The 70,905-nt window shown below is 44.9% G+C and overlaps 4 protein-coding genes and 1 pseudogene across 4 annotated transcripts; 2 read left to right on the top strand and 3 right to left on the bottom strand.

The window, feature by feature from the left end:
* LOC130489902 (vomeronasal type-2 receptor 26-like) overlaps positions 1 to 1,863 on the bottom strand; it is a 6,041-nt pseudogene extending 4,178 nt beyond the window's left edge.
* Positions 1,864 to 21,944: 20,081 nt separating this feature from the next.
* Positions 21,945 to 30,444, top strand: LOC130489900 (immunoglobulin alpha-2 heavy chain-like). Its single transcript, XM_056863688.1, has 4 exons — positions 21,945 to 22,021; positions 27,697 to 28,027; positions 28,680 to 28,693; positions 30,131 to 30,444. The coding sequence occupies exons 1-4, from the start codon at positions 21,976 to 21,978 to the stop codon at positions 30,442 to 30,444; spliced, it is 705 nt and encodes a 234-aa protein (XP_056719666.1). The 5' UTR covers positions 21,945 to 21,975.
* A 6,637-nt stretch (positions 30,445 to 37,081) lies between these two features.
* On the bottom strand, positions 37,082 to 44,508 carry LOC130489899 (vomeronasal type-2 receptor 26-like). Its single transcript, XM_056863687.1, has 6 exons — positions 44,243 to 44,508; positions 42,928 to 43,219; positions 42,229 to 42,754; positions 40,580 to 40,767; positions 38,293 to 38,419; positions 37,082 to 37,983 (listed from the first exon to the last, which is right to left on the bottom strand). Exons 1-6 carry the CDS (start codon positions 44,506 to 44,508, stop codon positions 37,082 to 37,084), a joined length of 2,301 nt encoding a protein of 766 aa, XP_056719665.1.
* A 9,471-nt stretch (positions 44,509 to 53,979) lies between these two features.
* Positions 53,980 to 58,406, bottom strand: LOC130489897 (vomeronasal type-2 receptor 26-like). The gene is made up of 4 exons (XM_056863686.1): positions 57,606 to 58,406; positions 56,684 to 56,911; positions 55,538 to 55,664; positions 53,980 to 54,881 (listed from the first exon to the last, which is right to left on the bottom strand). Exons 1-4 carry the CDS (start codon positions 58,404 to 58,406, stop codon positions 53,980 to 53,982), a joined length of 2,058 nt encoding a protein of 685 aa, XP_056719664.1.
* Positions 58,407 to 60,720: 2,314 nt separating this feature from the next.
* On the top strand, positions 60,721 to 67,198 carry LOC130489896 (uncharacterized). Its single transcript, XM_056863685.1, has 4 exons — positions 60,721 to 60,732; positions 62,836 to 63,207; positions 64,136 to 64,396; positions 67,067 to 67,198. The coding sequence occupies exons 1-4, from the start codon at positions 60,721 to 60,723 to the stop codon at positions 67,196 to 67,198; spliced, it is 777 nt and encodes a 258-aa protein (XP_056719663.1).
* Positions 67,199 to 70,905: the final 3,707 nt, after the last annotated feature.

Here is a 70,905-nt window from a genome sequence, read left to right as displayed (position 1 = left end):
CATTTACATTAGACTGAATGTCTGCTTGAAGCAGATAAGTGATGAACAGTGTAATCGTCATAGCTTCTCCATACAGGATAAATGTACTGGCTTTGCTACCTGTATAAAAGTGGTGTATTTTATTAATTAAATCATTTGTTTCTGCCACATTACTCCAGTTGGGTTGGTTTAAGATTCTTTCAGAGAAGTCTAAACAGAGTCTGTTGTGGGAAAGCAACGGCTCCAGGGCCTGCACAAAATGTTCTCCGTTCTCATTGTCTGTAGCAAAGAGCCCAACCCAGGTCCATCCAAAATGGAGAAGCAACCCAATAATCCCCAGATGCTGATGGGTTGTGTTTGGGACTGTGCGGTAAAAGGAAGGGGGAAGTCTTGTATCACTGTCCTCAGGGGCAAATGAGCCATATGTGAGCTAGAAGGAAATTGATTAATATTTTAGAAATTATTTAGGATAAAGATCTGAGATGACATGCCTATTTATACCATGTATTTGCAGATATAAAGCTGTTTACAAATATTCTGTGATGAAAGTTCCCCCGGTAACACTTTCCGGGGGGTGGGGGGAGGTGGCAAATCCAGTCCACATCTGGATCATTTCACCGAATGACATAGGATATTTTGGTGCTTATGTTATTTGGTGAAACAATCCAGATATGGATCCTTTACAATTGTTTGGCTTCATGAAGAAGTATCTTTTTGGATCTTGTACCAGTTGGAATATTATAGAACTGAGCTTTGTTCTAAGGAATTGAACTTTTGTTGTTATAATACATATATTCATATTTAATTATTTTTGTCTTCCCCGTGAGCAGAATTTTAGGAACATCAGTGGCCTCTAGTGGGAGGGGTTGGCAGAAATGTCCTTTCCCACTTACAGAGGCATTGTCCATTAAAATAAACTGGACTTTGGACCCAATTAATTGACTTCTGCCACCAGAAACAAGAGTTTTTGTACCATTGTTTGATACATTGGAATCTGACTTTGGTTAGTGAATACATCCAAACACAATGCGTGTAATAGTTTCCACAAAGTTGTCTGATATTTGTCAGTGACACGTCCAGCTGAATTTCCTCAAGTATGAAAATATTTCTTTGCCTCTATTGATCAAGATTCGTTCTCTCAAGCATTCATTCTCTCAAGGGGGGACATGATTTCTCTCTTGAAGTATTTGAAGGGTGTCACTTAGAGGAGGGCAGGGAGCTGTTCCTGTTGATAGCAGAGGATAGGACACGCAATAACGGGTTTAAATTGGGGGTGGAAAGGTACCGGATGAATATTGGGAAAGGGATTTACAATAAGAGTTGTTCGACAGTGGAATCTGCTACCTAGGGAGGTGGTGAGCTCCCCCTCACTGGCCGTCTTTAAGCAGAGGCTGGACAAGCACTTGTCAGGGATGCTCTAGGCTGATCCTGCATTGAGCAGGAGGTTGGACTAGATGGCCTGTATGGCCCCTGCCAACTCTATGATTCTATGAGCCAAAGGAAGACTTGGGGGTGTAGGGAGAAAGCAACAGCATTCTCTCTTTCTGAATCCCAAATAACTCCCAGAACAAGAGTACAATGCATAGATCCTACCTGTGGGATCTTGTAGGCACCTAAGATGTCCGCTACGTGGAAGGAGACCTCAGAGTCAAGTCCTGCAATGATAGCCATTACATTTTTCTGAGGGGCACATTTGTAATTTGGAACAAATCTAAGTGATTTGAAGAGCAGCCCCAGGTTGTTATGATAGGTTATCCTCGCATTGTGGTAGCTGTCATAGATGTGGAAGCCGAGGGTGGCATTGGGCAAAATCTTGGGGTTCTCATTGATCTCATTAACTGCAAACACCAAAGCCAGAAGGTGCTGGTAACACTTTGTCAACATTCTGTAAATAGAATTCAAGGTGGTCTTCAGAAAAGAATTCTACAACACGCTGTGCCATATTATCCCAATATTCTTTCATTCTTGCTCTTGTTCAGTTATCTTGGTGTGAATGCATTCTATAAGCTATTAATGTTTCTAACCTCAAGTCAAGTCAAGTTTTATTTCGATACAATATCAGCTCTAGGTAAAAATCAAAGTTGGGTTAAAATAATAAAATAAAATAATAAAAGTTGATGATTCTGGAAGGATGATTTGAAGAAGAGGAGGAAAGATCTTCTACTGGGAAATGTGTTCAGTTAGCCGTTTACAAATCCCACTAGACCAGAGGCAGATTTTGGCTACTTGAATGGTTATCTCCCAAGAGGAGCCTGCTAAGAGAAGAGACACTTTATCTTCTCCCATTCTCCCAGGAAAGGATGACAATATGGGGAGAATGTACTGCAATCTTATGTCATTGTAGAAGGGTTTCTAACCTAATATCTTCTTTTGTAGCTGAAATTGTTTCTAACCTAATATCTTCACCTGTAGCTGAAATTGTTCATTACTATACCACAGACAACAGCTAGAGAAGCTGAAATATTTCTTAGGCCTATAGGTTTGCCTCAAACTTTAATGGGATTCAATGGCTTCTTATAAGATGAGGGACCTGTTTGACTTGAAAATGAACTGAAAAGTGAACCTTAATGCTAAGGTGTGTGGCTGTTGGTTTAGGGAGTAAGGTTGTTCCTGCAGTGGGATAATACCTTTTTTTCTTTCCCTTTCCAGTATGCTACAAATATGTTTGCAGTGCCAATGCAGTGTCAGTGTCAATGCAGAGCTAGAAGAAGAAGAGCCAGCGTGCTGTAGTGGTTAACAGCACTGGTTTGGAGCAGCGGACTCTGATCTGGAGAACCTGGTTCGATTCCCTACTCCTCCACATGAGCGGCGGATGCTAATCTGGTGAACAGGGTTTGTTTCCCCACTCCTACACATGAAGCCATCTGGGTGTCTTTGGGCTAGTCACAGTTCTCTTAGAGCTCTCTCAGCCCCACCTACCTCACAGGGTGTCTGTTGTAGGGAGGGGAAGGAAAGGTGATTGTAAACTGGTTAAATTCTGCCTTAAGTGGTAGAGAAAGTCAGCATATTAAAAAAAACCCAACAAAAAACACAGAAGAAGAAGAAGAAGAAGAAGAAGAAGAAGAAGAAGAAAAGTTGGTTTTTATATCCTGATTTTCTCTACCTTTAAGGAGTTTCAAACCAGCTTATAATCACCTTCCCTTCCTCTTCCCACAACAGGCACCTTGTGAGGTAGGCAGGGCTGGGAGAGTTCGGAGAGAACTGTGACTAGCCCAACATCACCCAGCAGGCTTCATGTGGAGGAGTGGGGAAACCAACCCGGTTCATCAGATTAGAGTCCCCACTTCTCTTAACCACTACACCATGCTGGCTCTAGCTGGACTAGCTAGATTCTAGTCCAGTAGTGTCTTAAAGACCAACAGGATTACCAGGGTAAAAGCTGTCAAGAGTCAAATGCTCTCTTCATCAAATACCTTACTCTCAAAGAGAAGAGAACTTTGATGAAATCTCATATCCTGAAAATCTTGTTGTTTGTGCTACTGGACCCGACTTTATCTCTTCTACTGCAGACCAACAGCTACCCTCTGAAACGATCTCAAAGAGAGGGATTCTTTCAAGCATTTACTCTCAGTAGTATATTCCTTGGAAATCTTGTTGGTCTTTAGCTGCTACTGGACATGAATTTAACTCTTCTGCTATAGACCAGCATGGCTACTCACCTGAAACTAGTATGAATGTAGCTTCCACCCATGCCATGTGCTCATCAAAGGCTGAGATACTTAAATTATGAGGAACCCAAAGGTCTTGCAGCATCCCTGTGTTCTTCCAGCAAACTAAACATGTCTAACACTAAGATATGTTCTATGCTTTTAACATGCTTTATTTAAAATTTGACAGTGCATGCTTGACTCTGTAAGCATCTTTTTCAACCTGTTCTTTTTCACATGGAGCTGCATTTTGAAGGTTTTTTTCCCCCAGCATTAACTTACTCGAGGTTTGTACACCCTAAGAAATTTGCACGTATTTAATGGCATGCAAATTTGCGTGTATTTAACGGCAAACACACACCCCATCCAAAATTGAACTTGTTCTTACTGTGAGAGAAGAAAGAGCCGACATGTTACAAACATAGCGGGATGCACATGAATGAGAAAGGAGTTTGAAAGCCCCTTCGTTTTCTTTCTTTGGGAATCTTGTTGGTGATCTGGCCAAGGTCTCAAGATGAGGAAAGGGAAAATAATCCTTACTCTGGCAACAAGAATAAATCCCACGAAGGATGTGTTTCAAACAGAAAGACTGGAAAAGAATGGACGATCTGAGAAGTAATCCCTCCAATCAGGAGGTCCCCTGGCTGGTACCACTCATGTGGAACGGAGATGGGAGAATGCCCAGGGCACCTGATGGCATGCCGCTTGCCTGTGATAGGAGTCAACAGGAGCAGCAACATGACCAGCCTCACCATTTTAGCAGCAGCACAGCTTCTCTCCAGACTCAGACTCTCCTGTGCCCACCTAAAACTTAACAGGCTGCCTCGATTGGTGGCTGCCTGTGTCATTCTCCTTCTTAAAGGGGACCCGAACAGCCTTGTCTCGGCCATCAACCAGTCGGTTACCAATGCACCCCTGGAATGCTAGCGGAGGTTGTGCAGACTCCAGTCTCAAGCCTGGTCTGAGAAGAAGAACAGAGACTGGACTCAGAAGCCCCTGCCTGCCTCTGGCCCCTGCTCCTAGTACGCAGTGGCACAGGGGCCTTTTAATAACCATGTTCAGGGGCTTGTTGACTGAGCGTTTCCCATCACCTGCTAAAAGCCACTGGAGTTTGGCCAAGGAAATAAATTATGGTAATCTGGGTATTTCCAGGGGGAGATAATTATCTCTGCCTAGTTTCAGTTCTGAATGACGCCACCAGGAGCATGTTTTTACTCTGCTTCAGATCCCAACTCTACTTTTCTAGTGGGACAAAAAAGCAGGATGTGGGTTTGCCGGCCTCCCAGAAATGGCCTTGAATGGTTTTCAAGAAAACACTTTTATCAATAGGCCAAGGTTTATTCCCCTTCTCTTTAGTAGGGTTGCCAACCTCCAGGTACTAGCTGGAGATCTTCTGCTATTACAACTGATCTCCAGCCGATAGAGATCAGTTCACTTGGACAAAATGGCTGCTTTGGCAATTGGACATTATGGCACTGAAGTCCCCCCCTCCACAAACCCCACCCTCCTCAGGCGCAGCCCCAAAGACCTCTCGCCGGTGGAGAGGGGGGACCTGGCAACCCTACTCTTGAGAGTTGTATCTCCACTTCTAGCATCTCCCCTAAATGAGTTCACCCTCTGTGGAATTCATTGCCAGCTGTCTCCTCTATTCTGTAGTGTTGTTTCAAAGGGCTCTTGGCCTCAGGATTGTAGCCTGGAGCTGGGAGAAAGATCTGCTGGCAGAGAGAGAAGGAAAGACCTGCCTTGCACTCAGGGGTGATCTTAGTGATTCTGCGGCCCTGAGTCCAAGTCCAGGATGGGGCACCAGAACCTCTGCCATTCCCTGTCAGGCCTCTTTGCTAGCCCTTTTGCTGGGCCAAGCAATGGGCAACTGTTGTCCCATGTAAGGCAGGTGGGTGATTCCAACGAAAGCTGACTACCCAAGCCGTGGGGAGAGTGGGCACAAGAAGTCGCTACCAATGGGACTTCCGGTAGAAGCTGATCTGAGTAAGATGTCGCTCAAGCTCGCTTGGGGGAACCAAGAGGCGTTTTGACCCAGGGTGCCCGTCAGGTAGCCCCGATACCGATCCTAAACGGTGGATCAGGAAGCAGGCAACCCCCTGCTGCCGAAGAAGAGCGGTTGACTCCCACTCCTCCCCCCTCAAGAGCTGCTTGCACGAGGGAGGGCTGGTCATAGCCCCGCCGGCTGAGGAGGACTCCATCGCCATGAACGTCTCACGGAACCAGGCTCTGGTCTCTTTTAGCTAATGCTGAATATCGAATAAGATAACTACAAAGAACCCCGATCTCCAAAACCTGTGTAAGTTATAGGAACTCTCTTTATTTACAAATCTATTCTCAATTACTGCAATTTGGAAAGACTAAGGAATCTATATCCCTCAGCCCGGGATTGTAATTGATCTTCCGACTGAAAAAAGTTACTTAATTATCTTTTAAAGCGAATTAGCAAGAAGTCGCCACCAATCAGCTGCCCAAGACCCAGACAGAGCAGCTATGAGTGGCTGTTCATTGATCAGGGAAGGATAACGGACCTTATGGTGTAGCCATCTTGAGCTAAGATTTCAATCATAAAAGAAGAAGAAGAAGAAGAAGAAGAAGAAGAAGAAGAAGAAGAAGAAGAAGAAGAAGAAGAAAAGTTGGTTTTTATATGCCTACTTTCTCTACCACATAAGGAAGAATCAAACTGGCTTACAATCACCTTCCCTCCCTCTCCCCACAACAGACATCCTGGGAGGTAGGTGGGGCTGAGAGTGTGTGACTAGCCCAATCACCCATCTGGCTTCATGTGGAGGAGTGGGGAAACCAACCCAGTTCACCAGATTAGCCTCCACTGCTCAAGTGGAGAATCAAACCCGGTTCTCCAGATCAGAGTCCACCGCTCCAACCCACCGCTCTTCACCAGTACACCAAGCTGGCTAATGCTTGTATGAAGCCCCAATAGATCAAACAAATGTATCTCACCATCTTTCTAAATAAATTCTCAAATATCATTCTATAAATCACCATAGATGCCCACACACAGATCTACCCACTTTCTTTCTGGATCATTGTGTTAAGAACCTACATATCCATCCACCTCAATCCTGATCGCTTTGCCAATTTCTGTACAGAAATTTTGCCAGTCTATGTACAGATATATCTAAACATATGTTTGTGCCCTCAAGTCATAACTAATTTATGGCAACCTCAGCAAGGGGCTTTCAAGGCCCTTTCTAGTGAGAAGCAGAGGTGCCTTCTTTTACAGAGCCTTCCTTGGTGGTCTCCTATCCAAGTAATGAACCTACTTAGCTTCCAAGATCTGATGAGATCAGACTATATGATGTTCCCAATATATGATATAGATACAAATCTATATGCACATCCATCAACTAAGCAATCTTCAGCATACATTATCTGATCACTAAAGAATTGCATTGGGAAATATGTCCCACTGATTTTTAACATGATTGCTTCCAAAATAAATAAGCAAATCTCCAGAGATTTACTGGCTCAGAAGACATTATAGGCTATAAACTAGGGGGGGAGGTTTTTGTAAGGGTTTGTGTCACTGTGGAGAATATGGGAGCACAGTGACTGCCTTCCATACAAATATAGAAATTTGGCAGATGAAGGCTAAATTCAGAAATAACCATCTGGGGTAGGAAGCCTGTTCTAGTTCCGTTTCTTCCCACCATTGGAGCAGGAAGTTAGTCAATGCTCTGGAGATTAGTTGGGCAGATGGAGGAAATAAACATAACAAGTTGTAGAGCATGGGGAAGCAAGGATTTTGCACTTCAGTTCCTTAAAAGTGAACTACGTGGAATGGTGGGGAAATTAGGTCAGAAGCATCGTTTTCAGGTGGGAAAGTCCCCTGAAAGTGACGTTTTCCTGTGCTTTCATATAAGAGGACTGGTCAGACTCTCATATATATCTGTCAATTTAAGTTGGCTAGCATTGCCCCACCTCATATTTTTTTCCTTTGTGCGTTGAGCCCCTGAATCATCAAGTCATGAAGGGGAGGGCTGAGGCAGAGAATTCTGGGGGAAAGTAAATACCTCTGACACCTTTCTGCAGACATGATCATTGAGCAATTTGACTTGAATGAATGGGAACACTGCACATAGCATTGAGAACATGGCAGGTAGCTTTGTAGAAAGTGCTTCTTGGATTCATTATCTCTCCTCGTTTAACAGGCAAATCTAATGCCTCTGTGTCTGATATAATGCCTTTTTTATTAAGTTATGGGGATCCCAAGGCTACACTGGCAGTGGCAAAATTAATTTCAGTCCTTATATCCCCCAAACAATAGATTTAAAGTTGGTTAAAGCCGATCCGCAGGGGAGGGAGGAAAGAAAACAGAGAAAGAGGAAAAGGGAGGGAGGGGAAAAGAGAGAGAAAGGGAGAAAGAAATGGAGGGAGGGGGAGAAAGAAAGAAAAGGACGGAGGGAGACAGACAAAGAGACAGAAAAAGAGGAAGAGAGTGACAGAAAAAGAGGAAGAAAGAAAAGCCTTCCCCCACGCACGCTCACGCCGGCCCCACGCAACCAGGCCCCAGCCTCCACGCCTCACACACACACACACACACACACACACACACACACACACGGCCCCGGAGCTCCCGAGGGCCATGGAAAATGTCCTTGGGGGCCGAATACGGCCCCCGGGCCTGAGGTTCCCCATCCCTGGTGTAGGTGATTGCCCCCAAACATGCCTCCCTGAACCTCTCACCAGTTGCCAGGAGGGACCTGGCAACTTTACCAGTAAGTGATGAGCATCAGAACCGCCACTGGAACCTGAAGGAACATTCCCTGAAGAATGAAATATCCCTGGGGCCCATGCACATAGTGTCAATGCTACATGGCAGTGCTCTTGCAAGGCAGCTTTACAGCATGAGTTGCCAATTATGGCCAGCTGACCATGCCCAACAGCTAATTCATCCCTAAATTGCTCAAAGGCTCTTTTATCTCCATGGAAGTAACTTCTTTCTTATTTCATTGCAAAAGTTGGTTTTCCTTGGGGAATATATTTCTCAGTTGCCCTATTAACAATAGGTCAGGAAGGCCAGGTCACCTTCCTCAGGAGGCCCAGTCAACATAGGGGAGGAAGTTTCAAGGCAAGAGACTAACCGAGGTGGTTTGCCATTGCCTGCCTCTGCATAGCGACCCTCGTATTCCTTGGTGGTCTCCCATCCAATTACCAATCAGGCCCAACCCTGTTTAGCTTCTGAGATCTGATGAGATCTGGCCAGCCTGGACCATCCAGGTTAGGGCATATATGCAACTATCCCGATGCAAATATATGCAAATGCAGATAGATCTGCTTCCATTGTAAAATCTCCATTGTCCCCACGTTTTGATCAATACAGCCCGAGAATCCATAAATGCTCACAGTAGACAGGTTAACAGCCAAACGTTTTAGAGCTTTTCCTTGAAACCATCAAGAAGCCATGTTATCCTGGTACCATTTGTTTGTCCTTTTGGCAATGCTGGAAGGTATCTCCCTCCTCAATATATGCCACAGACCCAAAAATATGATAACATTCACCATCATTTTAGATTTTCATATTGGTCTGAATTAACACTTCAAAAGACTGTCAAGAAAAGATGACTCCAATGTATAAAATGAGAAAACAATAAAAAAATTATTTAAAAAAAAGAAAAGATTACTCCTAATCCCTACATCTTTTCTGTCTTTTTTCTCCTGCAGGTACCCAAACTCAGGTAGTGATCACTCAGTCAGGAGCTGTAGTGAAGCGACCTGGAGAATCCACTGAACTAACTTGCACTATGGACAGGGCTGAAGAGTGGTGGATGTCTTGGCTTAGACAGGAGGCTGGGAAGGCCCCTGAATGGCTGATCAGCTACTGGAAACCGTCGGTCCAAAACCGTTACGCTCCCAATATCAAAGACAGATTCACAGCTTCAAAAGCTGGTTCCAATTTCTACCTGCAGATGAAGAACCTAAAGGCAGAAGACACGGCAGTATATTATTGTACAAGGCGGGAGGCACTATGAATGATACTCAAGCAAAAATGTCCCGGAGAGCCTACTTGGCCAACAGGGGGCTTCAACAGAACAACTCGAACAATATTTGGCATGTCTAGAGCACATTTCAGATGTTCAGAGTACATGAAACCATAAAACAATGGCAAGGGGTGAAGTATCAAAAGGTTACACTGATTTATCTGCAAAGAGAAATGAACGAGAAATTCCTTTTTTAAAAGAGAAGGAAGTGAATAAGAGAAATCAATGGTAAAAAAAATCCCGCCATAAGAAGAAGAGTTGGTTTTTATATGCCGACTTTCTCTACCACTTAAGGAAGACTCAAACTGGCTTCTCTTCCCCTCCCCACAACAGACACCCTGTGAGGTTGGTGGGGCTGAGAGAGCTCTCAGAGAGCTGTGACTAGTCCAAGGTCACCCAACTGGCTTCATGTGGAGGAGTGGGGGAAACAAATCCAGTTCACCAGATTAGCCTCCGCTGCTCATGTGGAGGAGTTGGGAATCAAACCCAGTTCTTCAGATCAGAGTCCACCGCTCCAAACCACCGCTCATAAGCACTACACCACGCTGGCTCCCTACTTAACAATAATCTGATCAATCATAATCCCCTATGCTTGGAGAAGGCCCAAAATAAAAGGGGTACAGAGGTTTTTCCTAGCACTCTGGCTCATTTGGCAGGATATTTACCGGTAACTGAATTTAGACTCTGATTGCAATCCATCTGTTTTTTGCTGCAAACCTCCATGGTAAAAGATTTTGTGGTTCGTCCAATACTGAAATTCTGCATTTACTGTTGCTTCATATTTCACTTAAACTGGCCTTCCGGTTACAGATATTAAACCCCAAATCTCTGCCCTATTGATGAATATGGGCATGATAAACAAATGTTCGTCATTATCCCAATCATGTATCCAGCTAATGCATAATGAGATCAAAACTGGCAAAGTGCTCTGCTCTTTTATCCTGGGACACATGCAAATGCAGGCAAGGCTTCCTGTTTAAATCCCTCCAATACTCTCCTTGCTGTGGCTACAGCCAGAGAAACCAATTTCACAAGCCTGATCACTTTTCAGCCCACCTGTCTCAAAGCGCTTGGGCAGAAAATGACGTCCCAGCTTCTGTTCGTTTTCTTTTTAGCATCCTTTAGAGGTATCTTTCTCCTTGTACAAAAATGCAGGGGACTATTAAATTCTAGGAATCGGTGTGCACTGGCTCTCTTTAAAATGTTTTTTTCCCCTTCCAAGGTGCACACTCGGCAATTCAGTTGGTGGAATCCGGAGGGGGTGTTAAAAGGCCTGGAGAGTCCATCCGCCTCTCCTGTCGAGCTTCTGGATTCAACTTCGGCAGCTCTTGGATGAGCTGGGTGCGGCAGGCCCCTGGGAAGGGACTTGTATGGCTTGGAGAGATAAGTCCAGATGGCAACACACAAAGCTATGCCTCTTTGGTGAAAGGCCACTTCACCATCTCCAGGAACAACCCTTCCAACACTCTGTTTCTGCAAATGAACAGCCTGAAAGCCGAAGACACCGGCCGGTATTACTGTCCAAAGCACACAGTGAGAGGAAGTGAATCTGAAACCAGACAAAAACATCTCCATTGTCTTCATGTTGATTGAACTGCAATAGATTGAATTAGAGATTTTACTTACTGAACTTAATTACTTCCATTTAAATAAAGAAACATACCACCAAGTCCAAGTAGTTGTGTTACACTTCAACACATGAAGCTGCCTTATACTGAATCAGACCCTTGGTCCATCAAAGTCAGTATTGTCTACTCAGACTGGCTGCGGCTCTCCAGGATCTCAGGCAGAGGACTTTCACATTACCTACGTGCCTAGTCCCTTTAACTGGAGATGCTGGGGACTGAACCTGGGACCTTCTGCATGCCAAGCAGATGCTCTACCACTGAGCCACAGCCCTGAGTAGTATATTGAGCAAGCTGAGAGTCATCTGCATATTGGTGGTCACTCAGTATAAATCTGTGGAAAACCTCTCTTAGTGTCTTTTAAAGTATTTTTAAAAATGAAAATAGTGCAGCAGATGGTGTGGGGTTGGTCATCTTTGCCTTGTCACTCATTTCATCTGAGAAAAGGGCTAACAGGTATTTTCAATGCTTAGCCAATAAAATTTCACACAAGAAGCATAATTGCAAGAGGAGGTGTTTTTTTTCATCTGAGAGCCATGTCATATTTCTCTTATTGAATATGAGTGATTCATATGCCATGATATGAATAATGAATTTGTTGGATCCTACCAAGGTCTATCTAGGGACCTCCTCGGGAGTTGGTAAGTGCTCCTTCCCTGGAGGCTTTTAAGCAGAGGCTAATGGCCATCTATCAGCAATGCTGATTCTATGACCTTAGGCAGATGATGAGAGGGAGGGCACCTTGGCCATCTTCTGGGCATGTAGGGGGTCACTGGGGGTATGTGGGGGAGGTAGTTGTGAAATTCCTGCATTATACAGGGGGTTGAACTAGATGACCCTGGTGGTCACTTCCAAATCTGTGATTCCATGATTCTATGGTCTACTTAAGCATTCTGTGTCCAAGAGTGATGTAAATCCCATAGATATCACTTACAAGATGTCTCCAGTTTTTGGCAATCAGAGGTATACTGCCTCTGAAGAAGAAGAAGAATTAGAAGAAGAAGAAGAGTTGGTTTTTATACCCCAATTTTCTCTACCTTTAAGGTACCTTTAAGACTTACAGTTGCCTTCCCTTCCTCTCCCCACATGGACATCTTGTGAGGTAGGTGGGGCTGAGAGAATTCAGAGAGAGCTGTGACTGACCCAGGGTCACCCAGCAGGCTACATGTGGAGGACTAAGGAATCAAACCCAGTTCTCCAGATTAGAGTCTGTAACTCTTACCTCTTAACTCCTACACGACACCTTCCCACTACACCATGCTGGGTCTCTACGATGAGATCAAAACTGCCAAAGGGCTATGCTTCTGTTCTTTTATCCTGGGGCACATGCAAATGCAGGCACGGCTTCCTGTTTAAATCCCTCCAATACTCTCCTTGCCAGAGAAACCAACTTCACAAGCCTGATCACTTTTCAGCCAACCTGTCTCAAAGCGCTTGGACAGAAAATGACGTCCCAGCTTCTGTTCGTTTTCTTTTTAGCAGCCTTCAGAGGTATCATTCTCCTCATACAAAAATACAGGGGACTGTTAAATTCTAGGAATCGGTGTGCATCAGCTCTCTTTAAAATGTTATTTTTTCCCCTTCCAAGGTGCACACTCAGCAATTCAGTTGGTGGAATCCGGAGGGGGTGTCAAAAGGTCTGGAGAGTCCGTCCGCCTCTCCTGTCGAGCTTCTGGGTTCAACTTCGGCAGCTCTTGGATGAGCTGGATGCGGCAGGCCCCTGAGAAGGGACTGGTGTGGCTTGGAGAGATAGACCCAGATGGCAACACACCAAACTATGCCCCTTTAGTGAAAGGGCGCTTCACCAACAACCCTTCCAACACTCTGAATTACATCCATTCAAATAAAGAGTGGTGTAATTGGTTAAGAGCGGTGGTTTGGAGCAGTGGACTCTGATCTGGAGAACCTGGTTTGTTTCCCTGCTCCTCCACATGAAGCCATTTGGGTGACCTTGAGCTCTGTTAGAGCTCTCTCAGCCCCACCTACCTCACAGGGTGTCTGTTGTGGGGAGGGGAAGGGAAGGTGATTGTAAGCCTGTTTGAGACTTCCTTAACAGGTAGAGAAAGTCGGCATATAAAAACCAACTCTTCTTCTTCTTCAGAAACATACCACTCACTCCAAGTACTTAAGTAGTGTGACACTTTCCTGTGGAAAATGAAAGGGGAGATTCCACATTAATATACCACACCCTCATTAGCACATTATCTTAATACTTACAGGACAATGATTAGCACATTACCTTTAATACTTTGCAGGACAATGACTCAGCTCAAACCCAACCCCCTTCTGACTATATATTACTCTTCCTACACACTTGACACTGAGAGACACTGTCCTTCAGTGTTACTCCTCAGAAGATGCCTGCCACAGCTGCTGGCGAAACGTCAGGAAAGAAAATACCAAGATCACGGTCACACAGCCCAGATAGCCTACAAGAACCGAAGTGGGGGTGGTTTTGCAAAAAATAAATTAATTGAAGAATGTGTGCATCACGGCTGGATTGCACTAAGTGCGGCCCACCAAAGTGAGCACAGCCCATCAGCCTCATCGTCTTGTCTTGGAGGACCCCCTTATCAAGCTCGAAGGGGGCTGCCACACAGGGCCATGATGGTTCACAGGATGGATGAGATAAGCTATAAGGAATTAAAATAATAGCAATGAACCGGAGTCGCCTGTAAAAGATCAAGCATCAGAAGGGCAGGGTTGACCAATGCATCACTGCACATCTCCATCCGCATTCCCAATCTCTATCCATCTGGGCAGGGGGGAAAAGGTAAGGAAACCAGGAGCAAATCTCTCACTCAAACTTGCCTCTGAACCCATCTTTATATTTCATGGATCACAGGAGGAGGTACTCATGCAAATCCCACTTGAAACTTAAGTGAGCTGGATGAGCTCAAAAGGAGCCAAAACAGGAAGCTCACTTCTAGTCCTAGATCAGAGCTTCATCCTTCCTGCCAAGTTAAGTTCAGTTCCACCATGAAATTAATTACATTTTTCACTTTTTTTTGGGTGACCTCTCCAAGATGTAAGCATTTTCTATGAGAATTCAGAAATAGTCATTGAGTGGGGAGGAGTCGTGGCTCAAGGGTAGAGCCTTTGCTTGGCATGCAGAAGATCCCAGGTTCAATCCCTGGCATCTCCAGTTAAAAGGACTGGGCAAATAGATGGTGTGAAAGACCCCTGCCTGAGACCCTGGAGAGCTGCTGCTGATCTGAGTAGACAATACTGACTTTGAGGGACCGAGGGTCTGATTCAGTATAAGGCAGCTTCATATGTTCATGGGTACATCTCTGGTTACATTAGTTGCTGAATTCATTGCAATGTTCTCTCTTTCCAAGGGGCTATTTCGGACATTCGGCTCACAGCATCAGGACCAGGAACAACAAGACCCGGCGAGAATCTCAGTCTAGTCTGTGAAGTGAGAGGATTCTCCATCTTTACTTCTGGCTACGCTTGGCATTGGATGCGTAAGCCTCCCGGGAAAGGTCTGGAACGGGTTGCGGTAATATACCCCTCTGATGGGAGAACATGGTACAGCCCAACTGTCAAAAGCCATGCGACCATTTCTGCAGACTCCTCCGTGAACCAGTTCTCCCTCCAGCTGAACTCCCTGACAGCTGCTGACTCTGCTGTGTATTACTGTGCCCGAGACACACAGTGAAACAAAGTCCATTGGAAATGCATCAAAAAGAGGATCTCAGAAGTTCTTTGGAGGAGCAGGCACTCATTCACGAACATGTTCCCTCATTTTCTTCAATGTTCATGAACAAAACCACCACATCATACATACAGACATCTTAACAGTACTGCTACTGCACTTGAAACAGATTGGGTTGCAGATAGATAGATAGATAGATAGATAGATAGATAGATAGATAGATAGATAGATAGATAGATAGATAGATAGATAGATAGATAGACAGACAGACAGACAGACAGACAGACAGACAGACAGACAGACAGACAGATGATGGATGGATGGAATTTTCTAGCTTCAGCATCATGTTACATTGGAAAATTGGGTCACCCAAACTCTCCAGAACTCTCTCTTCCAAAGAATATTTACCACATCATACATACAGACATCTTAACAGTACTGCTACTGCACTTGAAACAGATTGGGTTGGGTTGCAGATAGATAGATAGATAGATAGATAGATAGATAGATAGATAGATAGATAGATAGATAGATAGATAGATAGATAGATAGATAGATAGATAGATAGATAGATAGATAGAGAGAGATAGATAGAGAGAGATAGATAGAGAGAGATAGAGAGAGAGAGAGAGAGAGAGAGAGAGAGAGAGAGAGAGAGAGAGAGAGAGAGAGAGAGAGAGAGAGAGAGAGGAGAGAGAGAGAGAGAGAGAGAGAGAGAGAGAGAGAGAGAGAGAGAGAGAGAGAGAGAGAGAGAGAGAGAGAGAGAGAGAGAGAGAGAGAGAGAGAGAGAGAGAGAGAGAGAGAGATATGGATGGATGGATGGATGGATGGATGGATGGATGGATGGATGGATGGATGGAATTTTCTAGCTTCAGCATCAAGTTTACATTGGAAAATTGGGTCACCCAAACTCTCCAGAACTCTCTCTTCCAAAGAATATTTACCCAGGATACACAGTTCTTGATGCATCTTCTCAGCCTTGGATACTAGAAATTTGAATAACAAACTTGTTCTCAGCCTGCTACTCAAAGGCAGATAAGAGATTGACTTTTAAATACTCCCACTAAACTCATCTCTTTTTCTTGTGACCCAAATGGGAATCAATCGGCACGGTCATACCCCTGCATGCCATTTCTCCCTGCCTGTTCTGACACCCAACCCAGTCTGCGCCATTTCATCTGCATTCAATAGGCCTCTAGCAGCCAAGGCCTTCTCATGATCCTGTTCCTCCCTTTCTCAACCATTCCATCTTGCTGTCTCATAATTTTTACTGACAGCAGTTGATTCAGTTTGGCCTCCCTCCCCACAAATCCCCAAATGGAGAATCACTGAAGGATGTTTGTGGTCTGCAACTGACAAGTTTGTGTTCCAAATCCAGCCTCATGTGGGCTGTAGCATGACCCACCAGCTGCAAGAAGACAATTCCCAAAGGACCCCTCTTCCTCCTCTCGAAAGAGTTTCCATACATATGTCTTTGAAACTGAACCATTCTTCACCAGATCACTCCTTTGAGAGTTCAGCAGAAGGCTGGCAGACATGCTCTGGATGTGCTTGGTTAATCCCATTGTTCACAGCAGAACTGGACTGAAGAAGTGAACTGTGACTCACAAAAGCTCACACCCTGCCAGAAATGTTGTCAGTCTTTTAAGATGCTACTGGACTATTGGTCTTTTCTACTAGACCTACCCAGTCAGGGCAGATAATCACAATCCAGTGCTTGCCAGGTCAATCCTGATCCACCCCTTGTCTTTCCTGGGATTGCTGGGAATGCTTTCGAGAGGGTGTGCAAACGCCACCTCTGCATACAGCCAGAGGGCCCTGAGGGTGAACAGGGGCTTAGGAGCAATAGGTCAGCCCAGCAAATCAAGCCAGGTAACTGTAGTCAATACAGCCAGTCTCAAATCTGAGGCAAATGATTGTCCCTCCCTGATCATGAGAGTCAGGCCACATCTGGAGTGTTGTGTGCAGTTCTGGAGGATGTGGACAGAATGGAGCTGGTGCAAAAGAGAGTGAAAAGGATGATCAGGGGCCTGGAGACCAAGCCCTATGAGGAAAGGCTGAGGGACTTGGGCATGTTCAGTCTGGAGAAGAGGCGGTTTGGGGGGTCATGATTGCTCTCTAAGTATTTGAAGGGCTGTCATGTAGAGGAGGGCAGGGAGCTGTTCCTGTTGGCAGCAGAGGATTAGGACCTGCAAGAATGGGTTTAAATTGCAAACAGAAAGGTACCGGCTGTATATTAGGAAACATTTTTTTTATAGTTAGAGTTGTTCGACAACGGAATCAGCTACCTAGGGAGTTGGCGAGCTCCCCCTCACTGGCAGTCTTTATGCAGAGGCTGGGAAAACACTTCCTGGGGATGCTCTAGGCTGATCCTGCATTGAGCAGGGGGTTGGACTAGATGGCCTGTATGGCCCCCTCCAACTCTATGATTCTATAAATGCTGTTATCTCAGGTTCTGAAGGGTTCGAAGCCAACATAAATACTTTCCCCTCCTTTGATGTGTGCCATTTATGCAAAGACAGGCACACCTTCCCTTCCTATTTAAACCCTCAAGGGCTCTTCACCTCACACAGACTTCCTGGCTCAGGATACAGAATCCATTTGAAAGCTAGCCCGTCCTTCCGCTATGCTGTCCTTCTTGCCCACACTCATTTTGTTTGCTCTCCCCCCATGTACGTTGGGCTTTTAGAATTTAATTCTCCCATCATTATATTTGGGCTGCACACGATACCCGAGATCTGCGGCTATACCTATCTCAACCCTTTCTCCATTTTTCTGCTCCTACCAGGTGTCTTCTCGCAGGTGGCTCTCACCCAGTCAGAACCTGTGGTGAAAAAACCAGGAGAATCCCATAAACTGTCTTGTGCCGTCACTGGATTTGATATCAATAGCTACTGGATGATCTGGAACAGGCAGAGGCCTGGCAAAGGATTGGAATGGATTGTCTGGTACAATAGTCCCAGTTCTGGGAACAGTGGCTATTCCTCAACAATCCAAGGGAGATTTACAGCCTCCAAGGATACCTCCACCTTCTATCTGCAAATGAATAACCTGAAAGAAGAGGACACTGCTGAGTATTACTGCGCGAGATACACAGTGATAGAAGTATTTGCAGAGCTCAGGCGAAAACCCTTCCCTTCCTTAAATTTGGTAAGAAGTGGCCAGAGGGGTGCTAGAGAGGCACAAATCAGAAGCCCCTTCTGGATGATATGTAGCCAAGTCGAAACATATGAAACACTTCCTGGCTGTTCCTCAAGTAGGCCTGATCTAGTAACTTTACACAGCTCTGGCCAACTTCTTAGATCTTCATTGTAGGGCTGTCAATTCGGTTCGGTCCGAACAGAAAATCAACCGAATTCTCCACGATTCGGCGCTTTTCTGTTCGGACGGATCCGAACTCAAAACTGGCGGGCAACCGGAGGGGCCGAATTCAGCGAGTTCGCGAATAAATCCGGCAAATTCGGCCGTCAGTAAGCAGGCGCGGGCTGCCCTTTAAACTGATCTGCGCCTCCCGGCCGGGAGGCACAGATCAGTTTAAAGGGCAGCCCGCGCCTCTCCAGGGGAGCCCGCTGAAAGGTGCGGGGTGCCCTTTAAACTGGCCTGCGCCTCCCAGGCGGGAGGCACAGATCAGTTTAAAGGGCAGCCCGCCCCCCTTCAGGGGAGCCGGCTGAAGAGGCGCGGGGTGCCCTTTAAACTGATCTGCGCCTCCCGGGCGGGAGGCACAGATCAGTTTAAAGGGCAGCCCGCGCCTCTCCAGGGGAGCCCGCTGAAAGGTGCGGGCTGCCCTTTAAACTGGCCTGTGCCTCCCAGGCGGGAGGCACAGATCAGTTTAAAGGGCAGCCCGCGCCTCTCCAGGGGAGCCCGCTGAAAGGTGCGGGCTGCCCTTTAAACTGGCCTGCGCCTCCCAGCTGGGAGGCTCAGATCAGTTTAAAGGGCCCCCGCGCGCCTTCAGGGAATCCCTCTGAAGGCGCGCGGGGGCCGAATTTTCCCCCGAACTCCAGATCCCCCCGAATTTCCGGGGATCCGAAGTGGGGGAGTTCGGACTTCGGCAAGGCCCAAATAAAAACGGGCCGAATTTTGCCGAATCCGAACTGTACCGAATTTTTTTTTTTGACAGCCCTACTTCATTGTCAGACCTGAAACCTCACTGGAAACCTTACTCTACAATACAGTTGGGAACAATCTCACAGGAGCCCTTCAGTTAGGGTTGCCAGGCCTCTGTTGGCAACCCCCAGGAGCTTTTTGGGGCAAGGCAGGGTAAGCTTTATGTCATGCCACACTTCGACGTCACCTCCAGAAGGAACGTCACCACATGTCGACACTCTAGGAATCCCATAACCCTCTATGGTTAAAAAAGAGAGATTTGTGGGATTCCTAGACCACACTCAACAGGGTGCCACCACTTCCAGGTCTTTTCACCGAAGTGACATCAACACATTATGCAATATTGTTTTCTCCTTCATTTTCCCCCTGCCGGCCATGCATAGGCAGCAGGTGGTAGAGGAGAAGGGGTGGAAGATCCCCCACTAGAGGTGGGTAAAGGGGAACCCTATTACCAGAACTTGTGTATATATTAATACTCACAGCTGACTTATGTCAACCCTGTAGGGCTTTCAAGGCAAGAGACTAACTGAGATGGTTTGCCAGTGCCTTCCTCTGCATAGCAACCCTGGACTTCCTTAGTGTTTTCCCATCCAAATACTGACCAGGGCTGACCCTGCCTTGCTTCTGGGATGTGACAAGATCAGTCTAGCCTGGGCCATCCAGGTCAGGTCATATTATGGTTTCCAGGTCCCTCTTTGCCATCGGAGGGAGGTTTTTGGGGCGAAGCCTGAGGAGGGCAGGGTTTGGGGAGGGGAGGGACTTCAATGCCATAGAGTACAATTGCCAAAGCTGGAGATTGCCAAAGCTGGAGATCAGATGTAATAGCAAGAGATCTCCAGCTAGTACCTGGAGGTTGGCAACCCTAGGTCATACACACACACATACACATTCACACACCTGAGGGATATTTAGCAGCTTTACATTAGGACACCATGGAGGGGAAAGTGTTAAACATTACCTCTTCAAGTGCCACATTCCCAATTTTATTAGGACGTCTCAAAAAAGTGGGAGACCCGATCACAGACCTTCTACAGTTTCTTTGATCTTGATTCAGACTCAGAAGACCCAAAACTCCAGCTCATTTCAATTCAATCCGCAACTGGATGGAAATCACATGCAAAATCCTTGCCCAAGTTGTTCCCCATTTAAATAGCCACCTCACTCCTGCCACACACAAACCACGTTTCCAGATTTGTTGCAGATCCAAACTAGCCCTTACAATAGAATTCTTCCTCCTCACATCATGACGTTTCCCTTTGCCTTCCTTTCCTTCTTAGCTTCTCTGTTATGTGAGTGTCTTCCGGGTAAATGCAAAGAATGAACTGTGACAGGAAGGAAACATTTTATTCATAAACATTTGTCCTTTGTCTTAGATGTCCGCTGCAATATTCAACTCAGGGAATCGGGGCCAGCATTTGTGAAACCTGGCGAATCCTTCAAGCTAACCTGCGCTATCACCGGAGACCTCGTCACGAACATAAACGTTTACTGGGCATGGATCCGACAGGCTCCCGGGAAAGGACTGGAATGGGTGGCGGAGATAGACATGTCCCCTAATGGGTGGCGCAGACGCTACGCCCCGTCTCTCCAACTCAGCGTCTCTGCTGATTCGGGCAGGAATGAATATTACCTCCAGCTGAGCTCAGTGACAGTTGCAGACTCAGCCAGATATTATTGTGCCCGCTACCCACAGTGAGGCAAAGCAATGAAGAAACGCTACATGAAAGAGGAAGACGCTTTGTGACTAACTCTTTGTTCTAATGAAATTCAGGCACCAGGATCCAGATCGATGCCCAGTGACAAAGATGGTGAGGGGTCTGGAGACCAAGTCCTATGAGGAAAGGTTGAAGGAGCTGGGTATGTTTAACCTGGAGAGGAGAAGAGTGAGAGAGGATATGATGACCAACTTCAAGTGCTTGAAGGGCTGTCACATAGAGGAGGGTGCCGAGTTGTTTTCTGTTGCCCCAGAAGGTTGGACCAGAAACAATGGGTTGAAATTAAATCAAAAGAGTCTCCATCTAGTCATTAGGAAGAAATTTCTAACTGTTAGAGCGGTTCCTCAGTGGAACAGGCTTCCTTGGGAGGTGGTAAGTGCTCCTTCCCTGGAGGTTTTTAAGCAGAGACTAGATGGCCATTTGTCAGCAATGCTGATTCTATGACTTTAGGCAGTTCACGAGAGGGAGGGCATCTTGGCCATCTTCTGGGCATGGAGTAGGGGGCACAGTGTGTGGGGGGGGAGGTAGTTGTGAAATTCCTGCATTTTGCAGGGGGTTGGACTAGATGACCCTGGTGGTCGCTTCCAACTCTATGATTCTATGACTGTGAGCCGAAATACAAGTGCTAGTAAATAGCGTGAGTTTTATATGTGGAGAATGTGTGCGGAACCTGGAAGTTTGAATCATTTGGGTTATGTCCTTTTTATATTGGCTGGAGCTTATTTTCATCATTTCAGCCTTGGGCATGGTTCACACATACAATGAATGAGTGAATGAATGAATGATACACATGCAATTAATCTAAGGCAATAAAACCAATACAGTAGCAGCAAATCCACTTTCATCTGTATGTTAAACCAGCAGCATGGTGTAGTGGTTAAGAGTGGTGGGCCCTAATCTGGAGAACCGGAGAGAGCACAGGGAAATGGCAGATCACATCACTCCATATGACTCCAACCTAGATCCAGTCTCACGTTTATTTTTATTTCTTTATTCAATTTGTACCCTGTCCTTTCCCAACCTAAGTCACAGTGAAAAGTTTATCCCTCTTCATAAATGCTGCTGTCTCAGATTCTGAAGGGTTATGAACCCATATAAATACTGCCCCCTGCTTTTATGTCTGTGATTTATGCAAAATCAAGCACACCCTTCCGATTTAAACCCTCAAAAGGCTCTTTATGTCACTCAGACATCCTGCCTCAAGAGACACAGTCCGGTTGAGATTGCCTCCATTTTTCCACTATGCTGTCCATCTTGCCCACGCTCGTGTTCTTGGCTGTCTCCCCAAGTATGTCGGGCTTTTAGATTTTAGATTTTAATTCCTTCTCTCGTGATATTTGGGTTCCATGTGATAACCACTGCCTGGTGCTATTCCTGTCTCAACCATTTCTCCTTTTTCTTTCCCTAACAGGCGTCCTCTCGCAGGTGGTTCTCACCCAGTCAGCTCCTGTGGTGACAAAGCCAGGAGAGTCCCATAAACTGACCTGTGCAGTCACTGGGTTTGATCCTAAGAGCTACTATATGGTGTGGATCCGGCAGAAACCTGGAAAAGGACTGGAATGGCTAGTTTACTATTATACCCCAAGCAGCAACTATTACTCCCCTGCAATCCAAGAACGATTCACAGCCTCCAAGGACAGCTCCAATTTCTACCTGCAAATGAACAGCCTGGAAGCTGAGGACACGGCTGTGTATTACTGTGCAAGAGAGACACAGTGACAAAGTTCTTGGCAGAGCTCAGGCAAAAACCCTTCCCTGCACGAACTTTTCAGAAAAGGCTCCCGAAGGGGTGCCAGAGAGCTAAAAATATGAAGCCCTTATGGAAGAACAAACAGGCTGAGTTGAAAGAAATTACATGATCCATGAAGGTTTCTCAAGCAGTGCACATTTACACACAACACTGGTAAACTTAATGGGGCTCCATTGCTCTCCACCACCTTCACCACTTTTAATCTTTCTTATTCATTTATATTTCTGTCACTATTTTGGGCTACCTGGTTTTTGTGCTCATTTTTGTATCCATTTATTTGTATCATGGAAGCAGGTTGTGGCTTCTTCACACATTTTATACACTACAAAATATATCATTTAGACATATAACAATTTATGAATACCTAAATATTGTGGGGAAATTTATATATTTTACCAGGTTAGTTTGCTGTTTGTGGTCAAAACCAATTATGGATTCAGTTCTCCTCAGGGAGAACGGTAATCGAAATGGGCATTTTGGGGTTGAAACAGCAAGGATGAGGTATTCAAAATCCTCCCTCCACCTGTCTTTGTTCATGCTTTGGGCTGCTGCTTGACCTACACACACATGCACACACTCACACAAACATACACCTGTCTCTTCTCTTAGTGTTTTCTTTATTGGAGGTCCTTGCTATCTGAATTTTTTTTAAAAAAAATTCTATAATGTGTATAACAGCCTCATTATAGTTCATCTGCTGCTGGAGGAAGGACCCATGCAAATGTCTCCTGGAAACTCTGGGGGAGTCTGTGAGAGCTCCTCTTCAAAAGGAAGACCCTCACATTGATGGTCCTCACTCTCTTCCAAGTTCATAGCTTCAAGTTTTCTAATGAGCTAAGACAACTGTTAATCTAAATCATGGCGATAATACTTTTCTTGTTTTCCTTGCTGATCATTCCAAGATGTAAGCATGTACTTTATGAGAATTTTAGAGAGCTGGGCTTGATTAAATCCCTTCTAATAGTATGTCATCAATTGACCGCAATGTTCTGTTTTTCCTAGGGGCCTTTTCAGATGTTCAGCTGGTATCATCTGGGCCAGGAACAGTGAGACCCAGGGAAAATCTCAACTTGGCCTGTAAAGTGAGAGCATTCTCCATTTATACTTGGAGTTATGCTTGGGACTGGATCCGACAGCCTCCTGGGAAAGGTCTGGAATGGGTTGCAAGGATATACACCTATAGTGGGGGAGAGGGCTACAACCCTTCTCTACAAAGCCATGCCACCATTTCTGCAGGCACCACACCTCCACCAACCAGGTCTCCCTCCATCTGAACTCCCTGATGGCTGGCGATTATGCCGTGTACTTCTGCTCCTGAGACCCACAGTAAAACAAAGTCCATTGGAGCTGCATCAAAAAGAGGAACATACATTTCTAGTTTCAGTTAGTGTTTACAAGTCTTAATTGTAGTGCTGGAGAACAACAACCCTTGAAATAGAGCAGGCTTGCCTTCCTGAACATGTTCCCATGCTCCCTTTAATGTTTATGCATGACAACGCCAAATCACACATACAGAGATCTGAAGGGTTCTGCTACTACAGTTGAAATGAGTGCAAGTTGAAATGAGTTGCAAGTAGAATTGCCAATTAATGCTGCTCCTCCAGTATCTTTGGTAGCATCTTGGTAGCAAGTGATAGGGGAGAGTATCTTACCTCTATCCTACTTTTCACTCAGCAGAGTTCATTCATATATTTATTAAAATGTTTCCATCCCCACCTTGCCATGGGATGAAGCCTGAAGTCCTCTATCTGAATCAAAACATTTCCTCCATCTTAAGTGGCTCTTTGTTGGAAGGAGATTTATTTATTCTGGAGGAACAGCAACATATGGTATGGTTGGATCCACCCCCCTGATTATCCCCGTGTCAAAAAAAGGCATTCTCTGCTGATCTCTGCAGATTGAAGACACAAAAACTGGACGGCCATCTGGCAAACCAACCTACTGCTGGAGCCGCTTGGACCAATAACCCTGCTCCAATACAAAGGGATTCCACATCACAAGGGGAAATAATTTTACAGGATTCATAATTACCACTAGAATGGAAATTGCACTAAACCAGAATAACATACCACTCAAATGACTACAGCTGTACTGGAGATATACCACGACTTAAATGTATATCTCTTTGATAGAACTTTGTCATATCCCTGGACCCTGGTCTTGAAATTCATCTGACATGGCTGTAAATACCTTTTGTTAAAAACTGTTCCTTCCACATCTGCCACTGATTGTTGAGATTGCTTTCTAGAGGGGGGCAACACCACCCCAACCCACCACACAGAGTTTAAATCAGATAGCCCTGGGGAGAGCGGGGACATGGCGGATCACATCACTCCATATGACTAGATCCAGTCTCACAACACTGTCAAATGTTTATCCCTCTTCATAACTGCTGCTATCTCAGATTCTGAAGTATTAAAATACTGTCCCCTCCTTTTATGTCTGTGACTTATGCAAAAACAAGCACACTCTACCTTCCGATTTAAGCCCTCAAAGGCTCTTTATGTCACTCAGACTTCCTTCCTTGAAACAGAGTCAGGTTGAGATCCCCTCCATTTTCCCACTATGTTGCCCATCTTGCCCACACTCGTGTTCCTGACTGTCTCCCCAAGTATGTCGGGCTTCTAGATTTTAATTCCTTCCCTCATGATATTTGGGTTCTAATCCATGTGATAACCATTGCCTTCTGCTATTCCTGTTTCAACCATTTCTCCTTTTTCTTTCCCTAACAGGTGTCTTCTCGCAGGTGGTTCTGCCCCAGTCAGATCCTGTGGTGAAAAAACCTGGAGAATCTCATAAACTGACCTGTGCAGTCACTGAGTTTAATCCTAACAGCTTCTACATGGAGTGGACCCGGCAGAAACCTGGAAAAGGATTGGAATGGCTAGTTCACTATTATGACTCGAACAGCAAGTATTATTCCACTGCAATCCAAGGACGATTCACAGCCTCCAAGGACAGCTCCAATTTCTACCTGCACATGAACAGCCTGAAAGCTGAGGACACGGCGGTGTATTACTGTGCACGACACACAGAGACAAGGATCTAGGCAGAGCTCAGGCAAAAACCCTTCCCTGCATGAACTTTTCAGAAGAGGCTCCAGAAGGGGTGCCAGAGAGCTAAAAATATGAAGCCCTTGAGGATGATAGAACTGCCTGGACAGAAACAAAGGACACGATCCATGAAGGTTTCTCAAGCAGTTCACAGTTATTGGGTCTCCATGGTTAAACCAATGATACCAGAAGAGAAATCAAACAGATAGCAGATGGCATGCATGCCATCCCTCAGTAGAAGACAGAATGGGTAGTGGAGAGTGGAACCAGAAACTCTGGAGCATTGCCAAAACTGGCATGAAAGATTGCTAAATAATTCAAGCTACTTTAAAATTAAAAAAGGAGAAAACTTTATTGCCAAAACCCAGTAACTACCAAAAAAGCCAGGAGAGGACCCTTGCTTGGATTGGCATAAGAGGGCTCCAAAAGACAGGCCCAAGGAGGTCTCTGGGAAACTGGACAGCAGGGTAATATCCTTCAGGCAGGTAAATTCCAAAAGTCCTATTTGTACGTTCCTAAGGCCCAAGATAATAGGACTCAAAAATAAGGTGGCCAACCTCCAGGTACTAGCTGGAGATCAAACAAACATGAAAGCCTGCAAAATAATACAAACCACTTCAAACTAAAATAAACATTCCTTGCTTCTAAAAAAGTAGCAATCAAAGACTCTTAATACAGAGCAGGCTTTCCTTGCTGAAAATGTTCCCATGCTACCTTTAATGTTCATGCACAACACCACCACATCACACACACAAAGATCTTGAGGGTTCTCCTGTGACAGTTGAAATGAGTGCAAGAGAGTTGCAAGGAGGATTGCCAATTAATGTTGCTCTTCCTGGCAGCAACTTGGAAGCAGGTGATAATGGAGTGACTCATACCCCTATCCCACCTTTCAACTCAGCAAAGTTCCTTCATATATTTATTGCAATGTTGATACCCCAAGTTTCCATGGGCTTCAGCTTCAAGTCTTCTACCAGAGTCAAGAGATTTCCTCCATCTGAAGTGGAGGAAGATTCTTTCATTGGAGGAAGATTCACCTAATCATGAGGAACAGCAACATATAGGATGGTTGGATCCACCCCACTGATTGTCCCCATGTCATAAAAAGGCATCCCCTGCTGATTTCTGCAGATTGAAGACACAGAGGCTGAGTCAGCTGGCAAACCAGCCTATCGCAGGAGCCATTTGGACCAATAAGTCTGCTTCCAAGACCAGGGGATTCCACAGCACAAGCTGAAAGAATTTTAAGGTAAAGGTAGTCCCCTGTGCAAGCACTGGGTCATTCCTGACCCATGGGGTAACATCACATCCCAACATTTACTAGGCAGACTAGTTTACCAGTGCCTTCCCCAGTCATCTTCCCTTTACCCCCAGCAAGTTGGGTACTCATTTTAAAGGATCCATAATTTTACAGGAAAAGAATTTTACAGTATCCATAATGACCACTAGAATGAAAATCGCACTAAAGCATAAAAGCATAAGACGCAAAGAACTTCAGCTGTACTGGAGGCATAACACAATGGCAAATTATATCTCTTTGATGGCACTTTGTCATATCCCTGGACCCTAGTCTTGAGATTCATGTGACCTGGCTGTAAAAATCTGTTATAATTGCTCCTCCTCCACCAGCCAGTGATTGTTGGGAGTGCTTTCTAGAGGGTTGACAACCCCCAACCCCCTCCCCCAAACACACAGTTTAAATCAGATAGCCCTGAGGAGAACAGGGACATGGTGGATCACACCATTCCATATGACTCCAATCTAGATCCAGTCTCGCATCATAATCAAATGTTGATCCCTCTTTATAAATGTTGCTTTGTCAAATACTGAAGGGTTCTGATCCCACATAAATACTGTCCCCTCCTTTTACGTCTGTGACTTATGCAAAAACAGGAAAATTCTTCCTTCCAATTTAAACCCTCAAATGGCTCTTTATGTCACTCAGACTTCCTGCCTCAAGAGAAACAGTCCGGTTGACATCGCCTCCATTTTTCCACTATGCTGCCTGTCTTGCCCACGCTTGTGTTCTTGGCTATCTCCCCAAGTATGTTGGGCATTTAGATTTTAATTCCTTCCCTCGTGATATTTGGGTTCCATGTGATAACCAAGGCCTTCTGTTATTCATGTCTCAATTATTTCTCCTTTTTCTTTCCCTAACAGGTGTCCTCTCGCAGGTGGTTCTCACCCAGTCAGAACCCATGGTGAAAAAACCTGGAGAATCCCATAAACTGACCTGTGCAGTCACTGGGTTTGATCCTGACAGCTACTGGATGGGGTGGATCCGGCAGGAACCTGGAAAAGGATTGGAATGGCTTGTTTCATATGTTAGGTCTAGTAGCACCAACTATTATTCCCCTGCAATCCAAGGGCGATTCACAGCCTCCAAGGACAGCTCCAATTTCTACCTGCAAATGAACAGTCTGAAAGCAGAGGACACAGCCATGTATTACTGTGCAAGAGGCACAGTGACGAGGATCTTGGCAGAGCTCAGGCAAAAACCCTTCCCTGTATTAACTTTTCAGAAGAGGCTCCAGTTGGGGTGCCAGAGAGCTAAAAATATGAAGCCCTTGAGGATGATAGAACGGCCTGGACAGAAACAAATGACACGTTCCATGAAGGTTTCTCAAGGGGTGCACAGTTGCAAACAACCCCTCTAAACTTTATGGGTCTCTGTTGCCAGCCAAGTCCCACCCACTGTTCAAATCACCCCTACCATTGTATTTCTCCTTCATATTCTTTCATATGACTCTCAACTGTCTGGGATCCAGGGTTTTTCATTCTTAGAAGTATAATGATTTGCTTGTGTCTTAGACACAGGTTTTATGGTTTTCACACAAATGTTATACACCACCAAAGATATAATTTTAGACATATATTTCTTTATTAATGCCTAAATAAAGTGGGGAAATCTATATATTTTTGGGGGGTAGGTTTGCTGTGTGTGGTCAAAATTAATTGGGGTTCCTGTCTCATTTGGGAGAAGGGTAATTGATATGGGCATTTTTGGGGTTGAAACAGCAAAGATGAGGTTGGGCTTCTGATTCTCCATCCTTTGAGCTATACACTCATGTTCACACTCACACAAGGTTTATCAGAGGTTTTTGCTATCTGGATTTTTAAAAAAATATGTACTTTGTCTTTAGTTTCAGCGGGAAAGGTGAGCTTTAAATGAAGTAAATGGATCAATAATGACCAGTACTCCCAGCACCACTCTGTCCACACCCTGCTTCTAACAGCCTCTTTATATTACATCTAATACTGGGAGAAAAATTAATGTAAATAGCTTCAGGATGCTTTGAGGGTCTGTAAGCGCTCCTCTTCAACTGGGACCCCCATCTTTCTACTATCCTCCATTTCTCCTCTCTTCTGTGTTTCAAGATTCTGACAAGCTAACCCAGTTCTTCATCCACATCCTGGCAATTGCATTTTCTTGTTTTCCTTGGCGACCATTCCAACATGTAGGCATAGACTCTATGAGAATTGTAGGTTCATTTGTTTGATCTGTGGTTCCATATTACATATTGTGACACTGATGGGTATAATCTAATCATGGGTTGGGTAGAAAAGTACTTCTGTTGACAGGGAAGATGCAACAGAGGGGGAAGTGCCCATTTCTCCTTCTTATCACTAGGTAGAAACAATTGCATTCCACAATATTGTTCCATCCATGAATCATGATCGGGGGATAGGGGGTACGAATATAAATTTATTGAGGAATGTATCTGTCAAAGCTGGCTTGCACTAAATGTGGCCCACCAAAGGGAATACAGCCCACCAGCCATGTTGTCTGCTTGGCTGGGTTCTCAATGTCAAACTTCATATGGGCTTCTACATGTGGCCATGGTGGGTCATGAGATGGATGAGACGGCCTACAAGGAATAAACACCACAGCAGTGAACCAGAGTTGCTCATAAAAGAACAAGCATCATAAAACAAGGTTTATCTATTTCTTGCTGCGCGTGTCCATCCTCATTCATAGGGTTGCCATCCTCCAGGAACTAGCTGGAGATCTCCTGGTATTACAGCTGATCTCCAGCTGAAAGAGATCAGTTCACCTGGAGAAAATGGCCACTTTGGTAATTGGACTCTATCGCATTGAAGTTTGGTAATTGGACTCTATCCTGCCCTCCCCAGGCTCCACCCCAAAATCATCCCACCAGTGGCGAAGAGGGACCTAGCAACCCTACTCGTTCACCATTTGTATTCATTTGGGCAGGAATAAATGATAAGCAAGACAGGGTCAAATTTCCCTCCCAAACCTGCTTCTGAAACCATCTTTATGTTTCATAGTTCATGGGAGGAGAAACTCATGCAAATCTCACTTGACATCTGTGGGACCAGGATGAGCTCAAAAGGGCCCCAAACAATTAGGAAGCTCACTTCTAGCCCTAGATCAGAGAATGATCCTTTGTGCCAAACTAAGCGTTCTTTTTTCAATTACATCAAGAAATTAATTATATATTTTTGTTTTTTTCTTGGTGACTACTCTGAGAGGTAAAAACATACTCTATAAGAATTTTATAACCATTGTTTTAGTTGCCCCTCCAATTATGTGATGTTCTGAATTCACTGCTATGTTCTCTTTTTTCCCAAGGGGACTTTTCAGACATTCAGCTCACAGAATCTGGACCAGGAACAGTGAGACCCGGAGAGAATCTGAATCTGGTCTGTAAAGTGACAGGATTCCCCATCAGGACTCAGTTTTATCACTGGATCTGGATCCGACAGCCTCCTGGGAAAGGTCTGGAATGGGCTGCAAGCATATACCCATATAGAGGGAGCAAGCACTACACTTCTTCTCTCCAAAGTCATGCCACCATTTCTGCAGACATCTCCAAGAACGAGTTCTCCCTCCAGCTGAACTCCCTGACGGCTGCCGATTCTGTAATTTATTTCTGTGCCCGGTGAGCACAGTGAAACAAAGTCCATTGGAGCTGCATCAAAAAGAGGAACACACATTTCTGGCTTCAGTGAATGTCTGGAATGGGTTGCAAAAAGTTAAGGTCTGGAATGGGTTGCAAAAATATACCCCTATAATGAGAACAAGCTCTCCAGCCTTTCTCTCCAAAGTCGCGTCACCATTTCTGCAGACACCTCCACCAACCAGTTCTCCCTCCAGCTGAACAACCTGATGGCTGCTGACTCTGCAGTTTATTTCTGAGCCCGAGAAGGGGCAGCGCTGTGACTAACACATACAAATTCTCACTCCCGTGATTCACCATCCTTCAGGCAGGCATGTTCCAAATGTCCATCTAGTTCAGCATTGTGCATGCATGAGCAGCATATATCAAATGGACACCACTGACAATAGGTCTCTAGTATTTGGCAATCAGAGGTATACTGCCTCTGAAGATGGAGGGTCTAGTAGTTTTTGTCTATCATCATGAGGACCTAGTCAAAATTGTAGGTTCATTAGTTTAAACTGCTGGTTCTTACTACATGGGGTGATACTGTTGTCTACAATCTAAATCAGGGGTGTCAAACTCAATTGTTACGAGGGCCAGATATGACATAAATGTAGGGTGCGTGAAACTTCTAACCTCAGAGAGATTATATGAATATGGTAACTTATTGAAGGAGCTTTGACTCCAATTGAAAGGAGAGCGGATGAAGCTGCCCACGGGGTAGTGAAAACGCAAAGCATCCGGACGACGTTCCTCTCCACCTATCGTCCGTCATCTTTCTCCCGGTTCCTGAGGGAACAATAAGCATATGAACAGTACAAAATTCTAAGAGACTAATAAGTCATTGAATGAGATAAGCCAAAATATATATATATATTTGTATTGTATTGTATTGCCTCACATGTACTCATAGTTATTTTCATAAGTTTCCTTTATTAGATTGTATGTAATTTTTTCACTTTTGTCACTAAATTCACTGGCTTATAGAATAAGAGTTTGTATGTCATTTATAGAGCCCTTACTATACTTTCTCTCAGTACCTGGAGGTTGGCAGCCGTATGAATACAGCCCACTAGCCTCACAGTCTGGTTTCGCAAGGCCTTGTTCTCAGGCTCCAGGATGGGCCACCACATAGAGCAGTGGTGGGTCACAAGATGGTTGAGATAGCCTACAAGGGATCAACTCAACAACAATGAACCAGAATCAGTCGTGGAACAGGGAGCATCAAAAGGAAAGGGTTTATCCCCCAATTGCTGCAGTTTTCCACCCTCCTTCTCCATTCCACCATTTGGGCATTAAAAAAACATAAGGAAGAGGAGGAGGAGGAGGAGGAGGAGGAAGAAGAAGAAGAAGAAGAGTTGGTTTTTATATGCCAACTTTCTCTACTTTTTAAGGAGAATCAAACCTGCTTACAATCTGCTGCCCTTCTTCTCCCCACAGCTGACACCTTGTGAGATAGGTGAGGCTGAGAGAGCTCGAAGAGAAATGTGACTAGCCCAAGGTCACCCAGCTGGCTTCATGTGTAGGAGTGGGGAAACAACCCTGTTCACTAGATTAGAGTCCACCGCTCATGTGGAGGAGTGGGGAATCAAACCCGGTGTTCCAGATTAGAGTCCACAGCTCTTAACCACTACACCATGCCAGGAGCAAATCTCTGACTCGAGCCCGCTTCTAAAAGAACCTTTATATTTCATGGGCCACAGAAGGAGGAACTCATGCAAATCCGATTTGAATTCCATGGGGTCAGGATGAGCTCAAAAGGAACCCAAGCTCCCTTCTAGTCCTAGATCAAAGCTTCATTCTACCTGTCAAGCTGAGCTCCCCCCATTACATTATGAAATTAATTATATTTTTTGTATCTTTCTTGGTGAACGCTCCAAAATGTAAGCATATACTGTATGAGAATTTTAGAAATATTGATTCCATTACACTTCTGGTAATATACTGCGCTGAACTTATTGCAATGTTCTCTCTTTCCAAGGGGCCTTTTCGGACATTCAGCTCACAGAATCTGGACCAGGAACGGTGAGACCCGGAGAGAATCTCAATCTGGTCTGTAAAGTGACAGGATTCTCCATCACCACTCGCTATTATGTTTGAAACTGGATCCGACAGCCTCCTGGAAAAGGTCTGGAATGGGTTGCAAGGATATACCCATATGATGGGAGCAAGTACTATGCCTCTTCTCTCCAAAGTCGCACCACCATTTCTGCAGACACCTCCGTGAACCAGTTCTCCCTCCAGCTGAACTCCCTGACGGCTGCCGACTCCGCAGTTTATTTCTGTGCCCGAGAAACACAGTGAAACAAAGTCCATTGGAGCTGCATCAAAAAGAGGAACACACATTTCTGGCTTCAGTTAATGTCTGTAAAGCCTTAAGAGTAGTCTTGGGGAGAAATTTTAAGAAACAGAAAACACCAAAAAGGAATGCAAAATTGAATCAAGCATTCTGCTGTATATTTCTGTGCCCGAGAATCACAGTGAGAGAAGACCAACTGGAGGTGCATCAAGAAGAGGAACACACTGTTTAGAAGTCCTAAGTGCTGTGCTGGAGAACAAAATTAAGGCGCTCAAAACCCACAAGTAATGCAGAATTACCCACATATTCCCTGGCAGTCATGTCCCAAATTCCATTCTGTATTCAGGCCTACAATCACATCATAAACACAGGTTTCTACAAGGGGGGGGGGATTTTTATTAAAGGAATAAATACAATTTTTTTGTCAAAGAGAGGCACCAAAGGGGATGGGGATTCCATTTTCTTTGCCCCCAGTTTCCGCCAATCAGAGGTCTATGGCCCAGAAACACAGGAGTCCTGTTTATGTATATCATTGGGCTTTTTAAAGATCACTTGTCTAAACTACTAAAAAAGGAATTTAAACTACCAGCTAAGCTAAGCAGGGTTGGTACTTGGAAGGGAGTCACCTCCAAGGAAGGCTCTGCAGAGGAAGGCAACGGCCAAGCACCTCGGCTTAATCACTTGCCTTGGAAGCCCCTTGCTGGGGTCGGCATAAATCGGCTGTGACTTGATGGCACTTGACACAAATATGGAACTGTGATTGACCATTAAATGGGGACTGAAATCTGAATCCTTATCTTTCAGCTGTCACAACCTGCCCTCTGAGTCAAAAATTAGAAAAAATAATCTAACCAAATAGACATCAAGATGCGCCTGTACGACTTGTCATCTCCCAATCTGAATTCAGCCCCCCAGTCATGGATTCTGGTTTACCAACATCTCTTTATGGAGGGTAAATAGGTAGAAGAAACAGGTGACTGGTGGAGACCCAACCAGGTTGTGGGGCCAGGGAGGAAAGTGGGCTGATTCAATGCCAATGTCCTCACTTTAACGTTACCTCTCCTGTTTCAACAATGAACCCATTGGCCTTTATTTAGGCTCCGGTTTCTCCTGCAATTTATATCATATTTCAAGATTATATTTTCATCATTGGCATACAAATATTGCAAATGGGTTCTAACATGTGAATTATATAATAATGGTATTCAATGACAGTAATGAAAATTCTTGAACGTCAGCTGAACATCGAGAAGACAAAAGGAATAATGACTGGGGAATTACTCAACTTTAAGGTGGATAATGAAGAAATTGAGATTGTTCAAGACTTTCTATCCCTTGGCTCCATCATCAACCAAAAGAGAGACAGCAACCAAGAAATCAGAGGGAGATTGAGCCTGGGAAGGGCAGCCATGAAGGAGCTAGAAAAGACTCTTAAGGGTAAGGATGTCTCACTAGCATGTCAATGAACCCAAACTGAAAATGCCTTTTTGGCTTCTTTCATGTTTAATGTAACCCAAATATTAAAACTGGGAATCAAGCCAAAGCTGGATAGCTGATTGCCAAATCAGCTGAATAGGTATTTGGCTTTTTTCAACTTTGGCTTTCCCCAGGCTTTTCCCCTATGGGAATTTTTTAATGAGCTCTGAGGGAGACATTTTGTTACCCAGTTGTAGAACTCGGCCCTTATCCTTGTTGAATTGCATCTTGTTCACAGAGCCATAGTGTAGGTGTGCAACTGTGTGTAGCCATGAAAAGCTATGTAGTGCGGCCTGCCCTTAAAACAGTCTAATAGTTTATCATAAAGACAGGAAGGAAGGTAGCATGGTACTATAGCCCCTTCTCATCAGATCGCAGAAGTTGAGCAGTAATGTATTTGAGTGACCACCATGGAAGAAGACCTTGGCAACCCACCTTTTCTTCTCACTTGCCTGAAGAGCCCCTCAAAAGGGTTGCTGTAAGTCGGTTGCAGCCTACAGTAGATAAAGAAACCAATCATGAATCAGATGTGGCTTATAAAGGAAATGTCATCACAGGGCAATGATTCCCCTATCTGAATGCTCAGTCACAACTTCTCACTACTTGGTGAAAAAGTCAAAGAAGCAAACTGCCTACTCAACTGCTTCCAATGGCCTGTTTATACTGTATCTGTCATTGGAGGAAGGATTCATGCAAATCCCCCCAGGAGGTTTTGGGGGGCTGTGACACCTCCTCTTCAAAAGGAACTCCCTCTCATTTAGGATCCTCATTTTCTCCCCAGTTCAGCACTTCAAATTTCCTGCCAAGCCAAGCCATTTCTTCACTGACATCATGAAATTAATTATGTTTCTCTTACTTTTCCTGGTGACCGCTCCAAAATGTAAGTATATACTGTATGAGAATTTTAGAAATATTGGTTTAGTGACACCTCCAAATTTATGATGCTCTGAATTCATTGCAGTGTTCTCTTTTCCCAAGGGGCCTTTTCAGACATTCAGCTCACAGAATCTGGACCAGGAACAGTGAGACCCGGAGAAAATCTCAGTCTGGTTTGTAAAGTGACAGGATACTCCATTTCTTCTTCCGACTATGCTTGGAGCTGGGTCCGACAGCCTCCTGGGAAAGGTCTGGAATGGATTGCAAGGATATACCCATATGGTGGGAGCAAGTACTACTCCTCATCTCTCCAGAGTCGCACCACCATTTCTGCAGACACCTCCACCAACCAGTTCTCCCTCCAGCTGAACTCCCTGACAGCTGCCGACTCTGCTGTCTACTTCTGTGCCCGAGAGGCACAGTGAGACAAGGTCCATTGGAGCTGCATCCAAAAAGGGAACACACATTTCTAGTTGAATGTATTGATTAGGTGTCCTAAGTGCAGTGCTGGGAAACAAGGTCAGGATAATCACCAAAGCAAATGCAAAAACTGAGCAAGGTATTTGGTTGCGGTGACCACTTCAGTGTTTGCCGTGACCACAACATACCCACAAATTGAAGAAGAGTTAGTTTTTATATGCTGACTTTTTCTGCCACTTAAGAGAGACTCAAACCAGCTTACAATCACCTTCCCTTCCCCTCCCCACAACAGACACCCTGTGAGGTAGGTGAGGCTGAGAGCTGTGACTAGCTCAAGGTCCACCCAGCTGGCTTCATGGGTAGGAGTAGGGAAACCAACCCAGTTCACCAGATTAGCATCCGCAGCTCATGTGGAGGAGTGGAGAATCAAACCCAGTTCTCCAGATCAGACTCCACCAAACCACCGCTCTTAACCACTGCACCATGCTGGCTCTCAAGAAATTGCTTAAAGGTTCTGCTTCTGCCGTTGAAATGAGTGGAAGATGTGGCTTCAAGTAGGGTTGCCTACTGATATATAGGCCCCTGCTCATGTGCCTTTAGCAGCAACTCAGCAGCAGGTGATAGTGATTCTCTCCATGCCATTAAGAGAAATATTTGTGTGAAAGGGATGGCAGATTAAAAGCAGCATATGTTGACAATACACCCTGAGCATTTTATGCTTTGTTGGGGAGAAAAGACAGGCATAAATATCCAACTAAATGTTCTTTATTGAAAAGATTTGTCTCATTTGTCTCCATGAAAAACATATAATGTGGCTCACAGACAAAGTAAAATGCATAAGATTCTGGTAACATGAATCTAAAAATGCCACCAGATTAGTGAATCGTCCGCCCCTTGTTCGGACTCTTTTGTAATGAATGGGTTGAGGAGCATCACTCTGAAGTCTGAAGGACTTCTCCCCACAGAAATGCTCATTATGCCTCAGGCATCAAGAGCATGATAGAAACAAATCTGCAGAGCAAAACGCTCCAGATGACTCGAGACAATGAGCCAAGCCAAACATCCCAGACCAAAAGAAGCTCCTTCCCTTTCCACTAATGCTGCGATTGGGGGTTAATTTATGCACAGCCAAATGCACTTTTGATTCCTGTTTAACCCCCTGAAGGGCTCTTGCAAGGCAGAGGATTCCAGTCACAATCAATGGAGTGTATTTGAGATCCAGTCAATCCAACCACCATGCAATGCTGGACTTCATAGGAAATTTGAAGTTTTGCAATTTGTTTGCTAATCTTCTCGGATAATGAAGAAAATTAGGTCTGGTTGTGACCATGTTTTCCTTGCTCAGAAGATTCTCCATGTTCTATAAAGGATGGTGGTACATGGAAGGAGAAAGTGCCAATGGGGCCAACCTTCAGCATCTGCACCACACAATACAGGTGTCAAAATGTTTTGGAAGCTTCAGACTCAGAGCACATCCCATACAAATCCCATATCAAAGCTAGTAACAACATATCAGACCCATTCTTTCAATTCCACAGGAAAAAAACCATAGAATAGGACAATTAGACAATTAATCCTTCCTCCTAATTAACCTTTCCCTGCTGTTTAATTCTGGTCTGAGAAGAATAATGTAGCATTTAGGAAAGAAGATACATGCTAGTAATCCAGCACTGGAGGCCAAGATAGAGAAGATCTCCACAGCCACCATGTATTTCCCTTTGGTACTCAGATAGGTCGGAACAAAAGACACCCAAACACTGCAAAATATGAACATACTGAAGGTGATGAACTTGGCTTCATTGAAACTGTCTGGCAGCTTCCTGGCTAGGAAAGCCACAGTCAAGCTGATGATCGACAGAAAGCCCATATAGCCCAAAACGATGTAGAACATGACAACAGACCCTTCATTACATTCTACTATGATTTGTTTAGTCAGGGATTGAGTGTCAGAGTCTGGGAAAGGGGGAGAAGTTCCTAGCCACACCATGCAAATACTAATTTGAATAAATGAGCAGGAAAGGATAATGGAGTTGGCCAGTCTTTTTCCCACCCACTTCCTCATGCTGGAGCCTGGCTTGGTGGCCATGAATGCCAGGAAAACAGTGACGGTTTTGGCCAGCACACAAGAAACAGCCACTGAGAAGATGATGCCGAACGCAGATTGGCGGAGGAAGCAGGTCACCGTCTGAGGTTGTCCAATAAACAGCAAGGAACAGAGGAAGCAGAGCAGGAGGGAGATCAGGAGAGCAGAGGTGACATTGCGGTTATTGGCTTTGACAATGGGGGTATCTTTGTGCTTGACGAAAGTTCCTAGCACTAAGGTTGTGATCAGGGAAAAAGAAATAGCGAGTAAGGCTAAACCGATCCCAAGAGGTTCTTCATAAGTGAGGAAGCTGATTGTCTTGGGAATGCACTGGTTTTGACCCTCGGTTGGATATTGATCTTCTGGACACTTGATACAGTCACCCATATCTGGAAAAGATTACATGTCCCATTTCAGCATCAATTTGCATGCAAAGTACAGTCTGATTTTTCACAGCTTCCATCATTGTGAGAACACCATGGGAGTCACTCTTAATGGTTTTCATTCCAAGAAGAATAAATCAGCTGATGCATATGACACTTTGCATGCATGGATGTTTCTCCACCATTCCACCCAGTTTTTCAAATATTTACAGCAGCATAATAAATATATCCGTACACACTAGTGATCCCTGCTTGCTGTGTAGCCATCTGAATGCATGTCATCTGAAGGACACATTGATGCGCTCTGTCACCTACCCTTCTGATTTGAAATTTTCCCTTCTGGGCATGGAATACAATCATAGCAGCAAAATTTCTCCCCTTCCCTCTTTTTTTTCTGATAACCAGGGTGACAGGAGCTACTACACAAAGAAACTGGCAGCACCTATTCACAAAAACAAGAGAAGAAATGGTTGGCCATCAGGTCCTCCACAAAGAAAGAAATTCTTTCTTGACATAGAATAATGAATTCCTATTAAAAACGTGCTCACACCTTCCAATGGAAAGTAGATGGAAATATCTCCATTATATTGTACAGCTGGGGAGTGTGTGCAGATTGAATACAAAAAGAAGAAGAAGAAGAAGAAGAAGAAGAAGAAGAAGAAGAAGAAGAAGAAGAAGAAGAAGAAGAAGAAGAAGAAGAAGAAGAAGAAGAGTTGGCTTCTATATGCAGACTTCTCTACCACTTAGGGAGACAAACCAGGTTACAATCACCTTACCTTCCCCTCCCCACAACAGAAACCCTGTGCGGTAGGTGGGGCTGGGAGAGTTGTGACTAGCCCAAGGTCACCCAGCTGGCTTCATGTGTAGGAGTTGGGAAACAAATCCAGTTCACCAGATTAGTCTCCACCACTCATGTGGAGGAGTGGGAATTCCAACCCGGTTCTCCAGATCAGAATCCACCACTCCAAACTACCACTCTTAACCAATACGCCACTCTTAACCAACACACCACATTTACTCCTCCAGCCAGTGCCGTGCGTGTGTGTGTGCCGTCAAGTCACAGCTGACTTATGGTGACCCCGTAGGGTTTTCAAGGCAAGAGACATTTGGAGGTGGTTTTCCATTTCCTGTCTCTGTGCCACAACGCTGGTAGTCCTTGGAGGTCACCCATCCTAATTCTAACCTGGACCAACCCAGCTTAGCTTCTGAGATCTGATGAGATCAGGCTAGCCTGGGGCCATCCAGGTGAGGTCCTTGCCCAACACTTATTGTCAAGGCCATTGTTGAGCTATTGGCCAGATGTAGCTGAGAAAGAACTTTTGGGACCAATCTGAAGTGGGCCTTCTCAGAAATAATTTTCCATTTATTCAATGGGTCTTACTCATAGCAAAGTTTTCAGCCTGTATTACAGAAGTGAAGGAATGGAACACTTCAGGCTCCAGATACAGCATACTGTATTTATTTATTTTATTTTATTATTTTTATCCCTTCTTCAATCCCCGGCCAATAAGATGGTTTATATACTCCTTGATCCTAAAGCAGTGGGTCTCAAACTGTGCTCCATGGAGCACTTGGTGCTTCACGAAACCTCTCCTAGTGGAGACACTGGAAAGACACTGGAAAGAAAAATACTACTGCATTTGGTTTAGTATGTAGGTGCGGTGTGTGTGTTAAGTGCCATCAAGTTGCTTCCGACTCATGGCAACCCTATGAATCAATGTCCTCCAAAATGTCCTATCTTTGACAGACTTGCTCTTGCTCAAGTCTTGCAAATTAAGGACTGTGGCTTCCTTTATTGAGTCAATCCATCTCTTGCTGGGTCTTCCTCTTTTCCTGCTGCCCTCAACGTTTCCTAGCATGACTGTCTTTTCTAGTGACTCTTGCCTTCTCATAATGTGACCAAAATATGATAGCTTCAGTTTAGTCATTTTAGCTTCTATGGTCAGTTCAGGTTTGATCTGATCTATAACCCACTGATTTGTTTTTTTGTTTTGTTTTGTTTTTGGCAGTCCATGGTATTCGTAACACTCTCCTCCAACACCACATTTCAAAGGAATCTACTTTCTTCCTATCAGCTTTCTCCATTGTCCAGCTTTCACACCCACACATAGTAATATGGAATACGATGGCATGAATTAACCTAATCTTGGTGGCCAGTGACACATCCTTACACTTCAGAATCTTTTCTAGCACCTTCATGGCTGCCCTTCCCAGTCTCAATCTCCTTCTGATTTCTTGGTTGCTGTCTCTCTTTTGGTTGATGATGGAGCCAAGGAATAGAAAGTCTTCAACAATTTCAATTTCCTCATTGTCAACCTTAAAGTTGTGTAGGTACTAGGTGAAAATTAGAGCTCCGTGACTAATCTCCTGAAAACTGCTCCATGACTCAAAAAGGGAACCGCTGCCCTAACGTTTCTCTTCAACCATACATTAGAAAAGTACAGCCTCCAAAGGCAATATTTTACATGCCCAGTTTTTCTTTACTAAAGATCAGGAAAGTAGTGTGGGGAAATTGCTGTGATGAGCAGGAGAATTCTAATGGCAGAATGGCCTGTCTGAAGGATGGAGTGGCCCCCTTATAATGTGATGCGAGAAACCACACCTGGTTAAAATGCCTGGGCCACACAATCATATCCTCATGAATGACAAATTCTTGTCCTTCGAGGTCACTGCTATCCACTCTTCCAACTTTCCTTCTGAAGATGGAGTCGTTTGGGAATGTGACCAGGTTCATGATATCAAAGCCGGCTCTCATTTCTTTGTTCTCATTAAAAGACATGGTTTCTCCAGCTGAGTTATTAAATGATATGTCTTGAAGGGATGGGTGGAGCTAGTTGTAAGGGGGAAAAATAAACCCAACCAACAGTTATTACAATCAAGAGATCGGTCGACAACAATTCAACAGCACAGTTTACACACAAATTTGAAAAATTAAAAACCAGTGAATCACAACCTATCCATAATCTTTTTACAAACACCTGTTTCTCATTGATAGTGCCTGGGGTCAGTGAACTATGAGCAGAATGTTGTTGGAGAAAGGATCTTTGTGACCTTTCCCTTCCTGAAGCAATCCATGAATTTCACACATGACAGAATGTAATGCAGGGGATTGAACTAGAAAGGGGAAATTGGCCACACACACAAAATCCCCCATGGATTCACTAGTGCAAACTTAGCCCAATTGTGAAAGAGAGGAGTCCTTGTCTGTCACTTACCCTTCCTTCTGCAAGCCCACTCTCTGTGTTATATTTCACCTTGTTCCTAGTAGACCCCAAATCCTCAGGAATAATTTTTGGGGATCATGCTAGGATGTGTGTGTGGGGAGGGGGACAGGTAACAGAGATCTGTTTCACAAGTGCTACACTTTTCATATATTCCTGGATCCAAGGTATAATTTTGTGCTATTTCATTGAGACCCAGTTTGGTAAATGTTTGCTGCAGCTGCGAATGATTGAAAATGCACAGCTTAACTTTATTCAACCTCGAAGTATGGAAAGAAAGGTGAATCCACAAAACTTTGACAGACATATGTCCAACACCATTTCCATAGTTCTTTGTGGAAGAGAAGAAGAAGAAGAAGAGTTGGTTTTTATATGCCTACTTTCTCTACCACTTAAGGCAGAATCAAACCAGCTTACAATTGCCTTTCCTTCCCCTCCCCACAACAGACACCCTGTGAGGTGGGTGAGTCTGAGAGAGCATGACTTGCCCAAGGTCACCCAGCTGGCTTCGAGTGTAGGAGTGGGGAAACAAATCTAGTTCACCAGATTAGCCTCCACAGCTCATGTGGAGGAGTGGGGAATCAAACCCGGTTCTCCAGATCAGACTTCACTGCTCCAAACCACCACTCTTAACCACTACACTATGCTGGCTCTCAGAGGAAGCTGTAATCGATACAAAGTTATTCCATTACCTTCCAAGGGTGGAGATGTTGAAGTTTGTCTTTTTTGCCATACAACACACCTCTGTGGTTGGATCTGAATGAGTACATGCCATGTAAAGCATGTGCCACAGTATAGACAGCATTATAGATACTGTAGCTAAGACCAGTCATCTGCATTTCAAAAAGAGATGCAGGAAGACTCTCCAACCTCTCCTTCCCAGTACATGTTCCATTGTCTTTGATGGGCATGATGCAATGTGGATAATAACAGTTGAATGCTTGCTCCCAGAAGCTCTTGAGGAAACTATCTCTTTTGGTCCAGCAAGGCTTGATGAGTTGAAGGAAATGTTGATACCCTGGAAGCTCACTGGAGTGAATCGTGAAGGAGATGGCACCTTGGAACACTTGCAGATCCGAGAGCGACTGAATTCTAGTTAAAGCAAAGTCAATCTGGCCGGTCATGATCCACACCTTTCCATCAGATGCATCTTGTTGGTGTCCAGGATTTCCAAGAAGCATAAAATAGCTCAGCCATAAAATGGTGAAAGTTTCTCCATAGAGGACACATGTATTGACTTTAGCATCTGTAACCGGTCGGTAAGCATTTAAGACCATGTCGTTGATCTCAAAGATGTTGGTCAAATAGATTTGTCTCGGAACTCTTTCTATGAATGCGGCGCACAACCCATGCTGGGAAAACAGGGACTCCAGAGCCTGCAAGAAATGTTCTCCACTCTCATCATTCACAGCATATAGCCCAACCCACATCCACCCAAAATGCTTCAGCAAATGGATAATTCCCATGTACTGCTGGGCTTCATTTGGGGCCATGCGGTAAAAGGATGGGGACTGACGAGTATCTCTGTCTTCTGAGGCAAATGAGCCATATGTGAGCTGAAAGGCAACGTGGAGATTTTTTTTTAGAAAGGGATAATATTCAATCTCTGTTTACTAAATGACTATCTGAGGACTTAAAAACCTGATTTCAGCTTGCAGTTTCAGAGAGTGTGAAAGTATTCCTGTTCTCGATATGTGCCAACACGATGTAAGAGATGTAGAGATCCTACCTGTGGAATCTTGTAATGGCCTAAGACATCTGCCATGTGGAAAGAGATATCCGAGCCAAGTCCCCCGATGATGGCTATGAGGTTTTTCTCACTGTCACATTTGTAGTTGGGGACAAATTGGTGTAATTTGAAGAGCAGCTCCAGAGTCGTCCGGTAGGTCATCCTCGCATCATAGTAACTGTCACAGACATGGAAGCCAAGTGAGATGTTGGACAAAATCATGGGATTCTCGTTGATCTCATTTATGGCAAATGCCAAGGACACCATGTGCTGGTAGAACTTGGTCACCACGCTGCAAAGAGAGTTGCATACTCTTTGACAAGACAATTCAACAAGGCATAGGGGTCACGTTATCATACTGCAGTTGCACTCTGGATTCAACAAAGCAACCTAACTTGGAAATAAAATCATCGAAGCATTATGAGCTTGCATGGTTTTTCAAAAGGAGGGAAAGCTTGCAGTGGCTGAGGAGTAGCAGATTCACAGAGGTGATCATTGGGAGACAGAGAGGAAGATAGGAGAACAATAGGGCACCTGGCAGTGGCAAAGGGCTCCAGCTCTGGAGGTGCCTGATTAGAATATTGTTGACAGTCTTGATGGGATGGATCCATCCAACATTTCTGCCAGAGAAAAAGGGAAGAGGAGTCGCATGAACACATGAAGCTGCCTTATGCTGAATCAGACCCTCAGTCCATCAAAGTCAGCAATTGTCTACTCAGATTGGCAGCAGCTCTCCAGGGTCTCAGGCAGAGGTCTTTCACATCATCTACTGCATGATCCTTCAACTGGAGATGCCGGGGATTGAACATGGGACCTTCTGTATGCCGAGCAGATGCTCTACCACCACGCAGTCCCCTTTCACCACCACAGATACAATGATGGGAAAGATGGGACCTTCATGGTCAAAAGCCACATGGGATAGAGGCTGTACTAAGAAGGCATATTGGAAGAAATTGGGTGAAAATCTGGCTGGATCCCACTACTGTATTTTATGCATTTGCAATGTTTTGCTTTGTTAGCCTCTTGGTGTCGAAGGTGAGGCATCGTTTTCATTTATTCATTCAAAAATATTTATCTTTGCCATGAATTCACTATGTCACCTTAGGCAATGCCCCCCCCAACCTTTCCTCCCCCGTTGTCAGCAAATCGGGGACAACCATACTCTTCTCCTCATCATTCATGGTGGTTGTAAGGATTACAAGGTCCTTCTAAAAAGGGCTGTAAATACTTTTAAGCACGCAATGCCAGTGCTACATATTGTGTATGTTTCTATGGAAACACCACACATATGAACATTAATTATAGAATAACTTACATGGGGATGTCAAAAAGCTTCTGAGAAGGGTGTTCCTCAAAGGAAGGTTTGTGGAACACATAAAGGACTTGAGAAGTCATCCCACCGATGATGAGGTCACCTGGCTGATACCACTCATGTGGAACAGGGAGGGGGTCATTGGTGGGGCACTTCTCAGCATCCCCTTCACATGCCATGTGAGGGAGCAGAAGCAGCAACACAACTAACACCACCATCTGGTAGCAAAGCTTCTCTCGGGACACAGGTTCTCCTGCGCCCACCTCCATCCCTATGACTGCAGTGGTGAAGGTAAACCAAGCTAGAAGGGGCAGAAATGGACTCTGCCAAGATAATTCTAAGGGTTTATGTAACCTCTGCAAGGCTAGAAAAGGCTGCAATGGCAATCAGCTACACCAATTTGAAACCACAGTTATACAAACCAAGCGAAATTTTCTCATGATTCAAGCAGAGAGGACCCTGCCCACCTCTTACTGCTAATCCCAGTTTCAAAAGGCATGTGGAGAGGTTTATAACTATTCCCTGGTTTGTATATCAGTTATTTTTCCAGTAGCTTCTGGAAGGTTGTTAGAGTTCTGGCACAAAGAACAAATTATGGTGATTTAGATAATTGTGAGGGGGATTAATTACCTTTTCAAAAGTTGGGATCTGAGTAGAATCACTTTTACCAAAGGGCTTTTCTTCTCCTCTGCTCCTTAGTTGGACAACAGGTGGGAGTTGGGTTTGGTCTGGTCAGAGGAGGCAAAGTCACAAGTCCCTCTAGTGAAAGTGGACCACTACGTTTGTGGATCAGAAAAGGCAATGGTACAACTCACCATCTTCTCCCCTCATCCATGAGAAAATTACCAAATGGCCCACAAAAAAATAAAAAAAAAGATAATGGCATAGCAAACCCCCCATTGAAAGTTTGTGTGGATCTCTAGGAAAGGCCTTTCGAGATTCATCTAGGCCTGACTAAATCCCACACACCCCTCCCCTCCATCACAGTTTCTATGATATCCTTGTGGGGGAAAAGGATAATAAGGCCAGTTGAAAATCCTGGCAAAAAATATGCTCTCTGAAACTAGCCCACAGAAAACACTCTAGTGCAAGCTATATTCTCCTTAACCAAAAGATGGCAGCAAAGATGCTCACAAGCTTCTCTGCCTTCAGTTCAGATAATCCTAAACCTTCTTTCATATGCCCATACAGTATGCTCTCTAAGACAAGAGCCTCAAATCTAACAATTCTTGCAGCACTATGGTCCTTTTCTTAACTACGGCATCACTCTTCCAGCCCCTTTATCCTGAGAAGGAGATGCAGGGGTGGGGAGATGAGTCCCTTATGCAAATCACAACCCTTAGCTATAACTTCTGAAATAGTCTCTGCTAGAACCTCCTGTGTCCCCCAAACTGGCACTTCCTCAATGGCTGGCAGGTAGTCACCTATCGGCAAACATGAAACACTCCTTCACTTTGGTGCTGATATTCCTCAGTCCTTCATATGAGTCTCTCTGGAGGGGAACATGAAATAGTTCTCCTGCTCTTTGTATGTGGGTGCATCACACCTGAATTTGTCTCTTGTTCTTCTCCCAGGTGTCCTTTCTCAAGTCACCCTGGTGGAATCCGGTCCAGGAACAGCCAAGCCAGGAGGGTCTATCAGGCTCACCTGCGCTGTCACCAGATACTCCATCTCTCGCGGCTACTGGTGGGCCTGGATAAGGCAGCCTCCTGGCAAAGGCCTAGAGTGGGTAGCACATATAACTTCGGGTGGGAGCACATCCTATGTGCCCTCTCTCCAAAGCAGAATTTCTATCTCCAAAGACAATGGCAGGAATGAGTTCTACCTGCAGCTGTCCTCCCTTACCGCAGCAGACTCCATCACTTACTACTGTGCAAGGGACACAGTCAGACAACGGAACAGAGAGCCCAGACAAAAAAAAAAGGGAAGCCAGATGTAGACACGGGAAGCCTCCAAATGAGCTTAACAGCATTTTCTCCTCTAGCCTGCTTCACGTGTGAACAGAGAATGTTCTTGTTCCTCATACAAAGACAAAGAGTTGTCTTTATAGGAAACTAATAGTGCATTCCTAAGGAGAGTTACTCAAGTCTAAGCCCATTGAAATGAATGGGCATACACTGGAGTAACTCTGCCTAGGAATGCACTGTAAACTATGTGGGTTTTGACCTGTCTTTGAAACTAGGTGGGTTTGCCCTGTCCCGTTCTAGTATTATTCCAAGTGTTCAATTAATCAGTTCCAGACTTGGACCATGCCAGCTTCACTGCGGAGTTCATTCTAGTCATTTATATAATGTACATCTTGCCAATACATGCAAAAGCTTTGATAAGTCTTCACAAAAGTGTGATTGTAGGTTTGGTATCATCAAGATTCATTTTGTGCTGTGTGGTGTCCAGATGTGAATGTGATCCTGTGCAAAAACCTATACCCATCCACCCCAAAGAGGAACTGTGGTGAACCATGCAGACGTTACGATCAAGATGGCTTTTCGGAGAGTTTTCCCAGTGCACCCTTGTAGATTGGTAGCATTAAAAGGTAAAGGTCCCCTGTGCAAGTACCGGGTCATTCCTGACCCATGGGGTGATGTCACATCCCGATGTTTACAAGGCAGACTTTGTTTACGGGGTGGTTTGCCAGTGCCTTCCCCAATCATCTCCCCTTTACCCCCAGCAAGCTGGGTACTCATTTTACCGACCTCGGAAGGATGGAAGGCTGAGTCAACCTTGAGCTGGCTACATGAAACCAACTTCCGTTGGGATCAAACTCAGGTTGTGAGTAGAGCTTGGACTGCAGTACTGCAGCTTACCACTCTGCGCCAGTACTGCAGTTTACCACTCTGGGCTTTTTTTTGGTAGCATGAAGGGGAAGTAAAATGCACAGGATCTGAAGGAAGTCACAACTTTGATGAACTTCACGTGCATAGTGCCAGATACAAAAACCTAGAAGGTGGAAATCTCAATGCAGTTGAGCTGCTTGGGAAAGAAATGGGGAGAAGGAGAATTTCAGAAGAGTCCTTTTGATGAACACTTCCCATGCCAAAGATCCATGCCCAAAATCCCCACATACACAAACTTCTGTTAACATCTTCCTATTTAAGGCTCTGCTCTGTCTGTTGCATGTTGCAATAGCTGGTCTTCTACTGATTAAAAAGAACAAGGTGATAATTGGCCTTTGGATAAAAGAGATATTAAAAACACTGAATTGTGGGAAAATATGCTCTTAGGATTTTACATCTATCTCAATCCCTTCAGGTTGTCAGAATTCCAAAGCAGTTCCTGCAGGCTCAAAAGATCTGGCAATGAAGACAAAATGTTTCCTCCTTGTGAAAGAAAGAGAACCACATGACCAGGGACTTGCCTTTGTTCTCTAGTGGGACTTCAAGCACCCCCAGAAGGGGGTGCAATTTGCTGATCAGAATGAGAAGACCCATGTTTAAATATCTGAAGGGTTGTCGTGTTGATGAGGGAACTAGCTTGTTCTCTGTTGCTTCAGAGACTAGGACATGGAGTAAGAGAAAAACTATTCCACCTAAACATTAAGAAGAACTTTCTGACGGTGAGGGCGGTTCGATGGTGGAATGCACTGCCTCGGAGGGTGGTGGAATCCCCGTCTTTGGAGGTCTTTAAGCAGAGGCTGGATGGCCATCTTTCAGGAGTGCTTTGATTGTGGCATCCTGCATGGCAGGGGTTTGGACTGGATGGCCCTTGTGGTCTCTTCCAACCTTGTGATTTTGTGATCTTGGGACCTACTTTTTCACTGTGTTGTTGCCCTGAAACAGCTCTCCTCTCCCACTGTTCCTTTTAGGATTAGTGTGACATACTGCCCTGGGAAGGGGCTGTGACTCAGAGCATCTGCGTGGCATGCAGAAAGTCCCAAGTCAACCCCTGGCATCGCCAGTTAAAAGGATGAGGTAGAAGGTGATGTGAAAGACCCATGCCCGGATCCTTGGAGAGCTGCAGCCAATCCTAGTAGACAATGATGACGTTAATGTATCAATAGTGTGATTTGGTATAAGGCAGCTTTATGTGTATGTGCGTGTACAAATCTTGAAACTCCAATGTCACTGCTTCAAGGCTTCCTTTTAATTATGCATGTTTTTTGGTGCTGGTTGGAAGTCGCCTTGCTCTCCCTGCGTGTTTTGCCTGTGTTTTCCAGATGCTGTTTTAGCCAGAATCTGGAAAATGTGAGCAAAACTTGCTGGGAGAGGGAGGCAACCTCTGACAGGCAGATAAGGCATGCATAACCAAAAGGAATCCCCGAAGCAGTCTGCTGGGGTGACTACAGGGGAACATCCCTGCATAAAAGGCCAGAGAAGGGGTGAACCCAGAAAGCAAGTATCATCTGTCCAACTCTCTGTCCCAAGGAGGAATATTAAAGTTAAACAACCCTGATGCATTTGTATCCATCCTTTTGTGGCAAACCAGCCGAGATTTCATATGACACTTTTTTCCCCCATTGCTGAACTCCTGTATTACATTTTTACTTCATATTAAACCCATACCTGACTTCCTCTGATACATATCTTCTATATTACATTCTTACTTCATATTAAACCCATACCTGCCTTCCTCTGATACATATTGAATCTCAAATTCTGGTGCAGTTTCTTGCCAGATATATTGAAAGCAATTGTTTAGTATCTTCCAACACTTGTGTACTGCGTAAACCCAAAGACAGTCTAACATCTGAGTTATGCCCTTTTATCAAACACAAATGTTTGAACCATTTTTTTTCCTCTTTGCAATTCTCTATCAAACCATGAACAGGATCAGAAACCAATAGCAGTCCCTCTTTTATGCCCTTTTCTCCTGAGCTGTATGTAAATGTTGGACCAGCTTCCTGTTTAAATCAGCCTCATGCTCTCCTTAACCTAGGTCCACCCAGAGACACAACCCTTCTTTGCCTGATCCTTTTTCATCTCAATCTGTCTCAAAGCATCAGGAAGACATGATGTTTTGGATCCAACTTGCTTTCTTTTTCATGCTCTTCCGAGGTAAATTCCCTTCCTTTGATACTGAAGACCAAGAGATGCAATTATGCAGCAGGTCTGGTTATAAAGTTTTCTTTTCTTTCCAGACATTCTGTCAGAAGTGCAGCTGGTAGAGCCCGGAGGTGGTCTCAGAGGACCCGGAGGCTCCATCCATCTCACCTGTCGAGCCTCGGGGTTCACCTTCAGCAGCTACTGGATGAGCTGGGTTAGACAGGCCCCTGGGAAGGGGTTGGAATGGGTGGCACGGATAACTGCATCCTCATCTAGCACCTACTACTCAAATCTGGTGAGGGGGCGCTTCACCATCTCCAGGGACGACTCCAACAGCCTGCTGAAGCTGCAAATGAATAGCCTGAAACTCGAAGACACTGCCGTGTATTATTGTGTAGGAGGGACACAGTGAGAGGAAATGAATCTGCAGCCAGGCAAAAACCCGCCTTTGCTCCTGGCGAGCGTGGTGTAGTGCTTAAGAGCGGTGGTCTCTTAATCTGGAGAACCGGGTTTGATTCCCCACTCCTCCAGAAGAGCGGCAGACTTTTTCGGCCCTAGCCCCTACCTGATGGACTAGCCTCTCTAATGAGACCAGGACCCTGCTTAGGGTTGCCAGCCTCCAGGTACCAGCTGGAGATCTCCTGCTATTACAACTGATCTCCAGCCAATAGAGATCAGTTCCCCTGGAGAAAATGCCTGCTTTGGCAATTGGACTCTGTGGCATTGAAGTCCCTCCCCTCCCCAAACCCCATCCTCCTCAAGCTCCACCACAAAAACCTCCCGCCGGCGGCAAAGAGGGACCTGGCAACCCTAATCCTGCGGGACCCTAAGGAGCTTCGCAGGGCCTGTAAGACGGAGCTATTCCACCAGGCCTATGGTTGAGGCCAGCTATGTTTTCCTTCATCAGTGCGGGTCTCCCTATCCTACTGTACCCTGCCTGAATGTTTCCATCTTACCTGCAGGCCTTGTATCTTATCTGGACTACCTGCAGGTCCTGCTGTGGCCTTATATCACAACCAATTGCGCCATTGGGTGTATGGGATTTCTATTGATTTTATAGGGCTGGTTTTAATCTTTGTTTTAATAAGTTTTATTATGTTTTATTTTATATTTAAATTACTATGTGAGAGACCCTGAGCCCGGCTTTTGCCAGGGAGAGCGGTCTATAAGACTGATCAAATAGATAAACAAACAAACAAACAAATACTAACTTGGGGGAGCCCTGCCTAGCTTCCAAGATCTTAGCTTCAATCCAGATGGTCTAAGTATCTCTGGTCCACTCAATCCTTCTCTTTCATTTTGTATTTGTTTCATTACACACACACACCAATCTGTATGTATTGAATTAATGACATTATATTACTGCCCAAAACAATCCAAATCATAGGGCTTTTGGTCTGATGTATGATTCTCCCCTGCAAACGTACCCTGGTCATTGTTGTTTTTGCTTTTTTAAAAATTATCTTCCTTCAGAAAGCTTCTTTGATGGAAGCAAGCGGAGTTGGGAATAAAGCGACCGAGGAGTTCATTTGCAGGGTGGGTGCCGAAGGGGTTAAGCACCCCTCCTTGTGTCTCTTGGGCCTTCTGTAACTGCCACCCAGCTCTGCAAACAAAGAGTGATGGCCACATATTTGTGAAAGAAAAACAGACAACAGCCAGTCATCCCACTGAGATGTCCCACTTTTTAGCTAAAGCAGCCCTCTGCCAGCCCCTTTATCCTGTGAAGGGGGTGTGGGGGAGGGGAGATGAGCCCCTTATGCAAATCACAACCCCTAAGATATATCTTCATAAATACTATTCCCGTGTTCACAAAGCCAGTACTTCTTCAACCTCTGGCAGGCAGTCGCCTATCAGCAACCATGAAATATGCCTTTGCTTTGGTGTTGATATTCATCAGTCCTTCATGTGAGTCTCTCAGGGAGGGGAGCATGAAATAGTTCTTGTGCTATTCCTGTGTGGATGGATCACACCTGAATTTTTCTCTTGTTCTTCTCTCAGGTGTCCTTTCTCAAGTCACCCTGGTGGAATCCAGCCCAGGAACAGCCAAGCCAGGAGGGTCTACCAGGCTGACCTGCGCCGTCACCGGATACGACATCTCTAGCAACCACTGCTGGCAGTGGATAAGGTGGCCTCCTGGCAAAGGCCTAGAATGGGTAGGACGTATATGTTACGAGGGGACCAAGAACTATGCGCCCTCTCTCCAAAGCAAGGTTTCTATCTCCAAAGACGACGGCAGGAACGAGTTCTACCTGCAGATGTCCTCCCTGACTGTTGCAGACTCAGCCACTTACTTCTGTGCAAGAGACACAGTGAGGGAACGGAATGGAGAGCCCCGACAAAAAAGGGAACTTTGTCAGGGACTTTGTAAAAATGTGATTGCATGCTTGATTTATTAAGACGCTTTTTGTGCAGTGCAGTGTCCAGAAAATATGTGAGCCTGAGTAAATCCCCAACCAACCCATCACCCAAAGAAAAACTTTACTGAACCGGGTGGACATTCTGATCAAGAATGCTTTGGGGAGTGTTTTCCTAGTGTACACTTGCAGATTGATAGCACAGAGCGGAACAAGAATGCACATGAACTGGGGCGGGGGGGACCCTCAAAGCTGTGATATACTTCACATGCCTATGGCCGGGGGCAAAAATCTAGAAGTTAGAATTCTCAATGCAGTTGAGCTGCTTGGAGAAGTACAGCAAGGAATTCAGGGCTGGAACATCTGGAGAGAAACTGGGAGGAGGAGAATTTCAGAAGTGCATCATCTAAATAAATAAATGTTATTTATTGAAACAAATTGTCACCCATCTTTCCATTAAAAATGTGTGACGTGGCACACAGATAAAGTAAAACACATACAAATCTGGTAACGTGAATCTAAAAATGCCACCAAATTAATGACTCATCCACCTTTGTCGGGACATCATTGCAATGAATGGGTTGAGAAGCATCACTGTGAAGTGTGAAGAACTTATCTCCACAAAAATATGAATTAAGCAGACATCAGCTCCATGATAGAAATACAACTGCAGAGCAAAATGCTCCAGATAAGTCAAGATGATGAGGCAAGCCAAACATCCCACATCAAATGCACCTCCTTCCTTGCAACTAAAACTGCTTTAAAGGTAAAGGTCCCCTGTGCAAGAACAAGGGTCATTTCTGACCCATGGGGTGACGTCACATCCCAACCTTTACTAGGCAGACTTTGTTTACTGGGTGGTTTGCCAGTGCCTTCCCCAGTCATCTTCCCTTTAACCCCAGCAAGCTGGGCACTCATTTTACCAACCTCGGAAGGATAGAAGGCTGAGTCAACCTTGAGCCGGCTACCTGAAACCGACTTCCGTCGGGATCTAACTCAGGTCGTGAGCAGAGCTTGGACTGCAGTACTGCAGCTTACCACTCTGTGCCACGGGGCTCCTTAAAACTGCTATGGTGGGGATCAATTTATGCACAACCAAAATCACTTTCAAGTCTTGCTTAATCCATGTACATGTAAGGCAGATCAAGTGCTGATAGGGCCAACTTTTAGCATCTGTGTCTCTGTGGTAAAAAACATAGAGCTTCCAGTGATTTCTAAAGGTAACAACCTGTATGAACATCTGGTGAGTACATGAGACTATATTTTTTAAAAAAATGTCTCCCACAGTGCAGAGCCTCTCCCCCCTCCCAATAACCCTAATCTGACTCTGGAGTGTTCAATTATTCTTCTCAACTGCAGATAAGATATTAAGACAATAATAATAATCAAGCGCCACTTGACGAAGCTACATTTTGTGTGTTTAAAGTGCCATCAAGTCATAGATGATTTATGATGACCCCATAGGCTTTTCAAGGCTAGTAATTAAGCAAAAGTTGATTACCCTTGCCTTCCTCTGCAAAGTCTTACTCATGAGATTGGGCTATACTATGCCATTCCACATCTCAAAGCTACAATTTATCAGCCCTTTCAGAAACCCTCAATACAAACTGCAAGGCCAGAGCTCTTGCTGTTAAAAGAGGTTCTCCTCTTCAGCCTCACCTGTTCCCCAAAGCCAGGGTTTATGGTTGGGAGACCAATTGCTTCTTTATGGACATGGAATATTCATTTGCTTGGAGTCTCTATAAAAGATGAAGGAATCATTCCATATTTTTCTCACACATTGTTTCATCAAAACTGAGTCTATTTGTCCTCTTGTCCCTCAGGTGTCCTTTCCAAAGTCAAAGTGGTGGGATCTGTGTCAGAAATGGTCAAGACTGGAGATCTGGGAAAGGGTGGCGGCTCTTTGGTAGAGCATCTGCTTGGCATGCAGAAGGCCCCAGATCCAATCCCTGGTATCTGCAGTAGAAAAGGATTACATAACAGGTGATGTGAAAGATCTCTGCCTGAGAATCTGGAGAGAGGCTGTCAATCTGAGTAGACAATATTGACCTTGATGGACTACAAGTGTAATTACTGTACGTGTAATACAGTATAAGGCAGCTTTATTCATTTACATGAGAGCCCATCAGGCTGACCTCCACCATCACCAGATGCTCGTTCTGGCATGCAAACATTTACTATGAAATACCACATCAGTAGTGGAACTCATTGGATGTGAAGGATGGCTGCAGCTCCAGACGATCAGTAATCTAGTGAAAGCTGACACATTAATTGTTTTGATAGAACAAGAAGATAGAGCAAGAAGATTGGTTAAGAAGACCAAAACTGCTTCCATAGGTTTCTAACAAAACATTAGATCCTTTTCCATTCAGAAGGAGAAATCCATACAACAGGACAATTAGATTGCTTAATTCTTCTTCCTGATCAACTGTTCCCTCTTGTTTAACTCTGGTCTCAGAAGAATAATGTAGCATTTAGGGAAAAAGATACAAGCCAGTAAGCCAGCACTGGAGGCCAAGATAGAGAAGACCTCCACAGCTACCATGTTTTTACCTTTGGTGCTCAAGTAGGTTGGGGCAAAAGACAGCCAAACACTGCAAAATATACACATACTGAAAGTGATGAACCTGGCTTCATTGAAACTGTCTGGCAGCTTCCTGGCTAGGAAAGCCACAGTCAAGCTGATGATCGACAGAAAGCCCATGTAGCCCAGAACAATGTAGAACATGATAACAGACCCTTCATTACATTCTATTATAATCTCTTCAACCAGGGACTGAGTGTCAGAGTCTATAAAAGGGGGAGAGGTTCCTAGCCACACCGTACAAATGCTTACTTGAATAAATGAGCAAGAAAGGATAATGGAGTTGGCCAGTCTTTGCCCCACCCACTTCCTCATGCTGGAGCCTGGCTTTGTGGCCATGAACGCAAGGAGAACAGTGACAGTTTTGGCCAACACACAAGAAACAGCCACTGAGAAGATGATGCCGAATGCAGATTGTCGGAGGAAGCAGGTCACCTTCCGAGGTTGTCCAATAAACAGCAAGGAACAGAGGAAGCAGAGCAGGAGGGAGATCAGGAGAGCAGAGGTGACATCGCGGTTATTGGCTTTGACAATGGGGGTATCTTTGTGCTTGAAAAAAGTTCCTAGCACTAAGGCTGTGATCAGGGAAAAAGAAATAGCGAGTGAGGCTAAACTGATCCCGAGAGGTTCTTCATAAGTGAGGAAGCTGATTGTCTTGGGAATGCACTGGTTTTGACCCTCGGTTGGATACTGATCTTCTGGACAGTTGATACAGTCATCCATGTCTGGAAAAGATTAAATGTCCCCTTTCAGTATATGCAAACTAAGACGGGTTTGGTTGTTGTTGTTTTTGTACAACTACTTGCACTGTGAGAACACCATGGGAGTCCCTCTCTTTGGTTTCCATTTCAGAATAACCTGGCACATACCACACTTTGTATACATGGATGTTTCTCCACCATTCCACACAGAGTTTTTACAATATTTGCAGGCACAGCAGCATTCTAAACATCAACGCACACCCCTGTCCTGAACATGGTGCTGACAGCTACCCATCACTACCCCCCATTGAAGCCATATATAATCGCCATGTAAAGCAGAGGCTCTTCCACTGAGCCATGGCTCTCCCTGTTGGTTCTTATGGCTGTGTGGTTCAAAGGTTGTTCTGTGGGGTGAGAAGTCCTTTTGATTTCCCAGATATGTCATCTGCTAATGTCTGGATGCTCAAATTTTCATGTAGATCACTTGGGTGACTCACAGTTTAATGTGTGAATGGATTCAACTGGCTAGCATTATCCTTATGCTTGTATTCCATACAGAAATGTGGGAGGATTTTCCACTTTATCAAGTGCCTACTCATACACCCTGTTGAGCCCTGATTGGTGGGTAGCTATCTGAATTAATGCTATATAAAGGACTCATTGGTGACTCTATCACCTACCCTTCTGGTTTGAGATCTTCCCTTTTGGGCACTGAACACAATCATAGCAGCAAAATGTCTTCCCTTCCATCTTTTTTTTCTGAAAACCGAAGTGGCAGGAGTCACTACACAAAGAAACTGGCAGCACCTATCAGCAAACACAAGAGGGTATTCAAAGTAGGATAAATGGTTGGCAATCAGGCATCCCACAAAGAAAAAAAACATTAATTGACATGACATAATAAATTTATATCAAATGTGATATAAGAAAAAATGTGTTCATACCTTCCAAGGAAAGGTAGGTCATATTTGTGTGTGTGTGTGTTAAGTGCCGTCAAGTGGCTTCCGACTCATGTCCTCCAAAACGTCTTTAACAACCTTGCTAAGGTCTTGCAAATTTTTGCATTCTATTATATAGTTTATTACATATTATAGATATTATATATTGCATAGGACATATTTGCATTCTATTATAAAGCTGAAATGTGTGTGGAGGTTGGATGGAAAAAGTTTATTTACTCCACCAATGTCTCACATACTGTACTGTCATGGCTATTGTTGGGCTCTTGGCTGACAATGTGGGGAGCAATCTGAAGCAGGTCTACTCAGAAGTAAGTCTCCTTTGTTCAAAGGGGCTTCCTCCCAGGATAGTGTGCAGCCTGTCTTGCATAAGTGGAGGAGAAGTTTTGGGCTACAGATATAACATATGAACACATGAACACATGAAGCTGCCTTATTCTGAATCAGACATTTGGTCCATCAAAATCAGTATTGTCTACTCAGAGTGGCAGTGGATCTCCAGGGTCGCAGGCAGAGCTTTTTCACACCACCTACTTGCCTATTCCCTTTAATTGGAGATGCCAAGAATTGAACCTGGGGCCTTCTGCACGCCAAGCAGAGGCTCTACCACTGAGCCACAGCCCTCCCCTATGACCAATAAGATCCTTTGAATAGCCTTTGATCCTGAAGGTTCTGTTTAATCAGACATCAGACAGTTGCGGTCTCCCAAGACAAAGGATATCTATGTTACATGCCCCATTTCTCTTTGCTAAAGATCAGAAAAGCGGTATGGGGAAATTGCTGTGATGATCAGGACAATTCTGATAGCAGAATGACCCATCTGAAGGATGGAATAGCCCCCTTGGGAGATGATGTGAGAAACCACACCTGGTTAAAACGCCTGGGCCACACAATCACATCCTCATGAATGACAAATTCTTGTCCTTTGAGGTCACTGTTATCCACTCTTCCAACTTTCCTTGTGAGGATGGAGTTGTTTGGGAATGTGACCAGGTTCATAATATCAAAGCTGGCTCTCATTTCTTTGTTCATATTAAAAGACATGGTTTCTCCAGCCGAGTTGTTAAATGCAACATGCTGAAGAGATGGGTAGAGCTAGTTGTAAGAGGAAACAAAAACTAATGTCTCACAATACATTAAGAATCTTCATTCACAGTTTTACAAAAACTTATTTCTCATTGATCTTGCCTTGGAGCAAGTGAACAAAGAGCAGAATGTTGTTGCAGAACAGATCTTTAGTACCTTTCCCTTCCTGTGACAGACCCTGATTCTCCCACAAGTTACCCCTGATGGTCACCACATGATAGAACATTGTGCGGGGGATTGCACTTGGAGGGGGAATTGGCAAAAATCCCACGTGTATTCTCTTGTACAGACTTATCCCATTTGTGAAAGAGAAGGGTCACTGTCGATTCCCCTCCCTACTACAAACCCACCCCCTGTGTTACATTCCATCTGGTTCCTAACAGACCCTACCCTTTCAGGATCAATTTTGGAGATCACAGGAGGCTGCAGAAAAAACAGGTAGAAAAGTTTGTTCCGTAAGCATCACTCTATTCGCACATTCCTGGATCCAAGCTATGTGCAATTTTATCTAGACCCAGTTTACTAAAGCAGTTTTGTTTTGGTTTGCTGCAGTTATAAATCCCTGAAAATGTACTGCTTAAGTTTTTTCAGCCTCCAAGTACAGAAAGAAATGTGCACCTACAAAGCTTTGTCAGTAGAATATGTTATTAATGGAAGACGAAGCTGCTGGTTGGCAAAACATTGTTTCAAGTGAAGACACTACCTTCCAAGGGTGGAGATCTTGAAGGTTGTCTTTTTTGCCATACAACACACCTCTGTGGTTGAATCGGGATGAGTACATGCCATGTAAAGCATGTGCCACAGTATAGACAGCATTATAGATACTGTAGCTGTGCCCGGTCATCTGCATTTCAAAATGAGGCCCTGGAAGACTCTCCAATCTCTCTTCCCCAGTACATGTTCCATTGTCTTTGATGGGCATGCTGCAATGTGGATAATAACAGTTGAATGCTTGCTCCCAGAAGCTCTTGAGGAAACTGTCCCTTTGAGTCCAGCAAGGTCTGATGAGCTGAAGGAAATGTTGATACCCTGGAAGCTCACTTGAGTGAATCGTGAAGGAGATGGCACCTTGGAACACTTGCAGATCCGAGAGCGATTGAAGGGTTGTTAATGCAAAGTCAATCTGGGTGGTCATAATCCACACCATTCCATCAGATGCATCTTGTTGGTATCCAGGAGCCCCGAGAAGTATAAAATGGCTCAGCCATAAAATGGTGAAAGTTTCTCCATAGAGGACACATGTATTGACTTTAGCATCTGTAACCGGTCGATAAATATTTAAGACCATGTCATTGATTTCAAACATGTTGGTCAAACGGGTTTGTCTTGGAACTCTTTCTATGAATGCGGAGCACAATCCGTGCTGGGTAAACAGGGACTCCAGAGCAAGCAAGAAATGTTCTCCACTTTCGTCATCCACAGCATATAGCCCAACCCACATCCACCCAAAATGCTTCAGCAAATGGATAATTCCCATGTACTGCTGGGCTTCATTTGGGACCATGCGGTAAAAGGATGGGGACTGACGCATATCTCTGTCATCTGAGGCAAATGAGCCATATGTGAGCTGAAAGGCAACGTGGAGGTCTTAAGAGAGGGATAATATGTGTTATCTGTTTACACAGTGAATATCTGTCGAACTAAAAACCTGATTTCAGCTTGCAGTTCCAGAAAGTATCGAAGTCAAGGGCTCCTCTGGCTGAAGTGTCCTACCATGGTGAAAGTTCTAGGAAACAACTATTTGCTAAAAGTGGTTTAATCTACCCAAGAAGATAGTTTTAGATGGGTAGCCATGTTCATCAGCAGTAGAAGAGCTATATCCGAGTTCAGTAGCATCTTAAAGACCAACAAGGTTTCCAATGTATAAGCTTTTCAGAGTCGAAGTGTCAGTGAAGGGAGTTTTGATGCTCTAAAGCTTATATCCTGAAAATCTTGTTGATCTTTAAGATGCTGTTGGCCTTGAAACTGTCTGAATCTATCTTACTGTGGTTGGACTTGATGCTGTTGGACTTGAAACTGTCTGAATCTAACTTACTGCAGCCTGTTCTTTCTGCTTCTCTAAAGCTGTTTCCATTTGGTTTCGTTAACTGAATTTTAAAAACAGATCTCTGTTTTTTGATTAGTTGACCATTTCCCTTTCTACATCAGAGAATCACACTCAGAACGACAAAAGAAGAATGATTTACATACATCTAAGATTAGTGAAAACCCACACTCATGTGCAGAGATCTTACCTGTGGAATCTTGTAAAAGTCTAAGATGTCTGACATGTGAAAAGAGATATCAGAGCCAAGTCCCCCAATGACGGCTACGAGGTTTTTCTCACTGTCACATTTGTAGTTGGGGACAAATTGGTGTAATTTGTAGAGCAGCTCCAGTGTAGTCCGATAAGTCATCCTTGCATCATAGTAACTGTCACAAACATGGAAGCCAAGCGTGACGTTGGGCAAGATCTCAGGATCCTCATTGATCTCATTTATGGCAAATGCCAAGGACAGCGTGTGCTGGTAGAACTTAGTCACCATGCTGCAGAGAGAGAGAGAGTTGAATACTCTATCACAGGCCGATTCTACGACGTATATGGTCACTTTACCATAATGTAGATCCACTCTGGCTTCAAATAAAGTCACCTAATTTGGAAATCGACTCATCCGAGCATTACAAGTTGCATCGGCTTTTTAGAACAGAGGAGGAGAAGCGTGCAGTGGCTGAGAAGGAGCGAAGTCAAAGAGGTTATCATAGGGGGAGTCAAACGGAGAGCTACAGAGGTGAGCATCAGTGCACTAGTCCATGGCTAAGGGCTCTGTTTAGATCGAGGCTACATTATGTTGCTTTAGGCAAGTCCCCCCAAACCCTTCTTCCCAATACTCCCCTTCATCTTCAATATGGGGACAACTGTATTCTTCTTCCCATCATATATGGTGGTTGTAAGGATTACAAGATAATTGCAAGAAGTGCTGTGAACACGTTCAAGCGCACCATGCAAATGCTACATATTAAGTGTGTTGATGTGAAAACACTCCAGATATGTACGTCCTTTGAAAATCTTACATCTACATTACATAGAATCATAAATTTGGAAGGGACCCCCAGGGTCATCTTGTCCAGCCCCCTGCACACTGCAGGAAATTCCAGACTATCTTCCCGACACACACCCAGTGACTCCCACTCCATGCCCAGAAGATGGCCAAGATGCCCTCCCTCTCATGATCTGCCTAAGGTAATAGAATCAGTATTGCTGACAGATGGTCATCTAGCCTCTTCTTAAAAACCTCCAGGGAAGGAGAGCTCACCACCTCCCGAGGAAGCCTGTTCCACTGAGGAACCGCTCTAACTGTTAGACAATTCTTCCTAATGTCTAGACGGAAACTCTTTTTATTTAATTTCAACCCGTTAGTTGTGGTCCGACATTCTGAGGCAACAGAAAACTATTCGGCACCATCCTCTATATGACAGCACTTCAAGTACTTGAAGTTGGTTATCATATCATTATGATTACTTAGGCTTCCAACTTCAAATAACATGGGGCAAAAATAAAAATAGCTTACATTGTGATGTCAAACATCTTCTGAGAAGGGTGTTCCTCAAAAGAAGGCAGGGTGAACATATAAAGGGCTTGAGAAGTAATCCCACCAATGATGAGGTCGCCTGGCTGGTACCACTCGTGTGGAACAGGGAGGGCGTCAATCGTGGGGCACTTCTCAGCATTCCCTTCACAAGCTACGTGAGGTAGCAGAAGCAGCAACACTACTAACACCACCATCTGGTAGCCAAGATTCTCTCTGGACACAGATCCTCCTGCGCCCATCTACATTCCCATGACTGCATGGGTGAGGATTAACCAAGCTAGATGGGGCAGAAATTGACTCTACTCTGCCAGGATACTTCTAAGGGAAAAGAATCTTTAACTTTATCAAGACTAGAAAAAATACTTGAATGACAATAATCTAGAGCAATCTGAAGCTAGACTTACTCAAAGGGGACTTTCTCAGGTTTCAAACTGACAGGGCCTGGCTTTTTTCTTACTCCTAATTCCAGTTCTGAAAGGCTTGCGGAAGGGTTTATAACTACTCTCTGGTTTGTATATCAGTTATTTTTCCAGTAGCTTCTGGAAGGCACAAAGTTCAGGCACAAAGAATAAATTACAGTGATTTAGATAATTGCAGAGGGGAATTAATTGCCTCTGCAAAAGTTGGGCTCTGAGTAGTATCACTTTTAACAAAGGGCTTTTCTTCTCCTCCGCTCCTTAGTTAGACAACAGGTGGGAGTTGGGTTTGGTCTGGTCAGAGGAGGCAAACTCATAAGGCTTTCTAATGAAAGTGGACCACTACATTTTTGGATCAGAAAAGGCAATGGTACAACTGGCCATCTGCTACCCTCATCTATGAGAAGATTAGAAATGACCAAAATTGATGCTAAATGTCATAGGAAATCCGCTGTTGAAAGTTTTTTCAAATCTCTAGGATGCATCTTGACCTGACTAAATCCCAAGCCCCCATCACATTTTCTATGATACCCTAGTGGGGGGAAATGATAATAAGACCAGTTGAAGATCCTGGCAAAAATACGCCCTCTGAAACTGGCCCTTGGAAAACTCTCGAGTGCAAGCTTTATTCTCCTTAACCAAAAGATGGCAGCAAAGATGCTCACAAGCTTCACTGTCTGTAGTTCACAGAATCCTTCTTTCACATGCCCAGACAATGTGCTCTCTAAGTTCAGAGCCATAAGAATGTAAGAAAAGCCCTGCTGGATGAGACCAAGGTCCATCAAATCCAGCAGTCTGTTCACACCGTGGCCAACCAGGTGCCTCTAGGAAACCCACAAACAAGACGACTGCAGCAGCACCATCCTGCCTGTGTTCCAAAGCATCTCATATAATGACCCTGGCGAGAATAGATATACATCCACAAATCTAACAGCTCTGCTGGCGCTGTGATCTCTAATCTAACTGTTCCCAAACAAGAGTCGATGGTTTCCATTGAAAATATTGTGAGGGGCTCAATTTGCTCTTTGTTTTTTTTTGTTTTTTTTCATGCTTGGCCCATTTTGGACCGAGAGGCCTGATTTCATCCCTTGCTTATTTTATCACATCTGCACCTTATCTAACATTTCCCACACTGTTCAGTTCAATTGGACTTTCATGTATACCAATATACATGGGGTTTATTGGTTCTCACAGGAATTGGATGATATTCCAACTTCTTCCTCTTAGTTATGAGGATTGCCAGGTCCCTCTTTGCCACCGGTGGGAGGTATTTGGGTGGAGCCTGGGTAGGTCAGGGTTTGGGGAGGGGAGGGACTTCCATGCCATAGAGTCCAATAGCCAAACTGGCCATTTTCTCCAGAGGAACTGATCTCTATCGGCTGGAGATCAATTGTAATAGCAGATCTCCAGATAGTACCTGGAGGTGGGCAACCCTAGTTACTACCAGTTTGTATATCTGAAATCTCATCATCTTCACCACTTCATCACATTGAGTGAAATATGAAAACTTGCTGTTTCCAGAAGAGTTGAATTCTGTAACTTTTTTCTATGGCAAAAGGCCATATCTATTATAGGGGTCCCTGTAATGGAGTTCATAGCTGGCAGTAACTTTCCTGGCTTCCACCAAGCGTTTCGGGAAAGTAGGGCAGGGGACTTTTGCGCCATGACAGATGTCCCTCTTTTTAGCTAAAACATCACTCTGCCAGCCCCTTTATCCTGAGAAGGAGATGCGAGGGTGGGGAGATGAGCCCCTCATGCAAATCACATGCCCTGAGCTATATCTTCTTAAATGGAGTCTCTGCTAGAACCTCCTGTGTTCCCAAAACTGGCACTTCCTCAACCGCTGGCAGGTAGTCACCTATCGGCAAACATGAAACACTCCTTTGCTTTGGTCTTGATATTCCTCATGACTTCATGTGAGTCTCTCTGGGACAGGAACATGAAATAGTTCTCCTGCTATTCATGTGTGGGTGAATCACAACCAAATTTTTCTCCTGTTCTTCTCCCAGGTGTCCTTTCTGAAGTCACCCTGGTGGAATCTGGCCCAGGAACAGCCAAGCCAGGAGGGTCTATCAGGCTGACCTGCGCCGTCACCGGATACTCCATCTCTAGCGGCTACTGGTGGAACTGGATAAGGCAAAGGCCTGGCAAAGGCCTAGAGTGGGTAGCACGTATAAGTAACAGTGGGAGCACAAACTATGCGGCCTCTCTCCAAAGCAGGATTTCTATCTCCAAAGACGACGGCAGGAACGAGTTCTACCTGCAGCTGTCCTCCCTGACCGCTGCAGACTCAGCGTCTTACTACTGTGCAAGAGACACAGTGAGAGAACGGAACGGAGAGCCCAGACAAAAAAGGGAAGCCGGTCATAGACAAAGGAAACCGCCAAATGAATTTAGCAGCATTGTGTCCTTCAACCTGCTTCACGTACGAACAGAGAATGTATCAAATTAATGACATTATATTACTGCCCAATAGGGTTGCCAACCTCCAGGTACTAGCTGGAGTTCTGCTATTAAAACTGTTCTCCAGTCGATAGAGATCAGTTCTCCTGTAGAAAATGGACGTCTTGGAAATTGGACTCTATGCCCTCCCTCAACCCCGTCCTCCTCAGTCTCCACCCCAACAATCTCCCGCCGGTGGTGAAGAGGGACCTGGCAACCCTACTGCCCCAAAGCATCCTAACCATAGGTCTCTTGGTCTGATGTATAATTCTGCAAATGTACCCCGGGCATTTTTTAAAAATTCTTTTTTCCTCAGAAAGTCTCTTTGATGGAAGCAAGCAGAGTTGGGAATAAAGCTACCAAGGAGTTCATTTGCAGGATGAAACGGGTGGGCGCAGAAGGGGTTAAGCACCCCCTCCTTGCCTTCTCTTGGGACTTCTGTAACTGCCACCCAGCCCTCTACCAGCCCCTTTATGCCGTGAAGGGGGTGTGGGGGAGGAGAGATGAGCCCCTTATGCAAATCACAACCCCTAAGCCATATCTTCTTTAATAGTATCCCCGTGTCCACAAAACCAGCACTTCCTCAACAGCTGGCAGGAGGTCGCCTATCAGCAAACATGAAATTCTCCTTTGCTTTGGTGTTGGTATTCCTCATGCCTTCATGTGAGTCTCTCTGGGAGAGGAACGTGAAATAGTTCTCCTGCTATTCATATGTGGGTGGATCACAACTGCATTTTTCTTTTGTTCTACTCCCAGGTGTCCTTTCTCAAGTCAACCTGCTGGAATCCGGCCCAGGAACAGCCAAGCCAGGACAGTCTATCAGGCTGACCTGCGCTGTCACCGGATACGACATCTCTAGCGGCTACTGCTGGCACTGGATCAGGCAGCCTCCTGGCAGAGGCCTAGAATGGGCAGGATATATATGTTACGATGGGAGCACGGGGTATGCACCCTCTCTCCAAAGCAGGATTACTATCTCCAAAGACAACGGCAGGAATGAGTTCTACCTGCAGATGTCCTCCCTGACCGCTGCAGACTCAGCCACTTACTACTGTGCAAGAGACACAGTGAGAAAATGCAACGGGGAGCCCAGACAAAAAAGGGAAGCTGGTCATAGACACAGGAAACCTCCAAATGAGTTTAGCAGCATTTTCTCCTCTAGCCTGCTTCACGTATGAACAGAGGATGTATCGAATTAATGACACTATACTATTGCCCAATAGGGTTGCCAACCTCCAGGTACTAGCTGGAGTTCTCCTGCTATTACAACTGATCAGCTGATAGAGATCAGTTCCCCCGGAGAAAATGGCTGCTTTGGCAATTGGGTTCTATGGCATTGAAGTCCCTCCCCTCCCCAAACCCTACTCTCCTCAGGCTTCGCTCCAAAAACCTCCCACCAGTGGTGAAGAGGGACCTGGCAACCATAGTGCCCCAAAGCATCCTAACCAAAGTACTCGGGGTCTGATGTATGATTCTGCTCTGCAAATGTACCCCCGTCATTTTTTAAAAAATCTTTTTTCCTCAGAAAGCTTCTTTGATGGAAGCAAGCAGAGCTGGGAATAAAGCAACCAAAGAGTTCATTTGCAGGATGAAACGGGTGGGCGCAGAAGAGGTTAAGCACCCCCTCCTTGCCTTCTCTTGGGCCTTCTGTAACTGCCACCCACCTCTGCAAACAAAGAATTAGGACCACATAGTTGTGAAAGAAAAACACAGGCAATGGCCAGTCATCCCTAGAGATGTCCCTCTTTTTAGCTAAAGCAGCCCTCTGCCAGCCCCTTTATCCCGTGAAGGGGATGTGGGGGAGATGAGCCCCTTATGCAAATCACAACCCCTAAGCTATATCTTCTTAAATAGTATCCCCTTGTTCACAAAACCAGCACTTCCTCAACAGCTGGCAGGTGGTCACCTATCAGTAAACATGAAACACTCCTTTGCTTTGGTGGTGATATTCCTCATGCCTTCATGTGAGTCTCTCTGGGAGAGGAACGTGAAATAGTTCTCCTGCTATTCATATGTGGGTGGATCACAACCAAAGTTTTCTCCTGTTCTTCTCCCAGGTGCCCTTTCCGAAGTCACCCTGCTGGAATCCGGCCCAGGAACAGCCAAGCCGGGAGAGTCTATCAGGATGACCTGCGCTGTCACTGGATATGACTGTCAAAGAGAGCGCCAACCGGTCTCCACCAGCTGGGCTCACTTTGTTTAGGTTTGGGGTAATCTGCAAAACAAAACGTTCAACTCCCGGCTTCCGCCTTGAGTTGAACGGGTCGCTGCCACCAGCTCTGAGTCAAAAGGTTGAGCCTCCAGGCAAAGGGCTCAGAGCAACCCTTGCCAAGCTCCAAATACAGGTGAGTTTCCTCTGCCAGGCTAAGACTTGGTCAGAGTGGTTCACACTGTCCAAAAGGTTTACACAAAAGATAGCATGAGCAAAGCCAATCTAGGCACTAGGATTCAGGCTTGGGAAAACCACAGAAACCACTAGACACATCAAATATAATAAACTAGAAGTTTATTCAAAAGTTTGTGCTCGTTACAGAAAGACAAACGTGAGGCAGGTTAGCATACAAAACAAGAAAGCTTCAATAATCTAACTACACATTTCATCAGAAAGGCAATTGGCTTAGGTTTAGGCAATCAGGCAAATTGGCAAAGCTTTTGGATATGCAAAAGAGTTACCACAGTCCAAGAGTTAGCATCTGGGTGTCAGCATGCTGGTCTCCTCAGTCAAGCATAGATTCGTTCTATGGGACAAAGCAAAAGATGATGAAAGATTCCAGGATGCGCCCGCGCATCCCAAAACCTCCATGCTTCTAAGTCCAAACAGGGCTCATTTTATTCCCTCCATCTTAGCGGCCTATGGCCATCTTAGCCAATAAAATGGCGAGAATCTCAATTAGCCCTGAATTAATTTGTCAGGTCATCTCTCAGTCACGCGAGGCACCTGGGAAGACTCCAACTCAGAGATAACGTTTATGGCCCATTTGTTGTCAAGGAGATAAATCGTTGGTGCTGCCCCCAATGGCTGTAAAGTCAGGGCAGCTGTTTATCTCCAACCCCGAGACCTTTAAGGCGTACTTCTAAAAACGAAAGTACATTCCACTGTGATTTGTGAGAAGCCGGCTTGTTATTCCAGGCCCCTCAATCTTTAATGCTCCAAAGGTTAATATCAGAGAATACTAGGCCTGAAGCCTGAACCAGTGTTTCATAGAAGGAAAGCAGGGTGCTTTTCCTTCACATCCTTCCCTTCGGGGAGATGAAAATACGCGGTTTGCTTATTTTTATCTTACCATAAAACTAATCTACCATAGTCAATTAAAACCACACAACAACCTACACAGTTTAATACAGAAACTAAACATATATGAGGTAGATTAGGTTTTACTAGCAGCATTGTGCAAAAATGGCTATATATCCAAACAACTACACAAATACAGAAGAGAAAACAGGGTTAAAACAGCTTAAATCAAATCAGAGTCCACATAAGCTCGAGAGAGGTGATCAGCAACCTTGTTGTCCCTCCCTTTGATGTGAACTATTTTAAAATCAAAATCTTGCAAAGCAAGGCTCCACCTCAAAAGTTTTTGGTTGGTATTTTTAACTTTATCCAACCAGCATAAGGGTGAGTGATCTGTTTGCAATTCAAATTGCTGTCCCCATAGGTAAGGTCTCAACTTATTTAAGGCCCAAAAAATAGCTAAACACTCCCGTTCAATTACTGCCAGGTTCCTTTCTCGTGGCAGCAACTTTTTGCTCAAAAATACCACAGGCCTCAGTTCTCCCTGAGGATCCTTCTGAAGCAGGGCAGCTCCAAGGCCAAAATCAGACGCATCCGTCTGGACTACAAACTGTTCATTAGGATCAGGGGCAATTAGCACCTGTGATTGCAAAAGAGCCTGCTTTAACGCAGCAAATGCTGTTTGACACTCCTCAGTCCAAACGAGCCTAATGGGTTGTCTTTTTCTGCATAACTCCGTCAGCGGAGTGGCCAGGGTAGAGAAGTGGGCTATAAATCTCCTATAAAATCCTATAAGGCCTAGGAAGGCCTGCAATTGCCGTTTGGTTTTGGGCCTAGGCCACTCTTGGATACTTTGCACCTTGGCCTCTAAAGGCTGAATTAGGCCCTTGCCAACGACATAGCCCAAGTATTGAACAGATCCTAGCCCAAATTGACACTTTGGGGCTTTCACAGTTAGGCCTGCAGACTTCAGTCTCTCCAACACCTTTTCCAAATGAACCAAATGTTCTTCCCAACTGTCACTATGGATCGCCACATCATCTAGGTACGCACAGGAGAACTCATTAAGACCATTTAACAGGGAATTAATTAACCTTTGAAAGGTCGCCGGGGCATTTCGAAGACCAAAAGGGAGAGTAACAAACTCATAGAGTCCCATAGGAGTAGAGAAAGCAGTTTTCTGAATGGACTCGGGCTCCACAGGGATCTGCCAGTACCCTTTGGTCAAATCTATACAGCTGACATACTGGGCCCGCCCCAATCTTTCAATCAAGTCATCTATCCGTGGCATTGGGAAATGGTCTGCCACTGTCACAGCATTCAGCTTCCTATAGTCTACACAAAATCTAATAGAACCATCAGGTTTATTCACCAACACCACAGGGGAACACCAGGGGGAATTACTTGGCCTAATCACCCCCATCTCCAGCATAGCTTTTACTTCCTCTGCAATGGCTTTCCCTTGCTGAGGTGACACTCTATAGGGATGTACAGCTATTGGAGCTGCAGTTCCAGTATCAATTGCATGTTTAGCCATGCTGGTCTTTCCCGGTAAACTAGAAAAAGTTGTTTCAAACTTGCTCAAGACACCATACAATTGTTCAGCCTGTGAAACACTCAGAGCAGGACTCAACATTAGTTCACTCAACCCTCCAGGTTGCTGGCAGTCTGAAAGCAGATCAAATGGCTGTTCCTCCAGCTCTGCTTTTACTGCAAACATGCCAGGAGCTCGCTCATGGTACCTCTTAAGGGTGTTCACATGATAGAGGCGAGGCTTGGGGTGTTCCTGGGGGCAAGATACCAAATAATTCACTTCATTTTCCCTCCTCAGAACTTCACCAGGTCCTAACCAGGCCAGAGTTTGCTTATTAGGCCTGATATGCCTGAGAATCAACACTTTATCCCCAGCCTCAAATTCTCGGACCACAGCTTTTTTATCATAGTATTTTTTCTGTACTGTTTGAGCCTTCTTCATGTTCTGCTGGGCTATTTTCCACACACCACTTAGAGTTTCCTTCAGCTTAGTCATGTATTCACACACAGATCTGGGCCCAACCTCTAGGGTCCCTTCCCACTGTTGTTTTAACAAGTTTAGGGGGCTGCGTACAGATCTGCCCAAAGCCAACTCATTTGGGGAAAACCCCAGGCTTTCCTGAATCGTATCACGGTAGGCACACACAAGAAACAGCAAATTCTGATCCCAGTCAGCTGGGTGAGTCACAGCGTACTTTTTCAGCATGGTCCCAATTGTTTTATTCAACTTCTCTATCAGACCATTTGACCAGTGACAATACGCGACGCTGACTCGGTGTTCTATGTTAGCCAACTTGAACACCTGTTGTACCAGGTTGGACAGGAAACTACCCCCAAGATCGCTGGCTATGGTCTTAGGAATCCCAAAGGAGCACACAAGGGTTAATAAAGCTTTAGTAATGCTAGGAGCTGAGATACTAGCAAGGGGAATGGCTTCACAAAAGTGGGTACAAAAATCAATCATGGTCAGTATATATTTCTTCCCAGTTCTGGTGGGGGTCGGAAAGGGCCCTACCAGATCAATTCCCCACTTTGCAAAAGGCTCTCCCTCTATGGCAGAGGGTTGCAGGGGGTACCTTGCATGATCTCGCTCATACCCCACCCTCTGGCACACATCACAAGTTCTCACATAATTTTTAACATCCTCATACACATCCGGCCAATAGAACTGTCTGGAGATCTTCTCCAAAGTCCTTTTCACTCCAAAATGCCCACTAAAAGCACACTCATGTGCCATCTGAAGCACACTGCCTCTCTGAGATTTTGGCACAACCAACTGTTTTCTAGGGGCACATTCAGGAGCTAAGTCCTTGGGATGAAATTCTCTATAGAGCAACTCATTTTCAAAATAAAAGCGTACCCTTCTGTCTCCAGAGGCCCTTGGCTCTGTCTGGGCCTGTTCTCGGCACCTTTCAAGAGTCTCATCTTGTTGCTGCTCATTTGCAAAGCTAACATTTTCTATTGTGAGAGGCAAAGGCTCTCCTGGTCCCCTTTCCTCACTCTCAGGCTCATTTACATCTGAAGGGGAGGAATTCGTAGGGCTGCTCTCTGGCAAGAGAGGCTTAGCAATCAAGACAGGTAATGGAATTTCCCCTTCCCCCTCTTCCTCCTTTTCAAAATTCATTTTATCAATCAAATATTGCTTATAGGCTACATCATTTCCCACAAGACACTGATGCCCACAATTGTTTGAGTGGACTAAGACAGGCATAACCTCATTCACATCTTTATAAGCAATTTTTACAAAAGCAACCCTCATTGAAATTGGATCACTGGCATAAGGGGTCACCCACATTTGTTGTCCCTCTTTCAACTGTCCCGGTTCTAACAAATTCTCATTTATACTACTTATTTCTGAACCGGTGTCTCTTAGCCCTAACACTTTTTTATGATTCACCTGAAGTTCGCAGCTAAAAGTCATATTGGACCAGCAGGGTTGCCTCGGGTCGATGAAGGCCATCCTCACAGGCTGCAGGCTTGCATCAGGCTGGGCTGGGGCTGCTTCTCTCGGCTCCCTCCCGGCTGTCTGCATTCCGGCTGGAGGAGTTGAAACTGCCGCCGCTGGCTCACCCTCAGTTATGCTGATTTCCTCTTCCCAATTTTCAGCTGCAGGCTGCTGAGTTGTAGTCACAAGCCGCACTCTTGGAGCAGGAGTGGGGGGGTTTGATTTTTTCTTCTCCCTCTCCTTTAATGCCGGGCAGTCCTGTCTTTTGTGCCCTTTCTTCTTACAGAAGAAGCATAGGCCAGACTCGATGGACACATGGGAATGTACTGTAGCTGTAGGGGAGGTTTCTGCTGGCTTTCCCCCACGTCTCTCTTCCCCTCCCGACTTCTTACTCTGAGTTGGAGCAGGGTTTCGTGGCTGCCCTCCCATGCTACTTGGTTTTCCAAAGCCCTTCTGCCTGTTCAATTGCAGCTGCTCTGCACAACTAGCTGCACTGGTCAAAGTCCCTGGGCTTTTATCCTTGACAAGGGCCACCAGATCCTCCGGGAGAAGCCGAAAAAATTGTTCCAGAAGCATAAGCTCTTTCAAGTCTTGGAAAGTATGGATGTTCTCTGAGGCTAGCCACCTTTCAAAATTGCGATTCAAACGGGACGCAATGGCTGGGTAGCCCTCAGTGGTATTTCGGTCAATCTTTCTAAAGGCTCTACGATAGGATTCAGCAGACAAAGCGAAGTGCTGCTGAGCTAGCTTCTTAAATGCCATATAATCATTACTCGCGCTAAGGGGGAGGTTCCCCATCAAGTCAAGTAGGCTCCCCGATATCTGGGCCCTCAAAACTCTCATCCAATGATTAGTCGGAATATTAA

The sequence above is a fragment of the Euleptes europaea genome, chromosome 18 (genome assembly GCF_029931775.1).
Source record: "Euleptes europaea isolate rEulEur1 chromosome 18, rEulEur1.hap1, whole genome shotgun sequence".
In the NCBI taxonomy this organism is placed as follows: domain Eukaryota; kingdom Metazoa; phylum Chordata; class Lepidosauria; order Squamata; family Sphaerodactylidae; genus Euleptes; species Euleptes europaea.
Note: the sequence above shows the minus strand (reverse complement) of the source record. Positions and strands in the feature narration are given on the sequence as shown.

What these genes read in the sequence shown, in the direction of transcription:
- LOC130489900 (XM_056863688.1), top strand. Translation starts at nt 21,976, where the DNA reads ATGCTGTCCATCTTGCCCACGCTCGTGTTCTTGGCTGTCTCCCCAA. An exon ending in GTTCTTGGCTGTCTCCCCAA is followed by an intron (nt 22,022 to 27,696) that starts GTATGTCGGGCT and finishes TTTCCCTAACAG; the next exon opens with GTGTCCTCTCGCAGGTGGTT.
- LOC130489899 (XM_056863687.1), bottom strand. Translation starts at nt 44,508, where the DNA reads ATGGAGGTGGGCGCAGGAGAACCTGTGTCCCGAGAGAAGCTTTGCTAC. An exon ending in AAGCTTTTTGACATCCCCAT is followed by an intron (nt 43,220 to 44,242) that starts GTAAGTTATTCT and finishes CTCTCTTTGCAG; the next exon opens with CGTGGTGACCAAGTTCTACC. An exon ending in CTCCTTCACGATTCACTCCA is followed by an intron (nt 40,768 to 42,228) that starts GTGAGCTTCCAG and finishes TTAATAACTCAG; the next exon opens with CTGGAGAAACCATGTCTTTT.
- LOC130489896 (XM_056863685.1), top strand. An exon ending in ACTACTGTGCAAGAGACACA is followed by an intron (nt 63,208 to 64,135) that starts GTGAGAGAACGG and finishes GGAACAGCCAAG; the next exon opens with CCAGGACAGTCTATCAGGCT. An exon ending in ACTACTGTGCAAGAGACACA is followed by an intron (nt 64,397 to 67,066) that starts GTGAGAAAATGC and finishes TTCTCGTGGCAG; the next exon opens with CAACTTTTTGCTCAAAAATA.
- LOC130489897 (XM_056863686.1), bottom strand. Translation starts at nt 58,406, where the DNA reads ATGGTCCCAAATGAAGCCCAGCAGTACATGGGAATTATCCATTTGCTG. An exon ending in AAGATCTCCACCCTTGGAAG is followed by an intron (nt 56,912 to 57,605) that starts GTAGTGTCTTCA and finishes TCTTACAACTAG; the next exon opens with CTCTACCCATCTCTTCAGCA. An exon ending in GAAGATCTCAAACCAGAAGG is followed by an intron (nt 54,882 to 55,537) that starts GTAGGTGATAGA and finishes AATCTTTTCCAG; the next exon opens with ACATGGATGACTGTATCAAC.